We start from the raw sequence: 71,910 nt of genomic DNA, 5'->3' as shown, positions 1-71,910 counted from the left end.
AGATGAATCTTAGCTGGTCTTTTAAAGCTTGCCACTGGTTGTAATGGTTGCCTTGGTTTCCAGCCTGTGGATATACTATAAATGAATAACCAGTACTCCACTGACAGACATGTATTATTTATAATGTTCAAAACACTGAAAACAGCTCACAGATACAGAGAACAGACTGGTGGTTGCCAGAGTTGGGGGGTGGGAAGTGGGAAAAATGGGTGAAAGGGGTCAAAATGTACAAACTTCTAGTTATAAAATAACTAAAATCCCCATTACATCGTGGGGATGTAATGTACAGCATGGTGACCATAGTTAATAACACTGTATTGCATATTTGAAACTTGTTAAGAAAATAAATCTTAAAAGTTCTCATCACAAGAAAAAGAAATTCTGTAACTATGTATGGTGACAGATGTTAACGAGACGTGCTGATCATCTCACAATATACACACATATCGTGTTGTACGCCTAAAACTAATATAATGCATGTCAATTAACTCTCAATAAAAAAAATTTAACTGAGAACCTTATAAATATCCATTAATGGGGATTATAGGTAGGCTTTGTACTTTAAGTAAGTCCAAATGAGTTAAAACTTTCCCACCCCTGTATTAATTGTGACCAAGTATACCTGGAGGTCATCTCAGTGTGAATTCCTCAAGATAGATCCATTTTGGGGGAACTGGGGCAGGGCCATCATCCCAAGCCATCATCTCTCCTCTGCAGAGCTGGCTGTACCCTTTAGGCGCCTGCTGTGGGTGAGACAGCCCAGCTGAGCCCCACCTCTCTGTGTGTCTTTGTTGGTTTGACTCCTTTCTGCTTTTACAGGAGAAAAACGCTGTTTCTTGGTAAGAAGTGACCATCAAGTGAGGAAGAAATATAGTGAAAATTTCTCTGCAGAAAATGTAATTCAGGAGAAAGCCTGGAGCCTAAGAGCCCTTTTCTGTTGGCAAATATGGTGATTCTGAGGTCTTCAAGCTGATGGGTCAAAAATGTGTGACCTACAACCACACTGCCCGCCAGCTACACCAGCAGCTGGGGTCTGGAGAGGCCACCCGAACATCTGCAGGGTGATTCCACAAGATTCCAGTGGAGGCCCCTGCCCATAGCCCACCACCCTTCTTTTCCCACCTTCACCACCATCCTTCATCGGAGGAGCCTTGTGTGCATGTTTGCGTCTAAAACACATAGTTTGCACGTCTAGGATGCCTTGCTCCCCGCTCAGCCGACATGCTGGGCCACCTCTCGGGGGTAGGCTTGCACACTCCATCTGCCGGGAGAACTAGCAGTAAGTCCTCATGGGCCCTGGAGAACAGAACATGGTCCAGGAGGGTGGGGTTGCTCCAGGGGGGCATGTCTCCTTGGCTCCGTGGACTCCTTACCCTGTGGGGAGGGCAGCAGCTGGAAGGCGGCCAGAGCAGGACTCTCGAACAGCCAGCACCTGGCAGAGCCCTGTCTCCCTGCTCTAAGGCAGCACCCAGAAGCCCAGCCAAAGCCTCCAATTCATCAGTGGTTCTCAACTGGTGACGGCTTTGCCTCCCAGAGGCCATTTGACAATGTTGCAGACATTGTTGGTTGGCACAAGTCGGGAGAGGGACGTTGCTGGCATCTAGTGGGTAGAGGCCAGCAGTGCTGTTAAACATCCTGCCATAACCAGGATAAAGACCACACTGCCCCCACCCCTAGCCCTGCCAACAAAGAATCATCCAGCCCAAAGTGTTAGCAGTGCTGATGTGGAAAAACATTATGAGACAGGCATGAGTGTGGAGGCCGACAGGTTTGGGGTTCAACCCCCCAGCCCTTCCACTGACTGGTTATGGGACCCATCTTTAAATCTCCCTGTGCCTCAGTTTTCTCATTTGTATAATGGGGTTAATGGTAAATATTTCATAGTGCTGTTGTGAGAAATAAAAGGAACTTGATATGTAAAATGCCTCACACAAAGTAGGTCTCCCACAAAGGTTATAGGTGCTTCTTAAATGGGAAAGGAAGCCAATTTTGAATTCTTCACGGTCTTTTTACAAATCAATTAAAAGTGTTGGAATTTGGAAGAGAATATTTAAACCATGAAAGCAAGAAAGCTTATGATATTTCAGAACTACTGTGCATAAAAGATGAAGAGGAAATATGGATGTGTAGAAAAATAGTCTTAAATTAGGCTAATCAACAAAAAAGTTGTTTATACATAGTGCTGTAAGACGCTGCGAATTGTGTAAGGCTGAGTTATACTTCTAACAGGTTTTTGCCTTTTCTACAAAGAATTTTCTATATCAGGACACCATCCTGGGAATTCCCTGGCGGTCCAGTGGTTAGGACTCAGCACTCTCACTGCCTGGGGCCTGGGTTCGACCCCTGGTCGAGGAACTAAGATCCCGCAAGCATCACCTGTTTGCTTCTAAGATCCTCAAGACGCGATAAGCCCAGAAGCATAAAGCAGGAGATAACCTCCTATAATCAGAATTTTTCTTTTTTTTTTTTTTTTTTTTTTTTGCGGTACGCGGGCCTCTCACTGCCGTGGCCTCTCCCGTTGCGAAGCACAGGCTCCGGACGCGCAGGCTCAGCGGCCATGGCTCACGGGCCCAGCCGCTCCGCGGCACGTGGGATCTTCCCGGACCGGGGCCCGAACCAGCGTCCCCTGCATCGGCAGGCGGACTCTCAACCACTGCGCCACCAGCGAAGCCCAGAAATTTTCTCGATCTAAAGGAAATCAAGGTCTTTCCTCAAATGCAGCTTTCCCCTGGCAGAGATTAGGGGCCACCTGGAGACATGGCTCAGAGCCAGTGGCACCTGGCTGGGCAAGCTCCATCAGGGCTTGGGGAGTTTCCACTGGGTCTCAAGAAACTGGTAGCCAATAACTATAGATATGTCACAGATTAAACTTATGCATTTAAAAATGCCTCTTGAGATTATCATACTAAGTAAAGTAAGTCAGAAAGAGAAAGACAAATACCATATGATATCACTTGTATGTGGAATCTAAAATATGACACAAATGAACACATCTACAAAACAGAAACAGACTCACAGACATAGAGAATAGATTTGTGGTTGCCAAGGGGGAGAGGGGGTGGGGGAGGGATAGATTGGAAGTTTGGGGTCGGTTAGCGGATGCAAACTAGATTGGATAAACAACAAAGTCCTCCTGTATAGCACAGGGAACTATATTCAATATCCTGTGATAAACCACAATAAAAAGAATATTAAAAAGAACATATATATACACACACACACATATATATATGTATAACTGAATCTCTTAGCTGTACAGCAGGAACTAACACAACATTGTAAATCAACTCTACGTCAATAAAAAGTAAAAATTAAAAAATAAAAAAATTTCAAAAGATCCCGCAAGCCACGTGGCATGGCCCAAAACTAAAACAAAACAAAACAAACAAACAAACAAAATGCCATCCGTACCCCTTTCGTGGCCTCTACACACACCCCTGTTTACTCCCTGGTCCCCAAGCCCCAGCAGTCCTGGGTGTAGGGCAATCCCATCAGAGGTGACTCGCTGCCATCTGGTGGCAGCACTGGTAAGGGCAGCTAAAATTTTGTATTCGTTCGATTTTTCTGGTAAAAATGACAGAACGAGATCTAGCACGCACAAAGCATCTTTTAAAAAATTGAGATATGATTGACATGGAACATTCTGTAAGTTTAAGGTGTAAACCATTTTGAGCTGATACATTTATAGATTGCAATACGATTGCAGTTGCAGCAAACATGTATCTAACAGCGCTCTAGGGGTTACAGGGAGTGTAAGGGTGGACCGACACACCCGCACGCCTTCCCATAATCAGATGGAGACATCTGGGTTCCTGGAAGTTGATGATAACTTGGCGACCCCTCAACCTGTTTTAACATATGTTTAGTTGGAGTAGGGATTCTCTATTTAATAAAAACAGAAAGTGTATCATTCCTTACGCTCAAGTAAGAAATCTCCTCCAAGTACTCATATAAAGCTCTCATCATTCACACGTAACCAAGGAAAGAGATATTTACAAGCACACAGATATAAAACAATGTCCAAAACTGCTTAAACATTTTCTTTCTGACTTTGTAAACAAAATGTTTCCAACTTTCCTATATTTCTTCCCTCTTCTGTTTTCTTTTACAATATTCCTAATTGGGCAACTTTCTGAGAGGCAAATTTAAGGATTTAAAATGTAGATAATACATCACCCCTATGGTAAGGTTACGCCATGATTGTTTGAGTTCAGCTGATTTCAAACGGCTGTCAGGGCTGGTAGTGTGACCTAGCACTGCACCGAACAGACTGCATGTATATAATGAACAATAAAATATCTACTTCAGTATGCATCCCCCAGATCAAGAAAGAGAACCCTGACAATGACCTGTAAGGCCCTGTGTGCTGTATCTCTCCCCCCACCATCCCCTACCCCCAACAAGGGAAATCCAATATAACAATGTTTTTGCATCTTGTGCGGTCCAGAGTGCCTGACTGAAAACCACAGGAAAAAAAAAAACCAAAAAACTCTGATGGTCTTAAACAAAAAGGGGGGCGGGGTAGAAGAAAAGAGGGGTTTTCACAGAATTCACAGGAGGTTGGAGGGTCAGATCACACTAGAAATAGACAAGAACCAGCAGGGTTTGGGGTTGGCCTGCCACCCCGGTGAGGATACAGGGTCCCTTGGCACGCTTCATTCAGAATTACTTTTCTAAACCTGGGTTCTGTACCCACAGCAGGCAGGGGGCTGCCTAGATCACAGTGGATTCCCCCAGGCCCCGCCCAGGAAAGATCACAGGTCCTCTCTGCCCCCAGAGCCCCCAGATTTATTCAGATGACCATCCCCAACCTGGGGTCGTGACCCTGAGTGGGTTGGGGGGACAGGATGCAACCCCTTTCCAAGGGACTTCATTTCTCTCTGGCTTCCTCTCTGATTCTCTTTCCTCCCACTCCCAGATCCTCTGAGACTGTTGTTCAGACCTTGGTCTTGAAAGCGATCGAGACTCCTCTCTAAGTTTCAAATAAAAAGCTGAGTGCTCCCTTGCTTCTTTCTCTCTGCATTTCTGAAATCCTCCTCTAAAGGCCAGGCAGGGGAGGGACCTCGGGATGCAGGACTGTGTGGGTTTAGGGATGGGGAAGGTTAATATTCAGCATTATCATCCCGCCACTTATAAAAGGTTATTTCTGTTCAAAGATATTTACCATGCCTCAATAATAAACATAAAAGAGCGATGCTAAAATGATCCATCGTATCATTTTACAACAACAACAGCAACATCAGGATGTGTTACAAATTCACCTTTCGCTGCAAAGCCGTGACTTCCCTGAAAGGTGAACATCCACGTGCGAAAGGGAAGGGCCTGAGCCCGGAGACCTTTAATCCGGACCTGCACCGTGAGCTGCCTGTGCTCCTGTGGGATTTCCCACGGGTGCACCTTCCCACCAGGCTCCAGCCTGCCGACAGGGGCACGTCTATGACAAAGTGTGAGTGAATGCCCAGAGCCAGCAGAGAGATGCACATGTTCCTATGTTGGTGGTCCCCACGAGGTTATTGCTGTATGTCTGCTTACTGCAACTTTTATGTGGTTATTTTTCTCAGTCTTTGATTAAATTCTAACTAGCATTTATGGAGTCTTAAAAGCACCTCCACAGAATCCTGGGTCCTCCAGGAACCCAGCTGGAAGCCACCAGACTGAAATATTAACCATGCTCGTTGCAGGTGGTGAGATTTTTATTTTCTTCTCCGTGCTTATCGTCCCTTTCTGCCTACTCTAAAATCCACCTGTGCGCCTTGTGTAATTTTGTGTAAGCTGAACAGAAATCAATGTTATAAAGAACTGCTGACCCTCTGGGTCCATGTCTCTCTGCCCCCAGGGACTTTAGTCTCCCATGCACTTTGCTCTCTCCTGGCCACGGAATATTTGCTTACATTTACAGGTAGGTAAGAGTGCTTCAGGAGGTGAAGCTAAACTCCACTCAACCAACCTCACCATTTTCCGGACTGAGTGGTGTAGGATCCATAGTGAGCATGGCAGTAATCACAGCCTGGGCAATTCTGGGAGGATCATGGAAGAACTTCTTCAGTAAAAGTTGTAAGACACTGGGAGCTAGCTGTCTTCCTCATCCCCCAGTTCTAGCTCATAATCATCAAGTCAACCAGTCACGGTCCATCAAAGGCCTAATGCCCTCCACCCACCACTGCCTCCTCTCAAGGGAATCCACGTGACCTCTGAGCTCACAGAGGTGGGCCACATCCTTGATTATCAGTGTCACTTGACTACCTGAAACTTTGCTGTGGCCCCAGCTATGAAGCCCCCAGTTCAGACAGTTACAGATGTGTTTTCTTGACTAGAAAGTGTCCAGAAATACTCCAGGAGTGGTATCACTCTCTCCGGTGGTATCTCTACTCCAGGAAACATGAGGACCAGATAGCTGTTCTTTCAGCAACCCACATGTACCTTTCAGCACATTTCATATTTACTTTGTAATGAGATCAGTCCTCTGAGAGTGTTTGAAAGACAGTGCTTGCCTTATTGTATACACATTTCCCAACCACAGGTTACAACACTGAGCAGGTACCATTTTGCTTTAACCACAACAGACTTATAACTAACAGGCGATGCTTACAATGGTATGAACCCCTTCTGTTCATCCCCCTTCTCTAACATATTCCCCTCCCCCAACCAGTCTAACCCTAGAATCTCTGTTTGGATTGATACTTGATACTTGAGTCTCAGGAAAATGGTCATCTCTGCCTGAACCTCACCTACCCACTTGCCCCCAGCCCCGTGACAGGCACTTCAAGATACTTCATTCCTTTTTTAGACAGCTACAGGTTAAAAGTTCTCCTATATGGAATTGAAACTGAGCCCCACAGAACCGGATTACCTTATTGAGTTTATGATTACTCTCTCTATCCAAAACTTTATTTCCTTGCTTGTCTCCTCTGGCCTCAATCCCTTTCTTGTCCTCTCTGACCTCAATCCTGTGCTAACTAAACACTAATCAACCAGTCAGATGACTGAGATTGCAGTGGTTGATAACATCGTTAATGTACTAAAATTGCTATGATAGATATCACCATTAATGTACAAACTCAGGTTGTTTCTCCAGGGCAAGATGAGCTCACAGACACCTCAAGCCATGGACCAGCTGCCCAGAGAATTGTAAACCAAAGACATCCTGACTGCCGAAACCACAATTAAGAAATATCACAGAAATGTCACAAGACAATGATTAATTCCAGTTTCTTTGTTCTTCCCCTTTAAAACATCCCTAACTCAAAGACCAAGATGGAGTGGGTCTGATACTTGTCTCCCACTCCTTGCTTAGTGCCCTGCAAAAAAAAAAAAAAAAAAATTCCTTACTTTGTTGCAAACACCTGCTGTCAGAGTTTGGCTTTCTGAGCCTCAAGCACACAAGCCCTCGCTCAGTTAGAGAATCAAATACAGATTCACTTTCCCAATCTCATTTCCTAAATCAAAATGTTCTGCAATCTGAAAGTTTTTTTCTCATTCTTTTGACAGCAAACCCTATAATGAACTGGTATGAGGCGATTTATAGTTTTTATTTAACTCATCATATGATTTACTGCAGAAATATCAATGTGTTTGATTATGGTACTGCCCCAAACCCCAATTGGGATGTTATATAATGTATGATATATGTACTATATCACCTTTCCAAACTTTGAAAAATTACAGAGGGTTTTGGATAAGAAATTGTGAACCTGTATGTGTTTCTTCAGATATGATATTTTGGCCTTCTACATCCCAATTTGTTTTTTCTAGGTAATCTAGATCACTGATGGAGAGAGGTGAATTAAAGTCTCCCACTCTTTGTTTGCTTGTCTGTTTCTTCCGTATCTCCTGTCATTTTAGCTTTATGAATATTGTGCTTTGTTACTTGGTACACGGGCATTCATAACTGTTATAACCTCATTGTGAACTGCATCTTCGAATGTTAGAAAGTGCCTCTCTTCATCTTCACCTGATGCGATATTGAGGTTAGGACTTGTGTTTTCTTTTCTTTGCATTTGCCTCATGCAGCGCTATACGTACTTTTATTTTCAGGCTTTTGGAAGACACTTTGTCCTAGATGGGTCATTTGCTTGATAACAGCATAAGGTCGGTTTTGCCTAGGAATACAGTCTGAATTATTTTTTCTTTCAATAGGTGAGTTAAGCCTAGTTAAACATTTATTGATAAGTCACATATGTTAGCCTTAGTTCTATCATGTGAATATTATACTATACTTTGTATTTTGACAGTTTTTAAAAATCTTTTACGATGTAGTCTGTGAGTAATTCTCAAATTTTGGACGTTTTCAGAAGTTACTTTTACAATGAAAACTTTAATACCTCTAGTTTTCTATTATTTAACAAATGTCTATTAGTTCCTTACTATGAACAATTTAAAAACAAAGTAAGCACATTTCCTCTTCTTTCCTTCCTCTCCTCTCCTGGTGGGTTTTAGTCAATAATATCTTTCTCAGAGTTTATCTTTGTATTTAAAAGTGCTATTTTATTACTTGGTTTGTCAGCTTTAAGGAATGTTTTTTGGCTCCCAGTTATTAAAGGTGTAGCAATCAGTAAACTTATTCTACTTTTCACCTACTCTCTCACTTCCTCTGCAAGTATTTGCTAATTACAGTGTTTGTATATTCTCAGGACACATCATTTTTACATCCTTTTCAATCACCCTAATGTGTAGAATTATTTTAGCATTAGTCCACGGTAAATGTATTCAAAACTTGCTTTTTCCATAATTTCCTCAATCATCTCTTAGTTGGCTGACATTCATCCTCTGGTTATTTCCTTAAGAAACGTTCATAAAATTGATATTCGCTGAATTCTTTCTCGTTCAAGACTATCTGTAGTCTTTACAGTTGAAGGGTAATTTGGCTGGATGTGAAGTCCTTGGGTAACACTTTTTCCTTGAAGGTCTTTTAAGTATTGCAACACCGTCTTCTGGCAGTGAATGTTGCTGTAGAGAGCTCTGAGGCAAGCTCGATTTTTCTCCCCTATAAGAGACTTGATCATTTTGCTTGACTGATCATCTTTGAAGTCTAACAACTTTACGAGGACATTATCTCTAAGTTAACTCTTCTGGGTTAATTTGCCCTGATACAGGATATAAATTAAAGTCTTCTATATTTTCAAAAATCATGTTCCTATTTGATATGTTCCATTGTTTTCGTTCTCTTCTAGAGAAACTCCAATTATATAAATAATACTAAATCTTCTTTTCCTGTATTCTATATCTATCATTTTCTCTATACTCTTTTTTTAAATCTTCATTTCCGTTCCATTTTGGTTGCCGCTCTCATTTCTCTCCTCCATGTCCCTTATTATGGTTTTCTTAATTGCCTATTTTTTGTATTTCTTCCATTTCATCTTTATCTCTCTGATACTTAGTTTTTCCTGAGCTCTGCCAGCCCATGCTTCATCTCCTCCGGTTATCTCACCATCTCTTTTCCTGTGTTCTTTTCCTCTTCAACTTTTTATTTTGAAAAATTGCAAGCTGACAAACACATTGGAAGAATAATACAATAAGCATCCATATATCCCTCACACAGACTCCCCAGTTGTTATCGTTTTTGCCATGTCTGCTTTTGCTCTCTCCATACACACAATACACAAACACTTTTTAGAAACCATTTTTAAATGAATTGCATACATCATGACACTTCATCCATAAAAACATCATCCTACATCCCCTAAAACAAGAACATTCTCCTATATAACCACAATACTAATTTAATAGTTATTCCATAATATCATCTATTATATAGCCCATATTCAGATTTCTCTACTACCCCCAAAATGTTTTTAGATATTCTTTAAATCCGGTATTCAATCATATACTGCATTGGTTGCTATGTCTCTTTATCCTTTTTTAATGTAGAACAGACCCCCAACTTCTGTTACAACAATTACTCATTTAGGAGTACATGCCTTTCTGAATTGGGTGATTGGGATTGACATGTATACACTGATGTGTATAAAATTGATGACTAATAAGAACCTGCAGTATAAAAAAAAAAAACTAATATTAAAAAAAAAAAGAGTACATGCCTTTCAATAAAAACAATGGAAGTTTGGAAGCTGAACTTACGTGTGGAAGCAGTGCAGAACTGTCACATAAGAAGCACTGCCTTGGACTTCCCTGACGGTCCAGTGGTTAAGACTCCATGCTTCAGGCTTCGCTGGTGGCGCAGTGCTTGAGAGTCCGCCTGCCGATGCGGGGGACACGGGTTCGTGCCCCGGTCCAGGAAGATCCCACGTGCCACGGAGCGGCTGGGCCCGTGAGCCATGGCCGCTGAGCCTGCGCGTCCGGAGCCTGTGCTCCGCAACCAGAGAGTCCATGCTTCCAATGCAGGGGGCACAGGTTCAATCCCTGGTCAGGGAACTAAGGTCCCACAGGCCTCTCAGCAAGGCCACAAAAAAAAAAAAAAAAGCACTGCCTACTTCCCACCCCAGGCTCACCTCTTCCACCCTTTTTTATTTTGGCCTATTTATTTTCGCTGTGTTGGGTCTTTGTTTCTGTGCGAGGGCTTTCTCTAGTTGTGGCAAGCGGGGGCCACTCTTCATCACGGTGCGTGGGCCTCTCGCTATTGCGGCCTCTCTTGTTGCGGAGCACAGGCTCCAGACGCGCAGGCTCAGTAGTTGTGGCTCACGGGCCTAGTTGCCCCGCGGCATGTGGGATCCTCCCAGACCAGGGCTCCAACCCGTGTCCCCTGCATTAGCAGGCAGATTCTCAACCACTGCGCCACCACGGAAGCCACGTCTTCCATCCTTTAAAAAAAAAAGAGAGAGCAAATACATGCCAGTTATTTTGTAAAATGCCCCACATTCTAGATTTGTCTGATTAGTTCTTTATAGTTCATTTGTGTTTCTAACACTTGGATTTCCAATAAAGTGCTAGCTAGGTCTAAAGACATTAGATTCAGATTAAACAATTTTGGCTGTAATTATATTGTGCATTTGATATTGCATTCCATCAGGAAGCACATAATGTCTGGGTTTCTCACTATTAGTAATTCCAAGTTTGATCACTTGGTGAAGGTGGCTAGCTGCCAGGTTTCACCAAAGTAAAGTAGGTATCTTCCCTCTATAATTCCTAATTAAACTATAAGGTGATACTTTATCACTGCATGAATATTCTGTTCCCCAATTACATTTTACCTAAAGGTTTTAGGATCTATTGATGGTCCTTACCTGAATTAACTATTACATTAGAGGTTCCAAAATGATGAGTTTTTAAAAATTAATTGTGTTCTTGTACTTCTGTTTTGTAGTCCTCCTTCATAGAAGCAATTACTGCATTCACTTTTTAAAATTCACTGGCATAGGGACTTTCCTGGTGGTCCAGTGGGTAAGACTCCGCGCTCCCAATGCAGGGGGCCCGGATTTGATCCCTGGTCGGGGAACTAGATCCCACATGCATGCCACAACTAAGAAGTCCGCATGCTGCTGCTAAGAGATTCCGCATGCCGCAAAGAAGATCTCTCGTACCCAAACTAAGACCCGGTGCAGCCAAAATTAATTAATTAATTAAAATAAATCAAAAAAAATTCAATGGCATAATGTTTGGACAGTTTTCATCTGCTCTATGGCAACATTTCCTGGTGAGTATTCTTTAGCTGTTGGAAACTCTTGGTAGTCTTTTCCTCTTTGACTTTAGTTTGATGCTGTATATTACTCATTGAATGGGCCAGATATTTGCCTGAGGCTCCTGCAGAAGGGGCCAGGGTAGCCTTCCAGGCTAGCTGGTTTTCCCCACCTCCATCAGCCACAGACACAGGCCTGCTTCTTATGACTACTGCCCATCCATGTGATTCTTTGTGCAGCCCCACATGTAGGATTAAAGATGGCCACAATTCTTTGCTGATCCATTCAGGGGTGGAATCTATTCCTCCCATCCTTCGAATCTGTCTTAGTAATCTGCTTGACAAATAGCATGTGGTGAAAGTGACATTGTGTAGCTTCCAAACTAGCTCATAATATGCCTTTCAGCTTTGGCCCAGGCCACGCGGAGGTATTGCTCTGGGAGAAGTCGGCTACCACAGAAGAAGTCTGAGTATCCTGAGACCACTATGCTCCGAGGAAACCTAAGCTGGCTGCGTAGTGAGACCGCGTGGAGGGAGAGGCCTGACAAACCGAGGCCCCAGACACGTGAGTGAAGGAGACTTCAGATGACTCAGCTTTAGGCACCATCTGACGGCAACCGTATGAGGAGCCCCCAGCAAAAGCCACCAGCTGAGCCTGTCACATCCCAGAACTGCGAAAGATAATAATAACTTGTTGTTCTAACTAAGTCACTAAGTTCGGGGGCTTCTCTGGCAGTCCAGTGGTTAAGACTATGTGCTTCCGATGCAGGGGGCACGGGTTCGATCCCTGGTTGGGGAACTAAGATCCCACATGCCGTGCGGCTGAAGAAAAGAAAAAACAAAATAAGTCATATGTATAACTGATTCACTTTGTTATAAAGCAGAAACTAACACACCATTGTAAAGCAATTATACCCCAATAAAGATGTTAAAAAAAAAAAAAAGTCACTAAGTTCATTACACAGCAATGGATAACCGAAACACCCACCTCCACTGGTGGTGTGAACCTAGACATTCGGTTTCTGCTTTCAGCTTTGCTCACCCAGTTCCCATAACTGCTTGAGGCTGCATCCTCCACCTTTAGGAGGTGTAGATACTTCTGGAGCTGTCTCACCTCTGTGCCCTCTGAGCCCTCCTGCATATCACATTTCATCCCTCTTCCTTCACTTTCTTTTCTAGGATTTCTGCCTCATATCAGGCAATTTGGCAGCCTTTTTACATATTTTACAGTCTGCAAATTATATTTGTCCCTGAGTTTCACCAAAAAATATTGTCTGTGGGTTTTCCCCTCCACTTTTCTTATTGTTTTTGAATGATTTCCAAGAAAAGAGAGGAGAATGCTGATTTCTACAGCCACTTTCATAGCACGTCACCACCATATTTTTTAAATGGCTACATTCTTTTAAATGCACCATAACCAATCACCTATTAATAGACATTAAGGTTGCTCCCAACATTTCACTGCTACAAGCAGTGCTGCAGTGAAAATCCTTCTACATCTAACCTTCTCACACTCAAACACATATTTCTGTAGGATAATTTTCTACAAGTAGAATTTTGGGGTCAAGGGCAATGGCTGATTGAAGGATTTTTATGCCACTTCAGAATGTGGCAAAACAGCTCATTTTGCTAGAGCTGAAGCTACAGTGCCCCTTAAGTAAATTCCCTCACCCCTTATTGTTGGGCTGTTGTGTTGCTTGGCGTATCCAGTCTGTGAAAAAGCCAGTCCAGTCCAATTTGGATAGAAATATGTAATTACCAGGACTTTTCCAGTTGAAGCTTCCTGGTCTCAAAAAGTGGGGTAAGTAGAGAGGTAGGATGAGGCAGAACAAGGAACCCAACAAAGCAGCACAGCACCACAGTTAGGGGCATAGAACCAGGCTGGGTGTCAATACCCAGACTCTCAGACCTGCGTGTGAATACCAATTCCACCAATCAACAGCTGTGCAAACTGGGCAGATCGCTTAACCTCTCTGAGCCTTACTTTCCTAATCTGTAAAATAAGGATAGTAATAGTACCTATCTCATGAGGCTATTGTGAAGACTAAGTAAGAAATGTAATTGTCACATAACATGAGCTCAATAATGGTCAGCTATTGTTAATATAACACAAAAGATCTTCCTGCCTTCCAAATCTTATGGCATTAGAGTAGGGGCAGAGGAGACATGGAGAAAAGGATGAAGTTTAGCAGCTTCCAGGAAGAGATTTTCCTATTATCTGTAAAAGCATATTGCTGAGAACAAACAGAATGGATAAGGGAAGAGAGGGGAGGGAAGCGAGGCCAGGGCAAGAAGATTTCCTGAAGGAAACATCCACAGTAGGAGGTAGAGCTTTGGGTTTCTGAGAAGGGGCAAGGGGGGAGAGTTGGTGGAGATTAAATGGCTTAGTATCCAGGTTACGGGTGTGTTAATGGGCACTCTCCTCTTTCTATGGGCATGATACGATCAATAGTCACATCACAAACCCCTGATCTTTTAACAGATACTGATTGATTACTCCTCACCCCCTTGGGCATAAGACAGATGTATAAAAACTGGTTGCACAGGATGTCTGAATGGGTGGTGTCCCTAGCGTTGTTCAGTGCACAGCTGGCACAACTGTACGTGGCAGTCCTGCCTGGACTCCACCCTCAAATATTTTTTGCTTTGCATTGTGAACCACCATATGGACCACAAGGTTCCCGAGGGCAGGAACATGGATTACATAATTTTTTATACTCCCACAAGTGCTTGGCACTCAGTTGATGATCAGTAACTCTCCCTGGGACTTCCCTGGTGGCACAGTGGTTAAGAATCTGCCTGCCAATGCAGGGGACACGGGTGCAATCCCCGGTCCAGGAAGATCCCACCTGCCGCCTAGCCACTAAGCCTGTGCGCCACAACTACTGAGTCTGTGCTCTAGAGCCCGCGAGCCACAACTACTGAGCCCGTGTGCCACAACTACTGAAGCCCGTGCGCCTAGAGCCCGTGCTCCGCAACAAGAGAAGCCACTGCAATGAGAAGCCCGCGCACCGCAACGAAGAGTAGCCCCCTCTCACCGCAACTAGAGAAAGCCTGCGCGCAGCAACGGAGACCCAACGCAGCCAAAAATAAATAAATAAATTTTTAAAAACATAATTATTCTCTCTTAGCAACCCTGTTAGGGGGCCTCTTCCGACCAGCATTTTTGGGCCTGCCCCTGACCCTCCAGGCATACCCAGTCCAAGCTCCACACACCCTCATTGGCATCTAGTAAACCCCACTCGGCCCGCCCTCCCCTTGAGACCAGATCAATTCAAGCACCAGGAAATCATTAATATTAGAACTCTCAGAGGGAAAGGAGCTTCAAGTTCTTGTCATTGAGGCCACAGGATGTAGCCCTGTGACCTGCAGGACCCCAGAGAGCAGCCTTCTTGAGCCACGCTGCCCAATGCGTGGATCCTATCCCAGCCCTTATCTATGCAGGATTCTAAAGCCCCTGGGGCCATTGTTGGAGAGCTCTTATTTTTGGGTGCTTCCTCATACCAAGCCACTCCCCACCCTGACAGAGTGGTTCGCACCCTGGTCCGCATCCTGTCCTCTGTAGTCCCACACAAAAAGCCTAATCTCATGTTCCAGCAAATACGAAACTATGAGACCCCACTCAGGCCTCTTGGGTTCCAGCCCCGCCTAGACGCAATTCTTCTGAAGGCTGTTCCCTGTCCTTCCTCTGAAGGTGCTTATCCCTAGGCTGGGGTGGGAGGAGGGAGGCCCGGGACGCCACACACACCAGGCGTGCCTGCCTCTGTCCACTGTCACCCGCTCAGCCAGAGCCTGGCTCCCAGACAGGCGCAGAGCCAAGGTAGAGCAGTCAGGACATCGGAAAGAAAAGGCTGTGCATTCCTGCTTCCTTCTCGGCAAGTTTCCCAAGCAATGGGCCTCCTCGGGCTGCTGGCCAAAGAGCCTGGGCAGAAATAAATCTCCCCAGCCAGGGCTCCTTCAGAGCTGCCCTTTGGGGAACGTGCCCCCAGTCTTCCCGAGAGCCCCTCAGCCAGCGCAGCAGGCTCTTCCCTGGAGTTAGGTGTGTGTGGGAGCATGATCCGTGCCGTCAGGTCTGGGGATAGGACCAAGTTTTCCCAGCACAAGTGAGAAGGACACAGGCACCTCTCCTTTTCCAGGACAAGGGTCATGGACACAACTTCTCCTGGAAGCCAGCAACTCACCTGCCCCTACCCTGTCCCACACCCCCCTTTCCAGGAAGGAAAGGTAAAACTCAACTCTTGTCACTCCCTGGGGTTTGGGGGAAGATGCGCGTGACCTCCTGGGCATGGGGAGACACCTTCCCCTGAATGAGAAACTGAGGCCTCAGGGGCTGAGCAGAGGACGAGAGGGGCTGGACCTGGATTGGTTCCAAGAAACAGAATGCCTGTGGGCGTGCTTAGCAGGGGGTGGGGGGATACAAGCCCTCTTGTCCCAGAAGCAGCCAAGAGGTGAGGGAGGGGTGTGAGTGACACCCAGGAGGACAGCAGAGGCTGAGGAGCTCAGGAGAGGCCGGAACAGCCCTGCAGATAAGGCTCTGGGCTTTCTCTCCTTTGGGGCCAAAGCCAGAGAAAGCACAGCCAGTTGCATAATCCTTCTGTTTGCTCAGATCTACGTTTTGTCCTGAAGCTCCCTGCTCTGGGAGGTGATTGAGGAAGGCACTCAGCAAGGACTGGGCAGGGCAGGGAGTCAGCAGGCGAGCAAGGGGCGTGCTGGGTCTTCAGCCTTTTCTCCACCGCTGCTGTCCAGGAGGATGGAGGCCCTCAATGAGTCTGCCCAGTTCAACTTCTCCCTGCCGCACAACTTTGGCAAGCGGCCCACCGACTGGGCGCTGAGCGTCATCCTGGTGATCATACTGTTAACCATCATGCTCTCGCTGGGCTGCACCATGGAGTTCAGCAAGATCAAGGTGCACTTCTGGAAGCCTAAGGGGCTGGCCATCGCCCTGGTGGCGCAGTACGGCATCATGCCCCTCACTGCGTTTGCACTGGGCAAGGTCTTCCAGCTGAACAACGTCGAGGCACTGGCCATCCTGATCTGCGGCTGCTCGCCGGGGGGGAGCCTCTCCAACGTCTTCACTCTGGCCATGAAAGGGGACATGAACCTCAGGTAGGACGGGGGGCTGAAGAAGGAGCAATGTGGGGACAGCGGCGGCATGGGAGATCACAATCAAGGCGAAGAGGGGGGCTAAAGCCAGAAGCGTGAGTGAGTGGGGGCTGGGTGGGTGCTAGGGCAGGGGGCGGCAGGCATTGATGGTCAAGAGCTCATGCTGGGCTGGGGACAGGACCTGGGGTACATCTTGGTTTAAGCACCAAGCCAAAGGGGCCCGGCTGGTCCAGGGGCACCCTGGAGAGCCCCCTTACTCCCAGAGTTGTCTCGAGTGGGGCACAAGGATTGTCTTGAAGGAGTACTGCACTGACTTAAAGCAAAGGAACCTCTGGAGAACTTTTACCTGTCTGTCAGGTGGGGCAAGTTGTCTGCTTTGAGGCCAGAGATATGAAAGGGAGTGCAGGTTAGTTTCAAAGATCTCCAGGGAGATCAAGGTGGCTCGGAATCAAAGAGCACCTCCAATTCCTGCAGAGCAAGAAGGAACTTCCAAAGATTCCCCCCAGCTGTCTGGGCTGTCTTCTCTGAACTTCCCCCATCCGCCCATCAGACGCAGGAACACTTCGATGCAAAGACACAGCCAGGTAGATCCTAGAGTTTCCCAGGACCAGGTCGGGGTCCCAAGTCATGATGGGCCTCGCCTCGGCCAAAGTGGTAGGAGGGAAATAGCAGCAACCCCACCCAGCTCATCACAGCAGAAATCAGCGAGGGCTCCCTCCTGCAGGGGCTGGTTGAACACCCGTCCTTCCAAACAGGTGGGACTCTGGTCTGGAATGCCTCCCAGGGTGAGGCCGCGTCAGGCCTGCTCCAGCTGCAACAGCAGCCCCTGCTGGCTAAAGAAAACTCACCAGCATAAAAGCTCTTGCTTTTATCTAAGCCTCCGTCTCAAGCCGGTCTCTTCTGGTTCGATCCACTCTTCCATGCTTCCATCTGCTTGTGCCTGTCAGTATCCTGTCCCTGGCTGAAATTTACTAAGGAAACTAGCCAGGTACGGAAGCCTCCTTCTGGAGATGCCAAGCGCTGCTGGGGTTGATTATTAGATGAAAAAATGATAGTGATCATTGGGGGTTCCCTGGACCTGCCATCTGAGAAGCTCTGGACTCTCTACCCATATGATTTGACCCTTACTGAGGTGGTCGATGGAGAGAGAGCTTGGCTTGTACAGTCTCCCATGGGAACATATCCATGTTCGACCACCTCACTGTGAGGAAATTCTTCCCTCTATCTAATCCAAGTCCTTCCTGCTGCAAAACAAGCTCCTGGTCTTGATTTAGCCTGTGAACAAGGCCCGTTGCAGCCTCTGTGTCTTGGACAGAGAAACCTGGACTACACCTTAATTCTGTTGTAGAAGGGCTGCAGGTGAGGAAAGGGGTACTCAGGGCTTCGTGGCTCTGTAGAAGCGGCAGCGCTGGGTGGGACAGTGTAAAATATCATGGGGGAGCCTCTAAGTGTGAGTGACCAGATGTCCCAGCCTTTTGAGCCAGTGGGTGCCAATGAGGTCTCTTCTGAAACACCTGCGTTTCTGAGGCTCTAGGCCTCCTCCGGCAGAGCCTCCAGTGACTCATGCTCTCCTGCTAGGCCTCCTGGTCTGGGCACCTGGGAACTGTCACTTCCACCTAGACCCTCAAGAGACAATGCTCTGCCGGGACGGCCACCTTCTAGCATAACACCCCTACCCGCAGACAAACCTCCCCCGCACGTTAAACCAGGCTTCTGACCCCACTGGAGGAGCGTGAATCTCATCCTCCACCATCACGTGCCGCCAGACCTCGAATTCCAAATTGAGTTCTTCATCTGGGACAACTTGTTACATGTATTATAATAATGAGAATGGTGCTGATAATAAAAGACAGCCAGGCACCGGGCCAAGCACTTTACATGGGATCCTCTCACAGCTTCCCATGAGGAGGTGCCGTAAAGAGCCCCATTCTAGAGATGAGGAAACTGAGACTTAGAGAGGTTAATACATTTGTCCAAGGTCTGAAGGCTCCAAAGCCTGTGCTGTCTTCAGGGTCGGGTGTGTACATAAATGAACTGAGTGCCTGGAGGGTGACCGCCAGCCTCGGAGACACGGGCCGCCCTACACGGGGCAGATGCCATGCATCTCTGCCATGGGTGTTGTGGGAACGGGGATTCAGTGCCTGCACAGCTCCCTGCTTTTCAGGAGGAGATGGAGTCCCCCTTTTTATGTGAAATCTCCAAATTTTTAATTATTGGTAACTCGCTCCAAGTTTTTAAAACACTGTGCAAGCCAAACAGGACATGACAGAGGCCCAGATGTTACACAGAAGCTATGGGTTTGAGATCTGTGTACAACACCACGCGATTTCCCATCTAGAGCAGAAAGGAATGTTAAGACACCTATTCCACTTTACACATGAGGAAGCGGAAGTCCAGAGACTTTCCAGAGGCTTCCCGAGAATCTGTGGGCCAGTTGTGTCTGGAGCCATTCCTGGGCTCTCTCTTCCCAGTCATTCTGCCTCACAGCTGGAGTGAGGCTGGGGAAGCGGCCATCACAGGGCGTCGGGCACATTCAAGGAGGCTGGGCCGCAAGGTGGACCTCTCAAGGCAGCCAGGCCCAGCAGCTCCTTCCTCAGGGATGCTGCTAGACATGCTCCAAAAAAGGCAGGTGTCCCACAAGAGAAAGAGAAAGTGCCCTCATCAGGGACAGAGGAGAGAGTGCCAGAAGGAACTGGGCCCCTTTGATGGCCACCTCTGCCTCCAGTTCACCTGCTCCCCCTCTCCCCTCCAGCCAGCTCACAGCTGAGACCAGAGCCAATGGCTGAGGGGATAACCCAAGGATTCCCACAGCTCTCCCCACCATGACAGAGGGAGACTAAGCAGGAAGAGACAGAAGCTACTCTGGTTCCCAGAAGTTTCCCACTTCACCACAGAGTCTCTAATGGGTCCCCTCACAACTCTCTCAGCTTCCGCCTCCAGTGCCTCTATTGACAGGAGTTCAAAAACTGTTCCTCAAGCAGGGTGTACCGATGCCCCAAAGCAGGCTGTATGCAGAGCTCCAGGAACTTAAGCAGGAAGGGTAAAGAAAAAACCAAATGTGCTCCTTTCTCCCTGGTCCCTGGACCCCTGAGAAGCATCCAGGGCCACAATGTTACTATGGAACAGATTCCAATCTCAGAGCTAGAGTCAGGAAGTTGCCTCCCATCCCTATCCTTCAGGGTAACAGGATCATGACAGTCACAGATACCAGAAAGTTAGGACCAGTGCCCAGCACTCACACATGCGGAGGAGGTTCGGGGGTCTGGGAGCATGGCTCCCACACACCTCAGTGCATGAGGCTCACCAAGTCTCAGAGCAAATTCCAAAGCTCCCGACATGCCAAGCCAAAGTAAGCATGACTCCTCCGTTCAAGGACATCAGAACAAGCACACAAGTTTTGTGCGGCTCTTCTCCTAAGAAGAAATCAATAGCTAGCACTGTAGCCCCCTGTGTGCCCTTCCCAATCTCATTCCCCTCTACCCACCCTGAAGGGAGCACCTCCCAGGATTTGCCTTTCAGCACTTCCACAGACCCTTTTACACTATTACTACATAGGTATATATCCATCAACAAGATACACTGTTGCATTTACATGGTTTTAAATTTTATACCAGTGGTATCATACTGCCCATATCATTTGACAGCTTGCTTTTCTGAGATAATAGGTATATAAATAAAAGAGCTACTTCATGCATTTGAACTGCAGTATAGTTTGCTTGCATTTATCCGTTCTCCTGTTGTCAGACATTTACATGGATTTCATGTTTTGTTGCATGAGCAAGTCCTATGCATGCTCCCCCTGTGCTCACATGTGAGAGAACACATAATGTACGCAGGAGTGCCGGGTCTTGAGGTTCACACATCTGCAGCTAACAAGTCTCCAAAGTAGTTATTCCACTTCACACTTCCCAGGGCAGTGTATGAAGACTGTTGTTCCGTGTCTTCATCTGTATTCGGAATTGTCAGACTTCTAAATTTTGTCACCTGGTGAGAGTGAAATGAGTCACGGTGGTTTTAAATTTAATTTCGCGGGAGGTCTAGCAACTTTTCAAATACTGTTGGCCATTTGGGTGTCCTCTTCTGAAAATAATGCCCTTTGCCTATTTTTCCATGGGACCATGCTGTTTTCTTCTCATTAATTTACAGTTATTTGTTGTTTTTACATGTTGCAACAGTCTACTCACAGTTTTGGGGTTATCCTTACATTTTGATAATGATGTCTTATAAAACAGAATGCTTATTTTAACTTAACCAACTATACGAATATTTTTCCTTGGCAGTTTATGTTTTGGGGGTTTCTTTAAGGAATCCTTTACTGCCTTGAAGGTCATAAAGATATTCACCTATGTTTGAAAAGTTTTACAGTTTTGCTTTTCACATGGAGATCTTTGATCAACCTAGAATTTATTATTACGTATGCTGTGATCTAATTTTATCTTTTCCATATGAATAGAGAAAATTCCCAGGACCACTGAGTGAATTTTTCTCCATCAACTTTTAATTCCATCTCTCTCGTTGACCAAATTCACAAATAAGCATAAGTTTGTGTCTGGGATCTCCCTTCTGTTCTATTGTTCTATGTCTCTATCCTTGAGCCAATATCACACTTTCTTAATTACAGCCTTTTAATAAATCTTGATATCTGAAAGCTGCCCTACCTTGTTGTTCTTGAAAATTACATTAGCTATTCTTGGCCCTTTACTCTTTCACTTGAATTTTGGGATTAAGTCTCACATCTACAAAAACTATTTCTGGAATTTCGGTTAAATTTGCTTTAAATTTATGGATAAATTTAGAGGCTATCTTTATAATACTGAATCTTCCCATCCATGAAAATGAAAATGGTACAGATTTTCTTTTATTAATCATTATTTTATACCTATGAAGTTTTATAACTTCTTTCATAAAGATCTTGCATATCTCTTTTAGATTTATTTCTAAATATTTTATCATTTTTATGAATATTATAAATGGTATCTTTTTAAAAAATTCATTTGCTAATTATTTTTCTGGTATATCAGAACTTGATTTTTTTATTGCTAATGTAATCAAAATTTCATGGATTCTCTTATTTACTAGTTGTAATGGAAATTCACTTGGATTTCCTCTGTGGACAGTCCTATCATTGGCATATAATGCAAGTTTAGTTTCTTCCTTTCCCATCCATATGTTTTTTCTACTTCTTGTTTTGCTGTGCTAGCAAAGACCTATATAGTATAATTTACAGTAGGTGATGTGATGGGAACAGGTATCCTTGCTTTATTCCTCTAATTTTTCGCCATTAGGTTTACTATTTCCTGTAGATTTTTGACAGATTAACCCTTTTCAGGTTAAGGAATTTCCATTCTGTTGCTAGTGTACTAATTTTTATCATGCATGAACATTGAATTTTGTTGAATGGCACTTTTCTGCATCTATGATACCATTTTTTCTTTAATCTGATAATACAGTGATATATATCAGTAGATTGTCTAATGTTAAACCATTTTTATATTGCTGGGATAAACCCATTTTGTTCATTGCATTATTTTTTAAAGGCATGGCTAGATTCATTTGGTAACATTTTATTTATGACTTTTGCTTCTGTGTTCATAAATGAGACTGGACCCTAATTTTCCTTTCTCATAATGTGATTTTCTACCTTTGGTTGTAAAATTTCATTATTCATATATAATAATTTGGGACATGTTTCCACTTTTTTTGCTCTCTATATAATACTGAGGCTATCTGTACTTTGAATGTTTAGTAGAACTCTACTGTAAAACCATATGTACATCGTGTGGGGGTTGGATGACAGGTTTCAAACTACTGATTAAATGTCTTTAGTGATTCTAAGTTGATTCAGGTTTTCAGCTTCATTTTGAGTTAGTTTTTGTAGATTATATTTCCCAGGAAATTGTCCATTCAATCTGAATAGAAAAATGAAAGTATAAGACTGTCCTTGATTTCTTCTATGACTCTCTAAAATCTTTATTGTATCTGAAATTATGTTTCCTTTTGCATTCATAACATCAATTTGTGCCCTCTTTCCTTTTGCTTGGTTAGTCTCACCAGCAGTGTCTATTTTATTAGACTTTGCAAAGAACTTGCTCTTGGTTTAATTGATTCTCAGTTAATTTATAGAATTTTTAAAGTTTACTCTCTCGTCTTTAATATTTTCTTTGTCCTGCTTTCATTAGGTTTACTTTGTTTTTCTTTTCAATTCTTGAGTGAAATGCTTAGCTCATTAATTTTTAATCTTTCTTTTCCTATATAAACATTTCAGGCTATAAATTTTCCTCTAAGAATTAATTTAGCTGCTCCCTAGATTTTTAAAATTATTTTTTGAGATATAATTTACATACCATAAAATTCACCTTTTTAAAGTATATGTCAGTAGTTTATAGTATATTCACAAGGTTGTACAACTACCACCAGTATCTAATTCCAGAACATTTTAATCATCCCCAAATGAAACCCTATACCAATTAGCAGTCAGTCACTCCCATTCCTCTCTCACTCCAGCCCCTGGCAACCACTAATCTACTTTCTGTCTCTATAGATTTCAGGTAAATGGAATCATATAATATCTAGCCTTTTATGTTTCTGATTCTTTCACTTACCATAATGTTTTCAAGGTTCATCTTTGTGATAGTATATAGCAGTACTTCATTGCTTTTTATGGCTGAAGAATATTGAATTACATGAATACACCATATTTTGCTTATCCGTTGATATTTTGTTTTCCATTTTTTAGCTATTATAAATAATGCTATGAACGTTTGTATACAAGTATTTGTGTAAACATATGCTGTCAATTCTCGTGGGTATATACCTAGGAGTAGAGTCACTGGGACATATGATAACTCTGTGTTCTTGATGGCTATACTCCGGACCCTTTGGACTAGGATGTAGTTGATATTCATTTAAGCCATATTTGACCTCTATGGAAACAATGAAGAGGTGTAGATAGTGAATAGGGCTATAGGGAGGAGGGACACACACTTAGTGTGGTTTTCCTGCGGTCTTGTCAAGCCCTCGTCCCCAACCTTCCCACTAGAATGGAAGCCAGAGCATATATTGTAAGGTGAATGCCTACAAACCCAGGAAGGTTCCCTAGCAGCTTCTTCTCTTGGTTGGTCTTTCTGGAAGGCCTCTTCCTACACAGGGTCCTGGGATTAACATGTATGAAATTCCAAATGGAGATGGTAATAGGACATTTAGGAGAGTTAGGATACAGATGAGAGCTGGGAGGGTACGCTATTTTTCAGGATCTGAGACTCACACTCAATTTCTCTTAAATAATGTTAAGGATAAACCAGAAAGTAAAGAACATGAGAATATCGGTGTTGGGGACCAGAATATTATTCAAGATAAAAAACAGGTCTGATGACCAGATTATCTTGTCACTTACTCAACAATGGGTAACTATTGCTGCCTCCTCTACAGCTCCACCATTGTGGTCCTTCCATTATTCTGTTTTTACTGCTTTGCTGCTATTGTTTACAGTCCTCCTAATCATGGCCTCTGTTTACTGCTTTTTCTTTGCATGTTTTTTGGGTTTTGCCTGAACATGCCTCCCATGCCTCTCCAAAACCAAGTGCTCTATTACTGTGTACACATTCAAATTCCCCAAGTGAGAAAATGCTCTTGATGTACTTAATCCTTGTTATCTTAGTTAGACAGAATCACTATGTCCAGCCATCCCCTAGGCTCTAAGGCAGGCACTTAGCAACTTAGTAGGTCAGGTGTTATTCTATGTTCCAATGGGCTATAGCCAGAGTGATGGGCTCACACAGCTTTCTTCAAAATGGGCTGTGCTATGTCAAGTATAGAGAGTTCTACTACAGAGGAGATCAGAATGGCTCTTTCCACAGTGAAGCACACAGGGACTGAAGCAGTTGGACAGACCTGGGTCCAAATCCTGCCTCAGCCTTCCTATCTGTGTGATCCTGGGCAAGTCACAACTCTTCAAGTCCCCAGCTTCCTCAATAGCAAAAAGGAGATAGTATACTTACCTCCTAAGCTACTGGGAAAAGGAAATAAAGCAATGTATGTAAGGTTCTTAGCACAATGCCTGGCACAAAGCAGGCACTCCACAAAGTAGTCTGTACAGGCATACCTTGGAGATACTGCAGGTTCAATTCCAGACCACTGCAATGAAGCAGAATATCACAATAAAGTGAGTCACGTGGATTTTTTGGTTTCCCAGGGCATATAAAAGTTATGTTTAAACTATACTGTGGTCTACTGAGTGTGCAATAGCATTGTGTCTAAAAAAATTTACATACCTTAATTTAAAAATACTCTATTGCTAGAAGATGCTAACCGTCATCTGAGCCTTCAGCAAGTTGTAATTTTTGCTGGTAGAGGGTTTTGCCTCCATGCTGATGGCTGCTGACCGATCAGGGTCGTGGATGCTGAAGGCTGGGGTGGCCGTGGCCATTTCTGAAAATAAGACAAGACTGAATCTTCCTTTCATGAATGATTTTGCCATTTGATAGCATTTTACCCAGAATAGGACTTCTTTCAAAATTGAAGTCAATCCTTTCAAACCCTGCCACCACTTTATCAACTAAGTTTATGTAATATTCTAAATGCTTTGTTGTCATTTCCACAATCTTCACAGCATCTTCACCAGGAGTAGATTCCTTCTCAAGAAACCACTTTCTTTGCTCATCTGTAAGAAGCACTCCTCATCCATTCAAGTTTTAGCAGGAGATGGCAGCAATTCAGTCCCATCTTCAGGCGCCACTTCTAGCTCTCTCGCTATTTTTGCCACATCTTCAGTTACTTCCTCCACTGAACTGCTCAAAGTCATCCCTGAGAGTTGAAATCAACTTCTTTTAAACTCCTGTTAATGTTGATATTCTGACTTCTTTCCACGAATCACAAATATTCTTAATTGCAACTAGAATAGTGAATCCTTTCCAGAAGGTTTTCAACTAACTTTGCACGGATCCACCTATGGCAGCTATAGCCTTACAAAATGTATTTCTTAAATGGAAAGACTTGAAAGCCAAAATTACTCCTTGATCCATGGGCTGCAGAATGGATTTTGTATTAGTAGGCATGAAACAACATGAATCTCTTTGTACATCTTGAGTGACCAGGTGCATTTTCAATAAGCAGTAACATTTTGAAAGGAATCTTTTTTCTGAGCAGTAGGTCTCAACAGTGAACTTGAAGTATTCAGTAAACCAAGTTGTAAACGATGTGCTGTCATCCAGGATTTGTTGCTCCATTTATAGAGCACAGAGTAGATTTAGCATAATTCTTAAGGGCCCTAGGATTTTTGGAATAAGCACTGGCTTCAACTTAAAGTCACCAGCTGCATTAGCCCCTAACAAGACAATCAGCCTGTCCTTTGAAGCTTTGAAGCCAGGCATTGACTTCTCCTCTCTTGCTATGAAAGTCCTAGATGGCATCTTCTTCCAGTAGAACACTGTTTCGTCTACACTGAAAATCTGTTGTTTAGTGGAGCCACCTTCACTGATGATCTTAGCTAGATCTTCTGGATAACTTGCAGCTTCTACATCAGCACTTGATGCTTCACCTTGCACTTTCATGTTGTGGAGATGATGTCTTTCCTTAAACCTCATGAACCAACCTCTGCTAGCTTCAAACTTTTATTCTGCAGGCTCCTCACCTCTCTCAGCCTTCCTAGAATTGAAGAGAGCTCGAGCCTTGCTCTGGATTAGTCTTTGGCTTAAGTGTATGTTGTGGCTGGTTTGATCTTCTCTCCAGACCACTCAAACTTTCTCTGTATCAGGACTAAGGCTTTTTTGCTTTCTTATCATTCGAGTGTTCACTAGGGTAGCACTTTTAATTTCCTCCAAGAACTTTTCCTTTGCATTTACAACTTGGCTAAATGTTTGGGGAAAGAGGCCTAGCTTTCAGTCTATCTGGGCTTTCCACAGGCCTTCCTCACTAAGTGTAATCATTTCTAGCTTTTGATTTAAAAACATGAGAGACATGTGACTCTCCCTTTCACTTGAACACTTAGAGACCATTGTAGGGTTAGTAACTGGTCTAATTTCAATGTTGTTGTGTCTCAGGGAATAGGGAGGCCCCAGGGGAGACAGAGAAGGGGGAACAGCCAGTTGGTGGAGCAGTCAGAACACATACAACATTTATATCCTTTATGTTTACCGTCCTACATGGGCGTGATTCGCAGTGCCCCAAAACAATTACAATAGTAACATCAAAAATCACCATAATATAACGAAAAAGTTTGAAATATTGCGAGACTTACTAAAATGTGACAGAGACATGAAGTGAGCAAATACTGTTGGAAAAATAGCACCGATAGACTTGCTTGATGCAGGGTTGCCACAAACCCTTACTTTGTAAAAAAAAAAAAAAAAAAAACACAGCTGCAAAACGCAATAAAATGAGGTTGTGCCTGTATTAACGGGCTCTCTCTCTCTCTGCACTCTTCCTATGTCTCCCACCCAGCATCGTGATGACCACCTGCTCTACCTTCTTTGCCCTGGGCATGATGCCCCTCCTCCTGTACATTTACTCCAGGGGCATCTATGATGGGACCCTGAAGGACAAGGTGCCCTATGGCAACATCATGATATCACTGATCCTGATTCTCATTCCTTGCACCATGGGCATCATCCTCAAATCCAAATGGCCACAATACGTACGTTATGTCACCAAGGTAAGAACCTGGGCGCCTGGGCAGGCAGCGAGAACACCACCACCATCGCAGTGAATGGCTTGAGGCGAGTCATCTGGGCTTTTTCTGTGTCAGTTTCCTTCCTTGTTTAAAAAAAACAAAAGAAGTCTGCTGCTATTGGTACAACCTACTTCATGGGATTGTAATGTACATGAGAATATTTTTGAAGTTAGGAGAAAAACAGTAAAACACCACACACAACTATAAGGTATAATCATTATTTTAATAATAAAATTAAACTTTTATCATGTACCTAGTAGCTGCTAAGTTTTATGCTACACTCTCTGAGGAGCCACTGTCCTCGAAGTTTGTTTGCAGAAAGTCAGTAATAGATGAGAAACAAGATCCAACACAATGTACAATCAGGTATTGGCAGAATGTAAGGAGGTGAGGTTAGTGAGGGCCAGGCGGTCAAGAAAGGCGTCCCTAGAGGATGGAAGGAGGGGGCATGGTTTCAGCCAGACCATGAAGAAAGGGTTGGATTTGGGTAAGCCTAGGGAGATGCCTGAATAGAGGAGTTCCAAGGGAGACCACGGGCAAACATGGCTAACTGGATGAGAAGCCAGAGGGGAGGAGGCCAGGGGGAGAGGTGGTAGGCACACTTGCATCACTTTAGGAGTGGGATGGGAGAAAAGTGGAGTGAGATGGCCCCAGCAGGTGTAGGAGTGTGCTATGAGGGCATCACACCACTGCCCTGCCTTTGGAAAAATCAGACTTGTAGAGTGAGTGGTTCCTCTACCAACTCTTGTGACCTTGGAGCTCAGTTCCCATCAGTCTCTCCTCTGGCTCCCTGCTCAGCCCAGGATCCCAGGCTCCATCCCCGTCCTCAGGAAAAACTCGCCTCCTGAAGGCGTGTTGTTGTCCCCACCCCTGGATCTATGCCTTTAGGCCGGGCTACAGGGCATACTACTTGGAGGCCCAAGGCTTCCAGCAGCTTTGGGCCTGGAACAAAGAGGTTTGGTCAGGTTTCCAGGGTCTTTTGGTTTTCACACTACCATTGTTCAAGGGTAGTTTTTCCCTTGTCCCGGTGTAGTCCTAATACCATGGCCACAGTCCCCACCTGTTGAAGATGTGAAGTCATTCCTCCTCCTGCCAAATGGCTCATCACCCCACTCTGCTCTGGATGGCATCTTCCATTCTCTCCACCCTTACTTCTCAGAAATCTCCTTTTATTGATCATGTCCTCTACCTCCATAGCCTCCTCCCCGTCGCTCTCATTTCTAGAACGTCTCCATATTAGTTCTTCACAACCAACGTTGATACTGGTTCACATCTCTCTCTCTTTTTTTTTTTTTTACTAAGTAGAGTCACGGAACTCTACTTCCCGCTCCAGCCAACACCTCTCTTTCCTCCCCTTCCGAGCCGTGCTCCTGGGAGTCACCTGTTGCCCCCACCCACCTTCCACTCTCACCACACTGGCCCGCAGGAGAGTTCTCCAGTGGCCAGGCCTCAACAGTCTCTACTCCTTGGCCTCCGATTCACTCAGCATCTTGATGACCACCTGCTCCACTTTCTTCACCAAATCCAATGGACATGTCTCAACTCTTCTTTTAGCAGCTGTTGGTATGGCTGACCACTGCCTCCTTCTCAAAAATCGTCTTCCTCAGCTTCAGTGGCAGGGCACCTGCTTTCCTACCACGTCTTTGGCACTGCTTTTCAGACTCCCTTGTGAGTTCTTCTGGTAAAAGTTACTTCTCTGCATTCAGCCCAAGCTTTCTGCTTTTCTTGTTTTTCTTCCCTAAGCCCAGGACCTCCCCACCACGAGATCTGGTCCATCTCAACAGCCATCTACAAGCTGATGACTGTCAGAACAGTATCTTCAGCTCTCATCTCTCTCCTGACTCCTGAATCCATTTATTAACTGCCAAATCTTTCTACCTGAATATGCCTCAGGCATTTAAAATTCAGTATGTCTTAAATTTAAACCACCTCCTTAAGCCTGCTCTTCCCCTCCTCCCACTGTGTGATTATCTCAATGAATGGCATTCAACGTGCCCCACTGCCTGAGCCGGAAACCAGACAGTCATTCTCCACATCCTCTCCCTCCCCACTCACACGAATCAGGGATCGTCAATTCTGCCTTCTTTTGCTTGAACCCATGTCTCTCCATCCCTGTGCCTACTGTCTTCTTTCAGGCACTCTCCTCTCTCACTAGACAACTCAGCCTTCTAACCTGGCTCCCTGACCCAGTTTTCACCTGAGTCTGGAAAGAAACTATCATGTCACTCCACTGCTTAAAGGCCTTCACTGGTTCTTTAAACTCCCCCAGGAGTCATGTGGCTCCTCAGCCCTTTCTTGATTTGGTCTCAGCCAACCTCTCCAGTGTCAGCTCTCTTCTTTGCACATGCCCCACTGGACTCACTCCTACTCACCCTTCAAGTCTCAACACAATTAGCACCTCCTCTAGGAAGTTTTCCTTAAGCCACAAGCCTGGGCAGGATGCTTGTGCTACTTGCTCCCATATCACCCAACACCATTGCAACAACATGTATCATACTGTATTATAAATACCCACTCCGTTTTTATTCCCCACCCACCTGCAAGAAGCAACATCTTATGGCTGTGCCTCAACACTGAATTCTCAACACGCACAGCTAATACCTGAAAATAAACAGAGGAATAAAGGGCAAGTCCTGGCTCTCCCACACATTAGCAAAAAAAACAAACAAAAAACCAGAAACATGTGTCTATCATTTCAGTTACTCAAGATAGTTTGTGGGATACAGGAATAAAGAAAAATAAATCACAGAACATAAAAATGTGAAGTGACTCCTGAGATCACTTAAAGCAGCTCTGCCCCCCTCCACTTTATAGGTGAAACCAAAGACTAGAAACCCAAGTGCAACTGATATAAGAACATGTCTGCTTACCTCAGAATAAAGTGTTCTTCTGAGAAAGACAAATACAAATATGTGGTACATATATACGATGGAATACTACTCAGCCTTAAAAAAGAATGAAATGACATCTGCACAACGTGGATGGACCTAGCGATTATCCTACTAAGTGAAGTAAGTCAGAGAGAGAAAGACAAATACCATATGACATCACTCATATGTGATATCTAAAATAAGACATAAATGAACTTATCTATGAAACAGACTCAAGATGTAAAGAAAAGACTTGTGGTTGCTGGGGGCAGGGGGTAGGGAAGGGATGGAGTGGAAGTTAGGGGTTAGCAGATGCAAACTATTATATATAGAATGGATGGACAACAAGGTCCTACTGTATAGCACACGGAACTATATTCAATATCCCGTGATAAACCATAATGGAAAAGAATATGAAATATATACATGTATAACTGAGTCACTTTGCTGTATGGCAGAAATTAACACAACATTGTAAATCAACTACACTTCAATTAAAAAAAAAAAAGTGTTCTTCTGAGGATGCAAAAAGAATCTCAGATCTTAAAGTGATAAAGCCCTTCAAGATGAAGTTCAGTCTCCTGCCTTATTCTCTTTCTCCTCCTGTTCCTCTTGTGTTACACATCCATGACTCAATTCCACAGCAAAAAATGGAGTCAAAATGACCCCAGAGGGGCTTCCCTGGTGGCGCAGTGCTTGAGAGTCCGCCTGCCGATGCAGGGGACATGGGTTCGTGCCCCAGTCCGGGAGGATCCCACATGCCATGAAGCGGCTGGGCCCGTGAGCCATGGCCGCTGAGCCCGCGCGTCCAGAGCCTGTGCTCCGCAACGGGAGAGGCCACAGCGGTGAGAGGCCCGCGTACCGCAGAAAAAAAAAAAGGCCCCGGAGAACATTCAAAGGGCTGAGATATACTTGGGCTGGAAAGACAGAGGTCAGTAACAAAGAATCACATAAAGTGCAGGTGTATCTTGGGACACTTTGCTGCTGGCCAAACCTCCAAGGTTAGACAAGCAGAAGGGCAACAGCTCCGTTTATCAATTACTCCCAAACAGGAATCACTCCTGTGAGGATGCAGAGAAAAACAAGTGGTCAAGATGCAAACGCTGAAGTTTCCTCGTGTTACATTTCTTTGAGGACTGTGCTCATCCTCAATCTCCCCGTTTCATAATGTAGTGAGTTACAAGCTGGAAAATGAGCAAACAATTGTCCCAGCCTCTTTGCACACCTAACACTCCTAGAGACTTTCAAATCAAAATTATCCAACTTCTGGTAACTGGCTCTGGCAGAAGGTTAGGGTTATCTGCTCAAACTCTGCTCAACCAGTTACATTCCCTAGAAGGAGGTCACATTTAAACACGCCAAGATACAATTTCAGGGATGCCCCATTTGGAAAGGCAATTCAAGTAATACTTTAACTTACCCATGCAAGGGTTTATTCAAGCTTACGTGGTTAGAAAGTTGGTGAACCTGAGCATGACATATGGTCTAAGAGCCACTCTTACCATAAGCCATCCATCACTCTTCAATAAGGATCCCGCCCTGTCACTGACTCAACCACTCTACCTATGCTTTTCCCATACCTGCTGCTACGGATGAACTGACCGGACTCTCCTGAATCTCACAGCTTGTGCCAACTCGTGGCTTCTGCTGCTCCCAGGCCTTCGTGTCAAAATTTTAACACTTGCCTCTGCTCTTGCTTCCCTCTCTGTAACTCTTCAAACTCCCTAAACAAGAGGAAGGATCTCACTAGTTAGGTCATTCTTCAACCTGCCTAGGTCACCGATGCAAGAAGAGCTGGGCCAGGTTATCTCCTGGATCACTGGCAAGCTGAGTCGGCTACCCATGAATGGACACTCATCACAGCTTCAATCAGTGCAGGTAGTAGAAAACACGGTGACCTATGAAGAAGCACCCACCTATGGCCTCTTTTCTCAACAGGTCATGGACATGAGATCGCCACAAATAGCAGGACTGAGAGTGACAAAAAACTTTGGGATGTCAAATTCCTCTCCTTTCCCTATGAGTAGTAATAGGAGCTACAATTTAGTCAGTGGTTCTAATATGCCAGGTCCTGTGTTGTCAACCTCACTCAAGAGAGGTTGTATGGCTCACCAGTTTACACATCTTGAGGATGGCTTTCACACCTGGGTCACACCATTGTCGGTGCTCACCACTCCAAAGGCCCCAAGACTGGGAGAACGAAAGTGAGGGGATAAGAGTGATACACAGAGAAAGATACACACAGAGAAAGAGGGCTTCCGGATTCATTCACAATCCCTGTAGCCCAGTACACCCTATGTTATCCATTACACTCTTTTGATAGGGGCAAAAACTGGACATTAGGTAGACGACAAACCCAAAAGGCAGAAATTAACTCAAAATGCAAGGGCAAACCAAGCAGCTCATCAGTCTTTCAATAAAACCTGAAGCATGCTGTTACTGGTGAGATGCCTTCCTTTCCTGGGACAGGACCACCATCAGTACAGGTGATGTTTCATATGATCATTATCAGTTGCAACATGGCTTAAAAACACAGAAATGCAGAACTGTACAGCTGAAATGAGAGCAATATAAATAAATGTTAAAATGTCGCTAGGACAACACTGCAGTGTAATTAATGCCACTGAATTATACACTCAAAAATGGTTAAAATGGCAACTTTTGTGTTATATGTATTTCACCACAATTTTAAGAAATGGTAGTAGGAAATATAAAACCCCACATGTGCAAATGAGCTGGAAACGGAACCAAAACATATAACCATTACAAAACAACACGGTAAGTTCAAGAAAAGTTTGCTATATATCCTTTTACTCAAGAGGGACAGAGGCTTAGGTGTATTTGTATATTTCATCAGTTTAGTGCGTCATCCTCTAAAATGTACAGACATGTAAGCACACTTTGAAAGCTTGCATCCTTGTTACATGCTGAAAAATCTTAACATTCTAATTTCATAAATCTGCCTATTGAAAATTTTAAATGGTAAGATGTTAACTATAAAATAATGTATTTTAAAACATATAAAAACATACCATTGTTCCCAATGACAGTTGCTTTCACAGCACTTACCTGAGGCAGGGTGGACCTGCACTTTTTTTTTTTTTTAATTGGAGTATAATTGCTTTGCAATGTTGTGTTAGTTTCTGCTGTACAATGAAATGAGTCAGCTATACATGTATACCTGTATCCCCTCCCTCTTGGACCTCCCTCCCACCCACCCCCCCATCCCACCCATCTAGGTCATCACAGAGCACCGAGCTGAGCTTCCTGTGCTTTATAGCCTCTGTCCCTGCTAGCTATCTGCCTTACGCATGGTAGTGTATATATGTCAATCCTAATCTCCCAATCCGTCCCACCCTCCCCTTCCCCCCAAGTCCACATGTCCGTTCTCTAGTCTACGTCTCTATTCCTGCCCTGCAAATAGGTTCATCTGTACCATTTTTCTAGATTCCACATACGTGTGTTACTATACGGTATTTTCCTCTTTCCGGCTTACTTTACTCTGTATGACAGACTCCAGGTCCATCTACGTTGCTACAGATGACCCAATTTCGCTCCTTTTTATGGCTGAGTAATATTCCATTGTATATATGTGCCACATGTTCTTTATCCATTCATCTGTCGTTGGACATTTAGGTTGTTTCCATGTCCTGGCTATTGTAAATAGTGCTGCAATGAACACTGGGGTACATGTGTCCTTTTGAATTATGGTTTTCTCAGGGTATATGCCCAGTAGTGAGATTGCTGGGTCGTATGGTAGTTCTATTTTTCGTTTTTTAAGGAACCTCCATACCGTTCTCCACAGCAGCTGTATCAATTCACATTCCCACCAACGGGGACCCGAACTACTTCTAATGATGCCATTATTGCCTGAGCCATTCTGAAACTCCTTTTGGGAACTCCCTTATCATCCAATCTGCAGGTCACTCAAGAAAGTAGGCTCATCCCTTTACAGTTATACATCATTTAGGATCTAAAACCACATTACCTGACTTCATTACCTGCTTTAACCAGCTTTGGTTCAAGTGACTTTGGCAATTTCCAGAAGTTAAATTCATCGTAAAATGGATGGATGAAGTCCCTACCCGTAATGGAGGTATTCAAGACAAGTATGACAGGTTCTAAGAATAACTTCTACTGAGCTCCAAAATGACCACAGCAATGGCAGTATTGTAGGGATATGTAGACGGGCTTCAGAGACTTTGAAAGAGAACTTTCATTTACAATATTCACTTTGCCAGAGGACTGAATAGTCTCATCCTTCAGAGCCATAGCACTTCACTGAAAACCTGCCATACATAGATGTCAATCAGAAGCTGTGCTTGGCTGAGTCTTCCTAACGTGTTAATCAGATCTATGACCTCCAGGAAGCTTTAAGAAATCCAAAAAGATGAAAGATAAAGGTCTTTCACATTCCGTCCCACTTCGAATACATTTATTAAAGTGTTTTCCACCTCCAATACCCACCAGTGTTTCCCCAGCCCTCTCTGCTCTTCCACATGCCCAGTATCCTTCTAATTGCATTTCCTCCTTGTCCTTATTCACAGGGAGGGATGATCCTCCTGCTTTTGTGCAGTGTGGCTGTCGTAGTGCTCTCTGTCCTCAACGTGGGCAAGAGCATTTTGTTTGTCATGACACCACACTTGCTGGCCACCTCCTCCCTGATGCCTTTCATCGGCTTCCTGCTAGGCTACGTTCTCTCTGCTCTGTTCCGCCTCAACAGACGGTAGGTATTATTTTAGGTCCCACTGTCCCACGGGTCTCATGCTCATCCTTGTCTCTCAGAAAAAGGTAAGATCCATGATCTCGGGAAGGCATTTTTCAAGCAATATATTCAAATGTCTCAACTGAACAATGAACTCTGGACTGAGAAATACTGGGGAGGGAAGGTACTCAATGAATAACACAGATCCAGAAACAACACAAAGACCAAAGGCATCGAATCATCCAAAGGGCAGTAGTTCATGGCAAAGTGCTCCCTCCAGAGCCTAGGTTCCACCTCCCGCCCAACTCCCTGGTGGCAAATGGCAGTGGAGTAGCTCCATGCCATGACAAGCGCTGACAATCCCTTTCCCACTTCTCCTCCCTTTCTGTCTAGGTTTTAGTCTTGACACAACACCTTGGGTGGCAACTCTGCTAAATGCCACTCAGAGCTGAAGTAGTTGCGGACCTCTGCTAGAGCCTAATCCAATTCACAAACACACCTGCTACTTTAGGGGAACAGTCAGCTTGAGCGCCAGGTGTGGACACGTCAGGCACCCTAGGCACCCTGTCTATACAGAGTGGTACCCCACTTCAAGATTTCCTATTTTCAGCCACATGGCAGACAGATGTTTACGCAGGGGTCTAAACAGTTGCACTCCAGCCTCGCACCACAACGCCCCGAAGAGCTGTTTTTAAAATACAATTTAAAAATAATTATCCATTTCAAAAACCAGGCTAATAAAGAACAAATTACTGTAGGATGCAACACATGGTGATATAGTAGTCAAGAGGCTGCCAATGACCACTCATGAATTTTCACGAAGACAGAATGATACAGGTCGTGATAAATGGCCACAGCACCAAGCGCCCACGGTAGTCTCCCTCATAGTAAATGTGCTGAGACAGGGCTGGCGATTTTTTTTAGCAAAGAACTATTTTAATATACTAACTGCACTTCAGTGAATAAAATGTTTTAAATGTTAACAAACATTCCATTCTTTAATCCATAAAATGGAAAGCAAAACCGAGAATGTGTTCCAAAGACAGATAATGGAACCAAACTTTTATTTAATCATTGTGTTTTGGAGTTAAAGATGTCCAAGCCAGAAACTGGACCACAGGGCAAGGTTCCCAGACATTTAGACAATCTTCTACTTTACATTTAAATTCTAACTGTCCCATTATGTGTAAGCCCAACATATGCCAATGAATGATTCTGGCTCCCATCTTCCTTTTATCCCTCCAGCCAGACATTTCTCCAAAATTCACTTTGATAATCCCACAAGTGACAAATTGTAGATTTCCAAGCGACTCAAAAATTCCCTCATAAAAACTCCCCAACAGGAACCTAACAGTCCCCATCTCCCACAAGGCTGGATTGGTGATTTAAGAGATGGGCCAACTCGACTTTTCTCAAAACCGGGCACTCCACACGTGGCTCATTTTCATCTTCCTGTGTTGGACTGTCAGTTTCTCTTAGAGTATTTGGGAGAAAGGAGATGAGCAAGTGAAGCTGCACCCTCACGTCCCTTCTCTGAGGGCACACGGGGTGGTTTTTTTAACCTACACAGGTGCAGACGCACTGTCAGCATGGAGACTGGATGCCAAAATATTCAACTCTGCTCCACCATCCTCAACGTGACCTTCCCCCCTGAAGTCATTGGACCACTTTTCTTCTTTCCTCTCCTCTATATGATTTTCCAGCTTGGAGAAGGGCTTCTCCTCATTGCCATCTTTCGGTGCTATGAGAAAATCAAGCCTTCCAAGCGTAAGTACTGAATTGTTCCCCTTTGAGCTCTGCTCCCATTTTGGACGTGATTCTGCCAGCAACCATCACTAGCAAGGACCTTCTGGATAGGGCTGTAACCCATGAAGTCATTAGGAACCAGGCAGCACCAATAAGCAGGAAGGGATTTCAAAGAGCCATGACTGACTACAGTAACGGCACTTCACTTTTGCTGGGAGAATCAGCTGTGAGTTTGCCTCATAGAACAGAGGCGATTTTTGCTACTTTAACTGGGGAGACCATGCAGGACTCAGGAGACCATGTAGGACTCAGGGTATAGAAATAGGACAGAACTGTCTTGGACATTACATAGTTGTGAGATGTTGTGTGAAAAGTCCTATTCACAAGAAGTCACTAAGTTTCCATGTTAAGAGTAGGTTCTCAAGCCATGGAGCCAGGTCAGAGCCCCAGCACCACTGGCACTCCTATATGAGAAAACATGAAAGCAATGCAGCCCGATAATCCAGAATCGAAAAGTGAGGATTCCAACTCTGGCTACACAGTAAACAAAACTTAGGTATAAGCTTATTAAATTAATAACAACTATCAAAAGTCTAGATTTAATATAACAATGTAATTACCACTGGATTAAATAACTTCCTAGCCAACAGCACCTAAGAGGCTTAGAGTATTTCATTCTCTTCAAGATATAATGAAACCTCCAGAAAGCCCACCGAGTCCCTTAGTGGGCTTTAAACCCCCCCCCCCGTTTTTTTTCAAACCAGAAAACTCAAATCTCAGTTGGTAACATATTTCAGTATTTTATAACTCTAAACATTAGTATATTCATCTCAACCACTCAAATCCTTCAACTGACTCATTTCCCACAAACTTGAAGATGCCTTCGAGACCTCTACACCCTGGAGACTGATTTACACCCTCTGAGAAAGATACAACTTACCCTGGTAGAATTTATCATCTTATAGTAGCAAATGAAGACTTACAATTAACTTAAAAGATGTAGTATTGGTTATCAAGCAGCCAAAAAGAAACCAATAAATAAGTAACCATACTTCAGAACCATTTTTACTAAGCTTTGGTTCAATACTACAGTGGAGTTATGGAAAAGAATCTAATCTGATACTCCTCTTGAGAGCAACTCAAGGTATTTGTTACCCATTGAACACTCCACCTTCTTTAACGAAAGAAGCAGATTTCCAGATTTGCAGTTTTAGTCCCAGAAAGGCCTGAAATGTGCTCAAGAGGCCATATTCTGAGTCTATGACTCTCAAAACCAATGTACCTAGCAAGACCCCTGTGGCAAAACTAAGTGCAAATAACTCACCTCTTTGGAGCTCTTGTACTGTCTGGGCCCAAGCAGCAATGCTCAAGTTAAAGAATCTGTCACAAGTTTCTGTGCTTTTGACCCTTGTACCCTTCTAGAGAGATGGGAGAACAGGAAAGGGGGACCATAATCATAGCTCCTCGCCACCGCCATGCAGGCAGAAAAAGGGGTAGACCCGACACCACAATGATAGGGGTATGGAAACACCCCTTGGAAGACTTCCCACTTAATGCATTTTCCTCCCTGCCCCCACTGGCTCCCAGAAGGCAAGTCAACCTTTGCATACATAAACTCAACTCCCCATCTGTACTGTGTGTACTAAGAAGTCAGAGATGGAGTAATGAAGAGTCAGTGCTCTTTATTAGACCTTTTGTTACTAGTATTACCATTAGGGATGTTGAGGGGAAAGCAAATCTTTCCTCAGTTTGTCACGGGAGAAGAGGTGGTAAAGAGACGGGGGAAAAAACAAAAACACAGGACACCCTAGGAGTAAGTTGGTATTCTTTTATCTCCCAGATAGAACAAGTTTAACTATTCTTTTGTTCTTCCTAACCTATGACCCTCTTCAACTTTACAGATAAAACAAAAATGATCTACAAAGCTGACACAACTGAAGAAACCATTCCAACAGCTCTGGGAAATGGCACCCACAGAGGGGAGGCGTGCCCCCCTTGCACAGCCTAGCCTTCCCCAGTGACCTGGATTCTGGTCAGAAGGCAATTCAGAAAGCCAACGTGGCAAACTATACAGAGAGCAGAAAGATGAACCACCACCAGTGGGGTCTCTTTCTCTAGCATTTCCACCATAAACTATCAGAATCATCAAGCCTTGCGTGGAGGACAAAGTGGGAGTCTCCCCCAAAAAGCCTCACCTATTCCCAGCTTACAACTTGATACTTGTTTAAAAAATAAAAGACTTATTCAATGACAGCCCTACAAAGGCAGGAACCAAAACTGCCTTTTGCCCTTGCATCTCTAGAACAGTGCCTGATAGGCATAAAAAAGCAATTTCTGAACTAGTCAATAAATGGGTTCTTACCCTAAAATCAAATACCCAAATTCTGTTCCAAGTTTTGTGACCCAAAAGGGAAATACAAGCTCAGAGTACTGTAGGATTAACAAACTTCAGAAGTCCTTTCTAACCTTAAATATTCAGATCCCATTCCTTCCCTTTTGACATCACTGGAATTAAAGCTCCTGAGAACATGACACCAAGTACGCAAAAGCAGACGTGATAAAATGCAAAAACACTTGGATAAGACAAACTCAAAACCTCAGCCATAATCAAATGAAAGAACATTTTGAAGAACACAATTCCAGAAGAGAACGAAAACTTTAAAAAAGAAAAGCCAAAAAAGTACAAATACCAACAGAATAGTTTCACTAATCATCTGTCCCATCCCTTCATTAGGTATCAGTAGTTTTCACATTATGCTCCCTCCAAGTTCAGAGTACTGTAAGCTATTGCCGAAATTAGCGGTTGCTAAGTCAAAGTAAAGTAACTAAAATCCTTAAGTTTCAAATTTTCCCCAATGAAATTCAGACATTTTCCATCTGGCTTATAGGCATAAAAGAACAGGTGAAAGGGCTTCCCTGGTGGCGCAGCGGTTAAGAATCCACCTGCCAATGCAGGGTACACGGGTTCAAGCCCTGGTCCAGGAAGACCGACAAGCCGTGGAGCAACTAAACCCGTGCGCCACAACTACTGAGCCTGCGCTCTACAGCCCGCAAGCCACAACTGCCGAAGCCCGTGTGCCTAGAGCCCATGCTCTGCAACAAGAGAAGCCACCGCAATGAGAAGCCTGTGCACCGCAATGAAGAGTAGCCCGTGCTCGCTGCAACTAAAGAAAGCCCGCACACAGCAACGAAGACCCAACACAGCCATAAATAAATAAATAAAATAAATCTAGGGGAAAAAAAAAAAAAGTGAAAGATTAACAAACTAATAAGAACACTTGCAAACAGCTGACCATGCCTAGAGTTTCTTCTAATTTTCATACCACTTAATGTGATTAGGTTCGATTGAAACCAAGACAAGTAAATTTTAGGTCTGGCCAATGTCCACAACTACCAGTACTCCCAGCACCAGAACACCAATAATTTGGGTCACTAACAACATCTTAAAAATGCAAATTTGTTTTAAAAAAAAAACTGTGAGAAGATCTACCACCTATCAGCCTTACATATTTTACCCACATTTACATACCTGTTCAAACTGTTTTCTCTCTCTAGCTGACATCATCTACTAGCAGACTGGGTGAGGCAAAACAAATGTTAAGTTCAGCTTTTTGAGGAAGGAATGGCTGAACTTGAGATATATTACACTCAAACTTTCCTTAGAGGACTAAGTTGACCCCTGAACAGCCAACCTCCATGTTGCTGAAAATTCGAGTATACTTTAGTCAGCCCTCTGTACCTAAGATTCCACGTCAACTGATTCAACCAAACATGGATCATGTAATACAGCAACGCGTATTTGTTGAAAAAAGTCTATATATAAGTGGACCCATGAAGATCAAACCTGTGCTGGTTCAAGGGCCAACTGTATATAAAAAGCGAGCTACAAGAACTTCCCTAGCGGTCCAGTGCTCAAGACTCCGTGCTTCCACTGCAGGGGGCACAAGTTCGATCCCTGGTCCAGGAACTAAGATCCCACACTCCCGGCAGCACAGCCCAACACAAAACGAGTTACATTACGCCCTGCAAAACCTGGTCCTAAAACTTTGCTTAGGATTATATACCCACACTCATTACTTCTCATGTCCTGTATCTGGGAATTCAGGCCAACTTATCAGTTCAAAATAACTTAGTCATCTCTGCCACTTGTTCAAAGAAAGGGCTTTATCTTGTTTATTAAAGTGGTAAGCCACTGATGTTACCTATTTAATGATAGAGAGGTGAAAAGTCACTGGTAAAACGTCGAACTACATCACATCACCCTGAGTTACCATATCTAAAAAGCCCAAGGGGGAAAATAATTGTGCCTTTCCATTTCAGATACACTGTAAAGAAAAAAAACCTAGGTTCCCATTTAGTAAGCAGAGTACCCCACATCTAAGTGAATAAACAAGTATACCACACAAACTCTCCCCAGAAGAGTTTGCGTTAAAAAGATCAGCTTCACAATTTTATGGCCTGAGTCCTGCAGTTTTGAACACGGGGCAGCTTTCATGCCAAGAACTTTTAACCCTAGCCTCCACATATGGAGATTCCCACTACCCAATCCCCACCTTTGCGGAAGCCCAATCTTCCCAGGGTTTCTAATTCTGCATTCCTCAAAATCCCTGAAAGGTTAGGTCAGATGAGTGTGGAGTGGTTTGGGGGTTCTGGAACTAGACTTCCTGGGTTCTAATACCAGGAATTATATATATACTACATATAATAGTTAAGGATTCAGTGACTATACAGACAAGGGACTTAATAGTGGCTACTATTTGTTATTCACTGTTATGCTTACAAGTATTTATCTAGACTAGCACTCAAATGAGTCTATGAAATTCCTAGAAGAAACAATAAAACTAATTTCCTATAGGTATAGGGCTCTAACACTTAACAGAGATGGATGTAGAACCTTAGGCAGTTTTCACTACCCAACTGTTTTCCCTACAGACTGTTACATCCATGTCTCAGGACAAGAAAAATCATGTGAAAGCCCCTTAAAGCATTCATATGCAGTGATTTTAAAAGTTTTATGTGATGATCTCCGACCATCAAAATTATATTACAACCTTTAAGTTAGGCATGAAACATTAAATTTTACAATCTTCCTTCCCAATTGTCCTTCTCTTGGCTATGGAAGGCCTAAATAATGTGACACCAAATAAAATTGGGTGGTTAAAGAACAGGAGGATCACGCACAAGGGAAACCGTCGTAACAACTGTTGGTTATCACTGTTTTGAACAGTTCACACTTCTTTGCCCATCTTCTGACTAGCCAAGAAATGTCAACAGTACTAATTTTTAAAAAAAGGCTCACCATACCGCACTACTACAGCCTTCTCTACCAGGGATTTTAAATGTGTCAAATGTGCATGGGGAAGGAGGAGGATGTAGCCATACTTCCTTCAAACAAACAGACAAAAGCAGTTTTATAATCTTTTATTATCAATAACAAACAGCTGCTTTAACGTCTTTGCCAGGCAGCTGTTAAGGGGTGGGGGGACGGACACCCTTGACCCTAACAAGGAAAACTCAAATTAAGCCTTTACGTACAAGCAAATTTAGAGCTCTTTTAAGTGTCCAAAGCTATTAATTAGTTTAAGTGAGGCATTAAACTAATTCTGTATTAACATATTTGAATAACCAGGAACTAAAACGTTCAAATTTTTTCTAGTACAAAAAAATTAATTTGCTTTAGTTATAAAAGAGCTCTGTCAATATACACAAACTATATACTTCAGACATTCACAAAAATGTGAGCAGAAGGCTTATCAAAAACATTTAATACAATTCGTTTTCAACAACCCCTGGTGGTCCACATCTACAAAGATACCCAGCCCAGCCCAACCCAACCCAACCCAACCCAACCCCCCTCCAAATCCCACCCCCACAGAAAAGCACATACTTACCAGAATTTTTAGCAAGTATGGTTTGGGAATTTTTTTTTTTTTTTTAAAAAGGCCCCCAGGGCAAGTTATTTACAGTTTAATTGCCACTGTCAACTGATCTGGACCTTGACCGGGACCGGGACCTGGACCTGGACCTCTGGCGATCCACAGATGCTGGAGACTTAGATCTACTTGAAGAACCACGTTTCTGGCTCTTCTCAGGCACAGGAGACCTACTAACAGAACGGGACTTGCTCCGGCTCCGGCTCCGGCTCCTGGACCGGCTGTAAGACTTGCGACTCCGGGAACGAGATCGGCTACGAGACCTGGAGGAACTCCTGGTCCGGGAACGAGACCTGCTTCGCGACCTACTAGGAAAGAAAGAAAACAGAAAACAAAAAACACTAAGTAGCAGGCCCTACAATCCATTAAATAAAACTCTGTCCTAAAAATTTAAACAGGACGTCCCTGGTGGCGCAGTGATTAAGAATCCTCCTGTCAATGCAGGGGAAACGGGTTTGATCCCTGGTCCAGGAAGAACCCACACGCCGCGGAGCAACGAAGCCCCTGTGCCACAACTACTGAGCCTGCACTCCAGAGCCCGCAAGCCACAACTAGTGAGCCCAGGTGCTGCAACTACTGATGCCCAAGCACCTAGAGCCCGTGCACCGCAATAAGAGAAGCCACCGCAATGCGAGGCTCGCGCACCGCAATGAAGAGTAGCCCCTGCTCGCCGCAACTATGAAAGCCCAAGCGCTGCAATGAAGACCCAACACAGCCAAAATAAAATAAATTTATATTAAAAAACAGTTTAAAGAGATACCTGTGCCTTTTGCTGCCTTCGATTAATTTGATTTTTCTCCCATTTATTTCTTTTCCAGAAAGTTTTTCAATAGCATTCTTTAAGTCACCATAAGAGGCAAACTCAACTACCCTACAAAGAAAAAAATGCCATTTGTAAAGTTATATACTTCTTGTAGTCTCACAAACTATGTTACCAGTCTAGTTTAAGTACCTTTTTAATGTTCATTTTGCTATTGCTATATTGAGTAATCTCTTTACGGATAAAACAGCATGAGAGCAAGACTCTGCAACCTCCAAACCGCTGACATTTTAAGCTGGATGATTCTTTGGGGGTGAGAAGCTTTCCTGTGCATTATAGGATGATTACTAACATCCCAGACCTCTTCTCACAAGATGCCAGCAGCACCCTCAACCATGACAACCAAAAGGTCTCCAGAACTGCCACATGCACCCTGAGGAGCAAACTCAACCCTGACTGAGAACTGCTACATTCCAGCATGTCCAAATTTTGAGAGCTCAAACATTCAGAGTAAAACTTTCAGAATATTTTAAAATGCTCTCATACTCCAGTACATACTCACCCTTCATTTAATTTAGGTCGATGTGCATCCGCAAAGGTTACTTCCCCAGCTTGTCTCATGAAATCTTTGAGATCCTTAACACAAGACGATTGTGTTAAGCAGAGAAAAGGAAACATGACACACAAACAACCACATTGTATAAAAACAAGACTACTGAAAGAGAAGATGTTAGATAAAGTACAAACATGGTATTTACCACACTTGTATTCTATCAGAATTTAAAAATAATATATGTCAGGGCACGAAATAAGCAAATAGCATATTGCTTTTAAGCAAAATGCCAGGAAATTCAGATTTTAACATTAAAGTAGTATTAGTCTATACTGAGCTCAATACAAAAGGAAAAAAACAGAACAAAACAAAAAAACAAAAACAAAACAAAAAGAAACAATACATATTTTTAAAGTAAAGACTAAACTAGAAATTTTATATTTAAAAACAAAACATTTACAAGACACCAGTTATCTTGTGCCCCATATGTCATTAAAAAAGTTTACTTTACCTTTATTATTATTTCCCTAGGCTAGTCAAGCAGCAAACCATTAATCGGTCGGAGAAACCTTCATGACATATGCCCGACTGGCTCTTCGCCACCCACTTGAAGGACACTACCCAATCGATGGAAGCCTTTAATCGCACAGCCCTCCCTATTAGCAGACTACTGGCGGATGCAGACATGTTCTACTCTTGTGTAGTTACCAAGGACCACTTTACTGCGATCAGGATTCCAACGACCACCTAATTTCGTATCTTTCAACTCTTTTCGACCAGGACCTCTTATTCGGAAGCGTTACAGGAAGACAGCTCTCAACTTAGGGATCAGATCACGTTATCAACGCTCTGGGATCGCTGCAACCTGGCACTTCAAGGAAGTGCACCGATTACGTCTAGACCGGCAAACACAGATCTAGAGGTGGCCAATTGATCACTGTAGGAGCTGACTGGCAAAGTCAACCAGGCCCAACCAAGAGTGACCAAGACAACGATTAGGATAACCCACAGGCACTCCTCGTCATAAGGCCAACGACACAGATAGGCTGGCAAATAAAGGGTTTAATATTTGGTTAAAATTGATTTTAAAAAACAAGAAAATATATCCTCAAAACATTTACATTTGATCACTAATATTAAAGTTTGAAATATCCCCCAATTACATTTAATTAAAATTTTAAAATTACGATTAAGTCCATTAATTTAAAATTAAAATTACTTTTAATAAAACATTAATAAAAACATTAGCTACCCACTAATATTTAAAAAGCCACATTACAGTATCTCAAAACTGTATTTCAACAAACCTGCCAGCTGACTCTTGAAGATAAATTCTCAACTATAAGCCGATTTTCTGTTCTTACAGGTGGAGCATTTCTGAGGAAGAAAATGAGCGCTCACAATGGAAGAAATGAAGCAACGTGCACTTATTGTGTTCAGTTGTGGGCAAGTTCAAGCAATCAGATATGACAAGTCATTCAAATGACTTCCGCCAACAGTTTCTGCATTATTTTATGACACACACAGGATCAGTGGACGTAACAGAACTGATTATACTTAAACAGCAGAATCGCTTATCGCTAATGGTTTTTAAACGTTAAAGACTCCTCCTGCAGTAACGCTTGTTCAAAGCAGCCATCCACCATCCATCACATACCGTCTATCATTTCGAGGTCTGCGACTACTAAAACGGTCTGAGTAGCGTCCTCTACCTCTTCCGCCTCGAGATCGAGCCCTAGCATGTTCAATTGTAACCCTACAGAAAGGGAAGAAACATCTTCATTATCCACTTAAGCTGTGTCAGAAACTATTTAGAAATAAACAGCCAGCTGACCTAGTCTGCTCTATTTCTGCGGTGCTAACTAGTGATAAAACTAAAAACAAGATCCTCACCTTTCACTGCAGAGTTCTTTTCCATCAAGTTCATATACGGCATCATCTGCATCCCTGGGATCCTCAAATTCCTAAAATACAAACATGAAAAAACCCAAATGCTTCATACACCTTTAAAAGTGTATTCTACAACCCATTAAAACCAGTAAATACCTGTGAAAGCCTAGGAAGAGTATCTTAATGACAACAGCATATAGCTCAGCCACATCAAAAAGCGACCAGCAGTGATTTCTCTCAGCCAGTAGTGAGGCTCTTTTATCCCTTAAGAAAATTCACTGCCTCGATGATGCAAAGCATTTCCTAAAGATACTCTAGCTGGACTCAATAAAATCAAAGGCACTGCTTACCACAATCTTTACGCACTTAACAACAGAGAAGTCAACCAGTTCTAAATACTCACCACAAAACCAAAGCCTCTTTTCAAATCAATATCTCGTATTCGTCCATACCCCTTGAAGAATCTTTCCACGTCTTTCTCCCGGGCCGCTGGATTTAGCCTCCCGATGAATACGCGACAGCCACTCATGTCCCGCTAGTACTTCCTGTCAGGAAATAATTCAATTGAGATAACACCGGTGAAATGTCAGAAGAATGTCTGGTCAAGGGATCAAAAACATAAACGGCATAAAATAAAATGTTTACCCGGTGATGTTATAAACAAGACTGCCAAGAGTGCCTCTTAACTAGGCCAGGTCCCTTGCAGACAAAATTAAAACTCGGCTCCCAACACGATCCTTCCCTGGGCCCAGACCGCAGCAACCGCAACGCCCACTGCCGCCTCTGGAACTGCGCAGCCGCACTCTCTCCCCGGCTCTTCTGGCCCCCTCCCGTCTGCCGCAGTCAGGAAAGGCCGAGAAGTGCGGGCGGAGCCGACCCCCCCTCCGCAAGGCCAGCCCAATGGCGACGGGCTGCGCGCGCGTCGCCGCCTCCCAGGAGAGTCACAGCGGGTGGAAGCCGGAATCTCGCGACGCCACCGCCTCGCCTGCGCAGACGGCGGCGGGCGGCCGCGGAGCAGTCACAAAATGGCGGCCTCGGAGCCGGCGGTGGGGACAGCCGCCCGTGCCAAACTCCCTGTCCCCTCCCCCCCACCCCCGACCCCACCGCTCCGGGTCACTGTACCCGCCCTGGGACAGCCCCGACCACACCCCGAGCAAAGGTCTCGGCCCACTACTCTCCGGGTTCGGAGAGTGAAGTAAGGAGGCAGGGAGGGGCACACGACCCCTCTGTAAAAACGACCGTGACCAGGACCGCCCTTCCCCCGTCAGGTCCCCTCAAACAATACCCAAAGGGAGACGTGCCCCAGCGCCCACCTCGAATAAACTGCGCTCATTGGACGCCGTCCTCCGCACAGAGAGCAGCCCTGACCACTCGCGATCTGAGCGGCCATGAAGAAGCCTCGATCCGAGAAGCCTTTCCCTCAAAGTGAGCCACTCACCTACCGGACAGGATCTTTGGCAGCTGAGACCCAGAGAGGTCCGTAGTCTGCAACGGAGCCGGCAGCCTCCCCGCAGACCAGGACTCAACTGTTCTACGTCTCTCCACAACTGACGCACTTAGCTGTTCTGGCGTCCTACAAAATGGAGGGCGCGTCCTTGCGTCACTTCCGGGACCGCCCCTGGCACCGCCCCATTGGGTCGGGGACAGAGGTGTCGGGGGGCCGGACCTCATTATGGTGACGGCCTAAGTGACCCGCCCCCGAGGTGGGCGGGGCCGAGGGGAGGGACCTGGCATGGGCGTGGCCGTCAGGTTCTCGGCGCCGGAGGGACCACGGTGGAAGACTGTCTGGTTCCCGTTAGGCCGTGAAGTTCAGTTCATAATTATCTCCCCCATAAAAACACCCTAAGGCAAATGACACCTTTTGTTTGTTTGTTTTCGCCGTGCTGCGGCATGAAGGATCTTAGTTCCCCGACCAGGGATCATACCTGTGCCCCCTGCAGTGGAAACCCTGATTCTTAACCACTGGAGGGACCACCGGGGAAATCCCCACACCTCTTCTTTATCTTGTTTTTTTTTTAATACCCTGAAGCATACTGGGTGAAAGAAACTCAGGCTTTGCAAAAATATCTGGCCATCTCTGACCCCTTGCTGCTTGCAATTTACGGTTGCGCTTTGGAGGGCGCTCCCTGATGCTCAAGTGAATATTTTAACCATATCACGGACTTACGGGTTAGTTATAGTAAGAAGTCTAAGGAGCTGCGGTATTGTTTAAATGGAAGGTTTGGGGGTCATGAAATACTGAAATTGGGACTGTGGCTAGAAGGCCATCTGAAATTGAGGCCAGAATGCAGACCTCTGCTTTTCCACACTCTAGGACTGTGCTGGCTAAGAAGGTGTTTCAAGCTACTTTTAAATCCAAACGGTATTTGGTTAACTCCTGTTCCGGTTTCTGTAATGTAACACATAAAAGTCTACCATTCTTCAGAAACAGAAAGTGTGTTTTCAGAGTAAGTGTGAAACGGTAGCCCTTCACATTCTTAACTTTGCATTTTCCCAGTAAGGTTGGCAGGCTTAGAAACTTAGGCAATAAAGAGAATGATGGTGAAAAAGTTTTCTTTAATTTAACCCCATTTTTGAGAGATGCCCAGAATCTAGGGTTGCTGCTTGCAACTAGAGTTACACAGAAATAAAGTCGTTCAAGAAAGAGCAGAGCTACCAGCCCTTACTCTGACCTCCAGGGCCCTTGGGAACTCTGGATTAGAACTTGGATAGTTTGTATGGCATGAACTCATCCATTCATACGTTTGTATGTTTATTTTATTTTATTTATTTATTTATTTTTTGCGGTACGCGGGCCTCTCACTGTTGTGGGCTCTCCCGTTGCAGAGCACAGGCTCCGGACGCGCAGGCTCAGCGGCCATGGCTCACGGGCCTAGCTCTCCGCGGCATGTGGGATCTTCCCAGGCCGGGGCACGAACCCGTGTCCCCTGCATCGGCAGGTGGACTTTCAACCACTGCGCCACCAGGGAAGCCCTGTATGTTTATTTTTAAAAAGCGCGTCTGCGAGTACAGACCAAAATTGTGAAGTTAGTTATGGTGTGGCCAATTAAGGATGGATTTAAAAGAAAATATGTATTTGTTAAATTAAAACACTTACTTTTAGCTGCTAGCCTGATAAACATAGGCATTTTATCACACACAAATTGTTCCAAACCTGTACTTATTTAATTGCATTTGTTTGCTTTCTGCATAATTAAAAGAAAATCAGCCTCCCAATTATTTTCTACATTCTGTGTTGAATATGGAAGCAACATCTTGTGATTTCACTCACTAAACATTAGTTTCGCTGCAATAAGAGAAAGTAATCTGGAAAATATTTTCTGCGGTGAAAAAGAAGAACGATGGTTCTGTACACCAAAAAAAAAGTAGCTGCTTTCAGCCCGAGGTGTTCTGATTTTCTTCAGGATTAATTTTTTAATAAAGTCTCTTGATTTATTTACTGTTAAAAAGTTTGTGACTTCCACAAATTGTTCATTAGTAGTTCCTAGTGACTTAATCTACACTATTTTAAACAACTTGTCTTCTGCAGTGTTCGTTTTTTCAGTGAAAACTGCCTGTCTCCCTACCAGATTTTCTTACCAACTTCTCCAATAAACACAAGGTCATCTTCCATGAGCAGAATTACTCTCCCTTCTATGTGATCCTACGATATTCTGTGTACACCCCTATAATTCCTTCATCACTGACTTATAATAAAGATATGTGTTATTCATGTTTTTGTCTCCAGGAATGCCTAGCACAGAAAAGACAGTATTTGTAGACCTGGGTTTGCATTAGCATTTCTTTCAGGTGTTCCTGTTCCTATATTAATGTTTCAACAAAATGACTTGGCATCTTTTTCCTAAGACATCCAAGTGAGTAGCAAATCTTTAGTAAAGGAAAAAAGATGCAAAGAAATTACAGATTAAAATAAACAGAGTTTATCAAAGCCATCTCTTTGGGAGACTTTTAGCGTAACTGTGGGAAGTTTCCTTCATCACATCCCTGATTTTTATCTAACTCAGGAGTCAGCAAAGTATGACCTTTGGGCCTAATCCAGCCTCTCAACTGTTTTTGTATGGCCTGAGGATGATTTTACATTTTTAAGAATGGGGGGTGGGGAATCCAAAGAAGAAGAATATTTCATGACACATGAAAATTATATAAAATTCAAAGGTCAGTATCCATCAATAAAGTGTTTTGGAACACAGCCACTCCTTAGTGTCTATATCTGTTGTCCTGCCACAAAAGCAGGGCTGAATACTTTCGACAGAGACCATATAGACCAAAAAACCTAGAATAATTACTACCTGGCTCTTTTCGGAAAACGTTTGCATACCCCTGAGCTAAGTGATTCCTAAACTTCAAACAGCTCTGTCAATGCTTCACGCAACTCCCTTTGTCAGAAAGTAAACTCATAAACAAGGAGACAGGATTTGATCTTTATTTTTCAATAGAGTTTCTTTTGTTCCAATTATAAAAAAAATAGATACTCATTGTCACAAAAATGTTCAACAGGAAGAATAATCCAAAGAAGGAAATGCTCACAATCTCATCTCATCAGATCAACCTCTGCTTATATTTTGCTGTATTTCTTTCGTGTGTGTGTGATTTTTTTTTCTGACTGTTGAATTTTTTTTCCAATTCAAAAGTAATACCTCATCATTTTTTAAAATATAGATATGAGAATTTAAAAGGTCATTCTTATTTCCAACCCTAAGGGATAACTACTTAGGTTTTTTTATAATTTCCCTTTAGCGTTTTTCTACAAGCACAACTGTATTTTCAAAATACGAATCATCCTCATATATAGAAATGGTATCATGAGGGGTTTTATTCATAAAACTTAATCATGGGCATTTTCCCATGTTTCTTTAATATATTTATGATCAAAAGTGTATATTCAAATTTTTATCTGTTTTCCACTTAATATGACACAACTACATGCCTAAGGAAAAAACATTCATTCTGACCAACAATTCCGTTTTTCCGAAAATGTCCTAAATATCACCAGATGCTTAAAAATTCCTATCCGAAACTCCCAACACTAAAAGTGTCGACTTCCTTGCTTCTAGATAATAATACTAACAATTTTTTTTAAAGAATAAGTATCCTTAAATACTTTCTCTTGGAAATTTATTTTTTCAAATGTTCGATGTTTGATTCAGATTCACCCCTACATACTCATCTGACTTCTTTCTATTGCTACATCCTGCTTTGGTTTTTGTTGTTCAATATAGTGCACAGTAATTAAGATACCTGTGAACCCATTACTTTAATTTGAGTCCCTAGATGAGTCTTTCTTAGCACCAGCTGTGTATTAAAATCGCCTGGGACATGTTTGAAGCTTTCTGCTGCCTGAGTCCACCTGGCAGAAAATTCTGCTTTAATTGGCCTGGGGAGGAGTCCCAGTTTGTTAGTAAGGACTGCAGGTGATTCTAATACTCAGCCAGGAGTATTCTCTAATACTGACCTAGGTTCAGGAACTCACTTTTTTGTTCTCTATAAAAACCATCTTCCCTGCTCCAAATACTCATATGTCACTCAGGTTGTGGCTGGAGCCCTGACTGGGACACAAACCATTCTAACATCAAGATTAAGTTCAGGGCACCTAAGCATATTCTCCTTACCATCCCTTTTAATATTGACAGCTGCCATTTCCTGAGCCACTATTATGTTCCAGGCATGGTGATAAGGACATTACTCCCATTATCTCAGTCAGTCCTCAGGCCAGCCCTTCCATGTAGGTGTTATAACATTGTTTAAATGAGGAAACTGGGGCTTAGAGAATCTAATGCTCTGTTCTGCCCAGAACATCCCACTTACAGATTTTCCTGCCACAGTCCTGATCACAAAAGCTGCAGCATGACCTTCATGGGATACCTTTCTGTGCAGTAGGGTGGCCCCAGAAATCCCAGAAACAGGAAACACTTCTGAATTTGCAGAGTTCTCACCACCAAGGCCAGAGAAGTTTAGAGTGAGGTAGAAATTAGAATAGGCAGAGCATCTCTGCATAGGGATTGAACTGAAGGAGAAATAGGGCAGTATTTTTAGAGAGCAAAGATTAGCATAAGAGCTCCTGAGAAGGACTTCCCTGGTGGTGCGGTGGTTAAGAATCCGACTGCCAATTCAGGGGACGTGGGTTCGATCCCTGGTCCGGGAAGATCCCACACGCTGCTGAGGAACTAAGCCCACACGCCACAACTACTGAAGCCCACGCACTCTAGGGCCTGCGTGCTGCAACTACTGAGCCCGGGTGCTGCAACTGCTGAAGCCCTCGCGCCTAGAGCCCGTGCTCCACAACAAGAGAAGCCACCGCACTGAGAAGCCCATGCACCCCAACGAAGAGCGGCCCCTGCTCACTGCAACTAGAGAAAGCCCACGCTCAGCAATGAAGACCCAGCACAGCCAAAAAAATAAAAATTTTTTGAAAACCTCCTGAGAATATTTTTTAAGGCAGAGATAGTAATTCCCACTAATTCAGAATTTATTGACAAAAATTAGAAATTCTTTATAGGTCCATAGCAGTGTGGTTATTCGATATCAGTTTGTGCTATGAATTAACACCCAATTTAAATTCTAGCTTTAGTTGCTGTTTCTGGCCCACTTTTACCTCTACTCTCAATTATCCTCTAACTCAGTGGTTCTTGAAAAGAATCATTTAGGCACTACTGTATTTCCAATGCAGATTCCCCGTGCCATTTTCCCAGAGAGGCTGATTCAGGAATTGGAGGCTTAGGAATCTGAATATTTAACTGGCACCTTAATCGGGTGGTTTCCAATTATAGTTGCAACCACTAACCAGACCCGCATTTTTTGGTTTACTCCTGCCTTTCCTGTTATCTCAGCAGCCATCCCATGTTTTCTCTCCTTTTCTCAAGTGATCATTTTTCCTTCGTTGTTAGCAGGGGTATCTACTATTGTGTAGCAAACTACCCCAAATTTAACAGCTTAAGACAGCGAATATTTACTATCTCACAGTCATTGTGAGTCAGGAATTCAGGGCTAGTTTGACTGTGTGGCTCTGGCTTAGAGTCTCAAATGAACCCACAGTAAGCTGTTGATGTTGATTGGGGCTGCAGTCTTACCTGAACTAGAGGGATCTCCTTCCAAGCTCACTCGCCTGACTATGGATGGACCTCAGTTCCTTGCTGGTTGTTGGCTGGAAACCTCAGTTCTCCTCCATGTGGGCCTGTCCATAAGCTGCCTGAATGTCCTCACAACCTGCAGCTAGCTATCTTAAGAAGGAATGACCTGAGAGAGAGAGAGAGTACATCCAAGATGGAAACGACAATCTTTTCATAACCTGATCTTAGAAATGACATACCATAGTGTTTTCGTTTGCTAGGTGCCATAACAACGTACCAAAACCTGGGTGGGTTAAAACAATAGAAACGTATTGTGTCACTGTTCTGGAGGCTAGAAGTCCTACATCAAGGTGTCGGCAAGGCCATGCTCCCTCTGACGGCTCTAGAGGAGGATCCTTCCTTGCTACTTCCCAGTTTCTGGTGTTTACCAGCAATTCTTGGTGTTCCTGGCTTGGAGATGCATCACTTCAGTCACATGGCCATCTTTTCCTGTGTGTCTTCACAACATCTACCTTCTGTACCTGTCTGTCTTTCTTTAAATTTGTGTCCAAATTTCTGCCTTTTTTTGTTCTTATTGTTTTTTGTATGTTTGTTTGTTTTGGCCGTGCCGTACAGCATGCGGGATCTTAGTTTCCCCCTACCAGGGATCGAACCCCTGTCCCCTGCAGGAAACTCAGAGTTCTAATCACTGGACTGCCAGGGAATTCCCCAAATTTCCCCTTTTTATAAGGACACCGATCACATTGGATTAGGGCCCACCCTAATGACCTCATTTTAACTTAATGACATTTGTAAAGACCTACTTCCTGATAAAGTCACATCTGAGGTACTGGGGGTTAGAACGTCAACATACCTTTTTGGGGGGGCACACAATTCAACCTATAACTCATAGCTTCTGCCATATGCTATTGGTCACACAGCCAAACTTGGTACAATGTGGAAGAGAAGTACACAGGCTGTGAGGACCAGGACGGGGGATGGTTGGGGGTCATCTCAGAGGCTAACTACCACAATACTTCCTGCTTCACCTGGAAAGTAGAGAGAGCCTCTCTCTCCCCTCTATCTTCAAATTACATATATCTTCACCCATCTTCCCCTTTTCTGTCTCAAAGAAAGAAGGAGCTAAATTTCAAACTTTGGTCCTTTATGCACCAGACTCCAGACCTTGCTCCATCAATTATTTGTTTTCAATTTTAAGTCCTGACCTCTCCACTATCTCTTTAATCTTTAATTGTCAAACCTTCTTAGTTTCCCTCTTTAAAACTTAAAAAAACAAAAACAAAAAACCCCACCTATGTCACTTGTCAAAGCTGCCCCATCTCACCTTTCCTAAGCCAACACATTTAGCTAGAGAGCAGGTAGTTTTTACACTCTGAGGTGCCACTCTCTCGAGCTCTCATTTACCTACAGCTGGACCTCCACCCCGCCTCTCCACTGAACTGCCCTCAACGTTCACCTTAACCTAATTGCAGAATCCAGTGGCCTCTTTACAATCTTCATCCTCCTTAATGAAAGCTGCCACCCATCTTTCCCTTACTGTATGCCAGTCATAGTGCTTGGGGCTTTGGATTTATTAGCCAATCCAACCTTTATACAACTCTCCAATGTCAGTTCACATCCTCTTTTCTTTTTTTAATATGTTAAAACCAAAGCACAAAGTCACACAGCTGGAAATGGTGGGACCTTGATTCAACCCCATGTGCCTTTTCTAACTCTGTGGATCTAAAGGATTTTCTTTCCAAAGTTAAATGACTTACTCAAAGGGGAAGTCAAAACCTTATATCATTTTTTAAGTCAGGAGAGCAAATTTTGCATCATGGGCAAGTAACTTTAGCTATGTTTTTGTCTCTGTGTTACAAAGATGTGGGTTAGAAGGTGTAAAAGGATTCAGCATCAACCCTTACTAGCAAGGACCGAAGCATCTAGGCTGCGTTACAGGTGACATCCACAGGGGAAGTAGCTGAGCCCATCAGCTAGACATGCAGAGCTGGAATAAGACGTGTGTTGGAATTTCAGGCTCAACACTTAGTATGGGAAGCTCCAGAGACTAAAATAGGGCCTGGCATATCACAGGCACTCCAATCGTATTTGTGAAGGAGAGAATCCATGACTTTCAGTATGGTGCTGGACCTTTCTAAGCCTCAGTTTCCACATGTGAGAAATAGGTCAATAATCATAGTTAATTCATAGGGTTATCATGAGAATTAGGTGAGATAATGCATGTAAAGTATTTGATCCCATGCCTGGCACACTCCACACATTTCCACTCTAATGAGTGATCCAGGCAGCCCTATCTCTCGAATGAGAAGGGACAAAAATCACAGGGAAGGTTAAACTGCTATAACAAAGGGAACCAAGACTGGGACTTAAAGTACACGGAAGTTTCTTTTTCATGACCTCAAATACTTTGCAGGTAAATATAAAAGACAAACATTCCAAAGCGAAACCATTCAGAGGTACCCCTCAGTGCTGGTTGTCCTGTACATCTACTCCACCCCACAAGCTGTTAGCAACTGGGGACTGACCAACTACCAGGCTTTTTCCATCTCTGATATCCAGAGGGAAGCCTCATCATAAGGTCAGAGTTGTGATCCAATAGGCCTGGTACATTTATAAGAGAGGAATGGACACCAGAGCTCTCTCTCCACCATGTGAGGACACAGCAAGAAATCCCCATTAGCAAGCCAAGAGGAGTGCTCTCACCAGAACCTGACCACGCTGGCACCAGCCTCTAGAACTGTGAAAAAAATAAATATTTGTTGTTTAATCCCTCAGAAAAAGAAAAGAAGTAGAAGAAGAAGAAAAAGGAAGCCTCAGAATACCAATTCTCCATATACCAATTCCTAACAGAGCCATTGTGGTGGGGTACACATGTTACCAACTAGGGTTCTTGGCCTCCTTAATCAATAGAAATTGATATGAGGCCAGATAAGAAATTCAGGCAAGGCTTTATTGGGGCCCCAGCTGCAGCAGGAGGGAGTGAGAACAAGTAAAAGTTTCCCTTGCTCACTCGTTCCCTGATGGGGGGGCGAGCTGGTTCCTTATATGGGGTGAGGGTAGGGGCGGGTCCAGGGGTTGGGCCAGAAGCGCGGCTTAGGTGGTCTGCCCCTCCCTCTGGTGGTGGTGTGTGCAGGGGGCATGCGCAGTACCCTGCTTTTGCTCCCGGCTCTTCAGAAGTGGCAGTTGGGCTTTTTGGTCTTTTTGTATCTTGTTGTCCGTAATTTGCCCCAGCTGCCCATGCATACAGTTCTTTTTAGTCCCTTATAGTTTCTCTGTATTTTGTTGCTTGAGGAGACGTCTGTCCAGGTGCAAGGACTGCAGCCAAGTGTCCCAGATCCCAGGTCCCAGGGCCCAGCCTGTCTCACACATACCTCCAGAAAGAGACCCCCTCCCCCTGATCAGCCCCAGTCCTGGCAATGATTCCTTCCCTAGTACAATAATTAGAGTCAAGGCACACAGGACCAATCTGGTGAAGAATACCTGACATTTATCTGTTTGATAAATCAGAGTACCCAGAAGTGGGCCAAGTTTAGTCCAGAAGAAATGGCTTACTCTCAAATAAAGGGTTGTGGAAGGGAATGGGAAGCTTCTTCGTGATCACTGTATCTCAAATAAGCAGTCTTCTGATTTAAGAGCTTGGATATTGAGTATTCAAATGGCCTTGGCCTAAGGAGAATTGGGGTCAGATATCCTGCTAGTGAAGCAATTAGTCCATCCTGTTGATCCCTGTGGAGATCTTGTTGCATCCACAGTGAGATATTATTAGGAACCAGAGCAGCAGAAACTTGGATCCTGGTGGAAAGCCAGTGACCAGGAAAGGCACAGCACCTCCAGCATTAGCACATACGAACTAGTGCAGCTTCTGGGTTGAGGTTTGGGGCTTCCAGGTGATCTTGATGAGGCTGACTCTGATCTTCTCTGATGGTTTCCACCACCCTAAATCCTGATTAAGGCTCATGTGCTCCCAGACCCTGTTCAGAACAGCAGGGCACATGGTATAAATAGTTGAGTATTGTATAAAATGGAAGCAAGGAAAGGGGCTGGAGGTGGAGACAGAGAGGATAGTGGTGGGTCTCATCTACCATGTTAATGAGCTGGGACTTTATCCAGAGGACACTGAGTAGGTGTTGCAAGTTTTTATGCAAGAAGAAAATATGATTAGATTTATGTTTTAGAAGGGGAGGACTGGGAGGGGGACAGTTGCCAAAATCAAGACTTTTTATATGACAAGGAACGGAATCCCTGGTACAACCATCTAAAAAAATGAGTTTATTTATTGGTGAGTATAACGGAGCAATTTACAGACAGGCCCAGCTGTAGGCTTGGTTTTATCCAGAGCTCAAGCAGAGCTCTGGCATCCATCTCTTTGCTCGACTTCCTCTGAATATCAGTTTCATTCCCAGGCAGGTTCGTTTTGTGTTAGCAAGATGCCAGCAGCCCTAGCCTCACAACCTCACACCTCCAAAGTCAGAGGAAGAGAGAGCATCTCTTCCAGGATCTCCCAGTGAAGCAACTCAGATCCTCCCAGAAGCTCTAGCAAACATTTCCTAATGTCTCACTGCCTTTCAGTTGGGTCATCTGCTCATCCCCGACCCTATCACTAAGGCCAGAGTGACTGGGTCTCAGTCTGTTCAGGCTGCTATAAGAGAAGACCACAGATTGGGTGGCTTAAACAACAAGTATTCATTTCTCACAGTTCTGGAGGCTGGCAGTCAAAGAACAGGGTGCCAGCATGGTCAAGTTCTCAGTGAGAGCCCTCTTCCTGCTATGTCCTCATAGGGCCTTCCTTGGTGTGAGCACAGAGAAAGAGAGACCCTGTGTCTCCTCTTGTTTTTATTAGGGCACTAATCCCATCATGAGGGCCCCACCCTCATGACCTAATCTAACCCTAATTACAACTCCAAGTCTTCACCTCCAAATACCATCACATTGGAGGATAGGGTTTCAACATATGAATCTTAGAGGGATACAAACATTCAATCCATAGCAAAATATGCTGATATGGACTTTAGCTAAGCAGGATCCATACTGCAAATGGGGACCCTCACCAGAAATGGTGGTGGGGCAGCTCCACTCAAACTATAGCTTACCAGTGAGGGAGGGGTGGTTCCCCAAAGGAAAAGCAAGAGATTGTTTTACCCAACAAAAAGGATAAAAGGATGTTGTGGTAGCCAACTCCCAAGATAACCCCCAAGGATCCTCACATCTTGGTATCCACACATAGCCTCCCACATGTATCAGGTTTGGTGTATGTGACAAATAGAATATAGCAGAAGTGAAAATGTTGGAAATTCAGTTTTAAAAGATGATGGCTTTAAAATAAATAACTAAAGACTATGGCTTTTTATAGATTTCTTTAATTTTGTATCTACATGAGATGGTGGATATTCACTAAACTTACTATGATAATCATTTCATGATGTATGTAAGTCAAATCACTATGCTGCACACCTTAAACTTATTGGGTGCTATATGTCAACTATACCTCAAAAACCTGGAAAAAAAAAAAGAAAAAAATCATTAATTAGAAATTAAAAACACCACAAGGATTTACTGTATAACACAGGGAACAATATTCAATATCTTGTAATAACATATACATAACAGAAAATAATCTGAAAAATATATATACATTACTGAATCACTTTGCTGTATACCTGAAACTAACACAATATTGTAAATCAACTATACTTCAATTAAAAAAGAAATGAAAACTTAATTATGTTTTTAAAAAGACTATGGCTTCCATCTAGAACTCCTCCCTCCCTCCCTCTCTCTCTCTCTCTCTCTCTCTCTCTCTCTCTCGCTCTCTCTCTCTCTCTCTCTCACACACACACACACACACACACACACACACACACACACACAGACCCTTGTGGGGAAGGCAGCTGCCACATTGTGACCCTCAGGCAACCTATGGAGAGTCTGACTGAAGCCCCCAGCCAATAGCCATGTAAGTGATCCTGGAAGCAGCTCCTCCAGCCTGACGAGCCTTGAGATGACTGCAGCCCTAGCTGACAGCTTGACTGCAGCCTCAGAAATGACCCTCAGAACCACTCAGCTAAGCCTCTCCCAAATTCCTAATCCTCAGAAACTATGGGAGATAATATATATTTGTGGTTTCAAACTATTAAGTTTTGGGGTAGCTGGTCACATAGCAGTAGATAACACAGATGGTGAGGCAAAACCAAGAGTTGCGCATTAAGTCAATCATGGGATTGATGGGGCACTGGTAAAGGAAGGGGACAAATGGGAGTGATATTGAGGAGGCAAATTATAACAACTTGGTGATTGATTTGCCATGGAGAGTAAGGGCGATAAGAATCAAATTTCACTTCCAGGCTGTAGAGTAGGTGCTGTAGAAGATACAGGAAGAAGGGGTAATGCCCGTGCGCTCACTCACGTTAGTTGAGTTGCAACGTCCAGGGAGGAGATTCCATCAGGCAGCAGGACCCATAGGTCTGAAGCATGGGAGACAGATATGGGTCAGAGCAGTTTCTAAGATCAAGTTGAAAGGAATCCCCATATATATGATTAGGAAAATTTAAAAAAACACTCAGGTTTTTGTTGAGGCAAAGACATGGAGGGAGTATTTCGTGAGCAGATTAAGAATGTGTATGTCTTGGAAGGAGCTTTCCAGTGGCCACTGGAGAAAAGGCCATCAGTCTATAAGATCCCAAGCATGAACACTATGGGGACGAGGGTTTGGGGAGGCTAACGGACTAGAAACTTACAATCTGGGCTGGGGCCAAAAGTATAGGAATAGGACTAATTTGCCTTCAAATTCAGACAAGACCCTGGCCCAGCTGGTGTGTGTCTACTTTTCACCTTATACATTTGCATATGTCAACCTGGCTCACATACTCTGCCATCAAAAACACATTCTTGTTTTATTGCATTTAACATTTATTTGTAAATACATGTTCCTGGCTGTTACCATAAGGCACATTAAGTGTATTTTTAGTGTTTCATTCAGTAAGTCATTTGCCAACCTTGACATGGCCTGGAGTCTGGGCTGTAGTCCCCACAGCTCAAAGGTATCTCGCCTGTCTCGAAACTCCTGTGGCACTTCATCTTTGTACATCTCCTCTAGCAGCTATCACAGGCTGCCTTGGAGTATTATTATTTGTGGGCAGATTATAAATTCTTTGATGTCAGAGGCACTGTTTTATAAACCTTCGCAGCCCACTCAGTGAGAAGAACGATTCCCCATGAGCCGTAAATTGTAGGAACCAGCTTTCACAGGATGTCACTTGCACTGGCTGGTCAGTGCCCACTCCTTGTTCTTGGGGAGCAGCACGTCCTGTCCTCACAGTAAATTCTCTCAGCAGTTATATTGCTGCTGCCTGGAGCTACTCCACAGGCATCACTAACATGCACATCACAGATCAATGAGGTTCTCTCCACCCCTGGAATTTGGAGTTTTGAGCTGAAACACCCCACACTGAGGCATCTTAATGGCAGCGTGCCGGAAAGAAGTCGGCTTCCCAGTCTGTGGCTGACATACCCAGAGCTGCCCTGATGCTGGCACCTTCTGAAACTGATTTAAACCTCCTGAATTTCATGAGATGTCCCAGCACCTTGCGCTAATTTCCTCTTTTTGTTTCAGCTAGCTCAAGTTGACTTCTGTAACTTGAGCATGAAATAGCTTAACATGCAACATTATCCAGTGCAAGCAGCAAAAGATAGGTTCATCACTGAGGATTCAGAAAGTATCTCATGAAATCCGAGGGCAAGAATGTGCCCAGGTCAGAGAAGTAGTCTGGAAACAGGAAGTGGGAACTGTCAAGAACTCAGGAATATAGTCCCTTTTCTCCTGTCTGTTTTCTGTTTTTGTTTTTACTTCAGTTCCTCTCTCCCTGCAGCCTGGCTTTCCCTATCTCTCAATGCATATGGCAGAAGATGGCCACATCATATCACCCGGTTTTATATTTCCTCCATCCACGAGCAGATCCCAGCATGAGAGTGGAAGCTCTTTGTCCCAATTCCAAGTTCCCTGGAGAGGAAAATCTGATTAGCCCAGTTTGGGCGACATGTGTATCCCGGTCCAATCAGAGGAAATGATGTCCCATGGTACAAGCATGGCCATCAGAGAGCCCACATCATAAATGAGGATGAAGTTTAAGAGGGGTGCTGTAAACCAGGCTGACACCTCCAATGCTGAACAAACAAGCAGCTCAACTTCAAACTGGCCCAGTGTGCCCTGGATCTAACTCACCACCACCCACCACCCTTCCACCAGAGCAAGCCAAAGTGGCTTATCTGTCTTCCTGCACCAGGCTCTGCTCGGGTGAGGGTGTGTGAAACCACCTTGTCTGCCTGAGTCATGCCTGTTTTCCTCACTATGTCTAACTAGGAAGATACCGTAATAATTACCTACTGTGCCTGGTTGCATTCAGGAATAATTGGGGGCCTACTTTGTGCCCAGCACTGTGCCGGGGTTTTCATTGACTTATCTCCTTTGACTTTCACGTTAACCCTAAGATGCGTATTGCTGAGCCTGTTTTATGGGAGAGGAGCTATGTCCCAAGAGGTCTATTTCCCAAGTTCAATAACTATTAGTGACAGCCGGGGATTCAAACCCAAGTCGGTCTAAACTCTTTCTACGGCCAAGGTCACCTTCATCATGGATTAGAGGGTGGATAGAGTGCAGCGATGTACCTCTGCAAGCAGAGGATGGAGGTGAAACTGAGTTCAGGCTGAGGGTCTCAGACACTGTGGACGCCCCCTTCCTTTCTGAGGCTCCGACACTGACTTCCCAGAGGAATAACTCAACACACTACCTCTCTGCCTCTCTGACCCAACCTTCCCCAGGAAAACAGGGCCAGGGAGGAGCAGAGTTAACGGGATGGAACAACAGAGCCTGAGATCTGCTCAGTGGTTTCTCTTCCGAGTCTCAAAGCATTTTGTGCTCAGAACCTCGTGTACGTTAAATCACTTAAACCTCAAAACAAAACAAGCTTTCGTAAGAGAAGAACGAGGCTTATTGAAAGTAACTTCCAAAGGTTGCACAACAAGTAAATTTATTTATTTATTTATTTATTTTTTGCAGTACGCGGGCCTCTCACTGTTGTGGCCTCTCCCGTTGCGGAGCACAGGCTCCGGACGCGCAGGCTCAGCGGCCATGGCTCACGGGCCCAGCCGCTCCGCGGCATGTGGGATCTTCCCGGATCGGGGCACGAACCCGTGTCCCCTTCATCGGCAGGTGGACTCTCAACCACTGCGCCACCAGGGAAGCCCAACAAGTAAATATTTTAACTCAAGCTGTTTATCTCAGAGGTCTCAAACTTTTACTACCATGACAAAGCAATAAATATTGGATATGTGCTGAAGAAAAATTTAAGGACTTACCCAGAGAAGTTTAAGGAAGGAATATGACACATAAAGGAGAGGATGAGGCTAAGAAGCCATTTTCCCATGGAGGGGAAACCAGCTGAACTGAAAGGCAGCTCTGGGTGTGATGGGCCACAAAACATACCAGGGAGCAGCTGTCACCTCCTTGCCGGTGGGTCAAGGTTATGTTTACGTTGAGTTCTCAGCTGCAGCAGCTATGGCACCTAATGCCTGGGCTATGTGAACCCCTGGGGGACACACCGAGACTTCCCAAGGGATATCTGGGCACTAAATTCCATTTTAAGAGGTCCACCTGCCATTCAAGGTCCTTGTCATAGTGTGGGCTGCTATAACAGAGTACTATAGTCTGAGTGGCTTGTAAACAACAAATATTTATTTTTCACAGTTCTGGAGGCTGGGAAGTCCAAGATCAAGGTGCCAGCAGATTAGGTGTCTGATGGGGGCCCACATCCTGGTTCGTAGACGGCCGTCTTCCCACTGTGTCTTCACGTGGATGAAGGCATGAGGAAGCTCACTGGGGTCTCCTTTACAATGTCACTGATCCCGTTACCTAATTATCTCCCCAAAGCCCCACCTCCAAATACTACCTCTTTGAGGGTTAGGATCGCAACATATGAACTTTGGGGGACACAAACATAAAGTCTGTGACAATCCTCCAATTTGATGTGAACTCTTTCCCAAGTTGATCTGATTGTGAACGTTCCCGTTGTTTCAGGCATCTCCTTTCCACTAGCCCCTTTCCCACTAGACAAAGATTCCGGATGAGTGGGAGGTTAACTTTCTTTTGTCCAGTGAGAGAGGAGCACCTCCGAGGCATCAAACGAAGGGATCATTAGAAATACTATTGGGTAGGTATCGAAAAAACGATGTGTCTAATAACAGGATTACAAATCCCTCGTGAGTCAAATGGTTTCCAATCCTTTGCTTTCAGAATAATTGGAGGGGGACATAACCAGGTTGCCAGCTAACACCTCATTAAGCATCATTTTTGATCATTCATAAAAAGGTTTTTTATGTATGACTCGGAATTTCACAAACTGAGTGGGATTACGGCAACAAAACTCCACCCATTCCCATCGACTTGTCTGTATAGAGAATGTTCTTCAGCACTTAAATGTATAGATGTCTCTTTCTTGCAATTAATATTATTCATCCAAGGTTATATGGAAAAAATAGCCCTATCCACCCCATTAAGAGATGTATTTCCAGTAAAATTACTTTTGAAATGGAATAACTATCAAAACTTGTAATGTGTTTGTAATATTTTATGTTGTTTTGATCACAGGTAATTAAATTTTTAAAAATTTCTATTTATACACTCAATTTTGATGCATAGAAATATGAAGCGCTGCTTAAAAATACTTTCAGATATAAAAACACATTACATTGGGGTAAAATTCTATGGGGGCAGTGGAATGGAAGTGAGCTCAAGAAGAGAAGGAATGATATAAATTTTTGTCTCATTAGAAGAGCTGGTTCCTTTGTATTAAAATGGACCATGATGAGTATCAAATTGCAATGATATGCAGCTCCCAATGGATTTATTAAAAAGTGATCTAATGGTTTCTTTGTGAAATGTCAATACTGAAATTACACCTGAAATTACATCCTTTGCAACTATTCAACTAGATGATGAAAGATTTTAGATGTCTACTTAAAAATGTGGGGAAGGGCTTCCCTGGTGGCGCAGTGGTTGAGAGTCCGCCTGCCGATGCAGGGGACACGGGTTCGTGCCCCGGTCCGGGAAGGTCCCACATGCCGCGGAGCGGCTGGGCCCGTGAGCCATGGCCGCTGAGCCTGCGCGTCCGGAACCTGTGCTCCGCAACGGGAGAGGCCACAGCAGTGAGAGGCCCGCGTACCGCAAAAAAAGAAAAAAAAAATGTGGGGAAAAGTACATAGCTTTCCAAAGTTTGTTTAAAGCCTAGATGAACAGTAAGATCGGAAGAGCACGGGCCTGAGCCACCGAACTCAACCCATGAGCACAGGGGGCTAGATTTAAAAGGGTGAGTGTTGGGAGTTACCCCACCCCCAGAGAGACTGAGACCTGGCCTCACCCTGAAGCCTCTCTCCCACTTCCCTTCAGGTGACACTCTACGAAGCCCAGGGCTTTTCTCAAAGGCCCATTTCAGGGCCCTCTCGTGGCACCTTTAGCCCTTCCAGTGGGGTCACCAAGTCTATACAACCACCTTCTAAGTCAACAACTCTCAAACTCAGAGAAACACCAATCACCCCATTGGTGGGTCTGCTTAACAATGCAATTTCTGGGTCCTCCTTAGACCCATGGAATCATATTCTCTGGGGGTTGAGGAAGAAACTGTCCCAAATCTAAGCAGGAATGGAACTCTCTGGTCTGGTATAAATAGCTATTCTTTCTCAGAAGAATTTTGCATTCTTGATAAAACACTTGAGCAATCTTCTGGTAGACATTAACAGGCTGTAGTACATTTTCTGGAACCTCACCACCCTACCACGGTCTTGGGAGGAGCCTACAGACTTTTACAGACCTAGGAGGTTTCTGATAATCCTTCTCCCCTCCCCCTCCTTCTCTCTTCCTTTCTCCCTCTCCCTCTCCCCCACCCCCTCCTCCCTTTCCCCTTCCCTTCCTCTCTTCTTTTCTCTTCTTTTTTGCCTCCAGTATGACAATGATTATCTAAACCAACACTGTTCAATAGAAATATAATGAAAGCCACAAAAGCAAACCACACATATTATTTAAAATTTTCCAGTGGCCACATTTTTTAAAAGGTAAAAAGCACAGAGAGTCCCATACAGGATAAACCCAAGGAGAAACACGTCGAGACACACAGTAATCAAATTGGCAAAAATTAAAGGAAAAGAAAAATTATTGAAAGGAGCAAAGGAAAAACGACAAATAACATACAAGGGAACTCCCATAAGGTAAACAGTCGATTTCTCAGCAGAAACTCCACAAGCCAGAAGGGAGTGGCATGACATATTTAAAGTGATGAAAGGGAAGCACCTACAACCAAGATTACTCTACCTGGCAAGGATCTCATTTAGATTCGATGGAGAAATCAAAAGCTATACAGACAAGCAAAAGCTAAAAGAATTCAGCACCACCAAACCAGCTCTACAACAAATGTTAAAGGAACTTCCCAAAGTGGGAAACACAAGAGAAGAAAAGGACCTACAAAAACAAACCCAAAACAATTAAGAAAATGGTAATAGGAACATACAAATCGACAAGTTACCTTAAACGTGAATGGATTAAATGCTCCAAGCAAAAGACTCAGGCTCACTGAATGGATACACAACCAAGACCCATATATATGCTGTCTACAAGAGACCCACTTCAGACCTAGGGACACATACAGACTAAAAGTGAGAAGATGGAAAAAGATATTCCATGCTAAATGGAAATCAAAAGAAAGCTGGAGTAGCAATACTCATATCAAATAAAATAGACTTTAAAATAAAGAATGTTACAAGAGACAAGGAAGGACACTACATAATGATCAAGGGATCAATCCAAGAAGAAGATATAACAATTATAAATATATATGTACCCAACATAGGAGCACCTCAATACATAAGGCAACTGCTGACAGCTATAAAAGAGGAAATCGACAGTAACATAATAATAGTGGGGGATTTTAACATCTCACTTACAGCAATGGACAGATCATCCAAACAGAAAATTAATAAGGAAACACAAGCTTTAAATGACACAATAGAACAGATAGATTTAATAGATATTTATAGGACATTCCATCCAAAGACAGCAGATTGCAATTTCTCCTCAAGTGCTCATGGAACACTCTCCAGGATAGATCACATCTTGGGTAACAAATGAAGCCTCAGTAAATTTAAGAAAACTGAAATCATATCAAGCATCTTTTCTGACCACAATGCTATGAGATTAGAAATCAATTACAGGGAAAAAAACGTAAAAAACACAAACACATGGAGGCTAAACAATACGTTACTAAATAACCAAGAGATCACTGAAGAAATCAAAAAATACTTAAAGACAAATGACAATGAAAACACAACGATCCAAAACCTATGGGATGCAGCAAAAGCAGTTCTAAGAGGGAAGTTTATAGCAATACAATCCTACCTCAAGAAACAACAAACATCTCAAATAAACAATCTAACCTTATTACACCTAAAGGAACTAGAGAGAGAAGAACAAACAAAACACAAAGTTAACAGAAGGAAAGAAATCATAAATATCAGAGCACAAATAAATGAAATAGAAACAAAGAAAACAATAGCAAAGATCAATAAAACTAAAAGCTGGTTCTTTGAGAAGATAAACAAAATTAACAAAACTTTAACCAGACTCATCAAGAAAAAGAGGGAGAGGACTCAAATCAAAATTAGAAATGAAAAAGGAGAAGTTACAACAGACTCCGCAGAAATACAAAGCATCCTAAGAGACTACTACAAGCAACTCTATGCCAATAAAACGGACAACCTGGAAGAAATGGACAAATTCTTAGAAAGGTATAAACTTCCACGACTGAACCAGGAAGAAATAGAAAATATGAACAGACGAATCACAAGTAATGAAATAGAAACTGTGATTAAAATTCTTCCAGCAAACAAAAGCCCAGGACCCGACGGCTTCACAGGTGAATTCTATCAAACATTTAGAGAAGAGCTAACACCCATCCTTCTCAAACTGTTCCAAACACTGCAGGGGAAAGAACACTCCCAAACTCATTCTCGGAGGCCACCATCACCCTGATACCAAAACCAGACAAAGATACTACAAAAGAAGAAAATTACAGACCAATATCACTCATGAATATAGATGCAAAAATCCTCAACAAAATACTAGCAAACAGAATCCAACAACACATTAAAAGGATCATACACCATGATCAAGTGAGATTTATCCCGGGGATGCAAGGATTCTTCAATATATGCCAATCAATCAATGTGATACACCATATTAACAAATTGAAGAAGAAAAACCATATGATCATCTCAATAGATGCAGAAAAAGCTTTTGACAAATTTCAACACCCATTTATGATAAAAACTCTCCAGAAAGTGGGCATAGAGGGAACCTACCTCAACATAATAAAGGCCATATACAACAAACCCACAGCAAACATCATTCTCAATGGTGAAAAACTGAAAGCATTTCCTCTAATATCAGGAACAAGACAAGGATGTCCACCCTCACCACTATTATTCAACATGGTTTTGGAAGTCCTAGCCATGGCAATCAGAGAAGAAAAAGAAATAAAAGAAATACAAATTGGAAAAGAAGAAGTAAAACTGTCACTGTTTGCAGATGACATGATACTATACATAGAGAATCCTAAAGATGCCACCAGAAAACTACTATAGCTAATCAATGAATTTGGTAAAGTTGCAGGATACAAAATTAATGCACAGAAATCTCTTGCATTCCTATACACTAATGAAGAAAAACCTGAAAGAGAAACTAAGGAAACACTCCCATTTACCATTGCAACAAAAAGAATAAAATACCTAGGAATAAACCTACCTAGGGAGACAAAAGACCTGTATGCAGAAAACTATAAGACACTGATGAAAGAAATTAAAGACGATATCAACAGATGGAGAGATATACAATGTTCCTGGATTGGAAGAATCAATATTGTGAAAATGACTATACTACCCAAAGCAATCTACAGATTCAATGCAATCCCTAGCAAATTACCAATGGCATTTTTTATGGAACTAGAACAAAAAATCCTAAAATTTGCATGGAGACACAAAAGACCCCGGATAGCAAAAGTGGTCTTGAGGGAAAAAACTGGAGCTGGAGGAATCAGACTCCCTGACTTGAGACTACACTACAAAGCTACAGTAATCAAGACAATATGGTACTGGCACAAAAACAGAAATATAGATCAATGGAACAGGATAGAAAGCCCAGAGGTAAACCCACACACCTATGGTCAGCTAATATATGACAAAGGAGGCAAGGATATACAATGGAGAAAAGACACTCTCTTCAATAAGTGGTGCTGGGAAAACTGGACAGCTACATGTAAAAGAATGAAATGAGAACACTCCCTAACACCATACACAAAAATAAACTCAAAATGGATTAGAGACCTAAATGTAAGACCAGACACTATAAAACTTTTAGAGGAAAACATAGGAAGAACAGTCTTTGACATAAATCACAGCAAGATCGTTTTTGATCCACCTCCTAGAGTAATGGTAAGAAAACCAAAAATAAACAAATGGGACCTAATGAAACTTAAAAGTTTTTGCACAGCAAAGGAAACTACAAACAAGACAAAAAGACAACCCTCAGAATGGGAGGAAATATTTGCAAATGAATCAATGGACAAAGGATTAATCTCCAAAATATATAAACAGCTCATGCAGCTCAATATTAAAAAAACAAACAACCCAATCCAAAAATGGGTAGAAGACCTAAACAGATATCTCTCCAAAGAAGACATACAGATGGCTAAGAAGCACATGATAAGCTGCTCAACATCACTAATTATTAGAGAAATGCAAATCAAAACTACAATGAGGGGGCTTCCCTGGTGGCGCAGTGGTTGAGAGTCCGCCTGCCGATGCAGGGGACGCGGGTTCGTGCCCCCATCTGGGAGGATCCCACATGCCGTGGAGCGGCTGGGCCCGTGAGCCATGGTGGCTGAGCCTGTGTGTCCGGAGCCTGTGCTCCGAAACGGGAAAGGCCACAATAGTGAGAGGCCCGCATACCGCAAGGAAAGAAGAAAAAAAAAAAAAAAAAAAAACTACAATGAGGTATCACCTCACACCAGTGAGAATGGGCATCATCAGAAAATCTACCAACAACAAATGCTGGAGAGGGTGTGGAGAAAAGGGAACCCTCTTGCACTGTTGGTGGGAATGTAAATTGATACAGCCACTATGGGGAACAGTATGGAGATTCCTTAAAAAACTAAAAATAGAATTACCATATGACCCAGCAATCCCATTAGTGGGCATATACCCTGAGAAAAGCATAATTCAGAAAGACACATGCACCCCAATGCTCATTGCAGCACTGTTTACAATAGCCACGTCATGGAAGCAACCTAAATGCCCATCGACAGACGAATGGATAAAGAAGATGTGGTACACATATATAGAATGGAATATTACTCAGCCATGAAAAGGAATGAAATTGAGTCATTTGTAGAGACGTGGATGGATCTAGAGACTGTCATACAGAGTGAAGTAAGTCAGAAAGAGAAAAACAAATATCTTATATTAACGCATATATGTGGAACCTAGAAAAATGGTACAGATGAACCGGTTTGCAGGGCAGAAATAGAGACACAGATGTAGAGAACAAACGTATGGACACCAAGTGGGGGAAAGTGGTGGGGTGGGGGGGGGGCGGTGATGGTTTGATGAACTGGGAGATTGGGATTGACATGTATACACTAATATGTATAAAATGGATAAGTAATAAGAACCTGCTGTATAAAAAAATAAATAAAATTCAAAAAAATAAAAATAAAGTAGGTAAGTAAAAAATGTCAGTATGAGTGATCTATTTAGAGGGGTGGGAGAGAGGGAGAGGTGTAAACACCAGGAGTACAAAAGCAGGAATGGTTATATACCGAGCCTCTGGGGAGCAGAAGTGGGTGTGGGGAGGGGGAGGCAAGGCAGATGGCTTTTCCCATTATTACTTGTCTTCTTTGTGTTTTAAACAATATGCTTGTAGTAATTTAATAAACAGAAAAATAAATAAAGGGTACATGATGACAGTAAAATTTTTTAAAATTAGAACACTAAATGCCAACAAATTTGGAAAACATATATTTAAGTAGATAACTTTATAGAAAAAAATCACCAAAATTATCTCAATGAAATGGAAAATCAAATTAAATCAATAATCATTCAGGAAATTGCACATATGGTTTTATAGGTCAGTTTTATCCAACTGTTAAGAGCCAATAAACTCTGTAGTCTACAGTTTCAGAAAATTCAAAAGAGGGAAGTCAATAAAATATTGTTCCATGGCTTTAGTACAGCTCTGGTAGCAAACAAGGACAAGAAAAGAAATTTTCAGACCGTTTTCACTTACGAATATATGTCAACTGAAAAAAAAAAAAAAAAAAAAAAGCACAACACATGAGAGTTGTGAGTTAAGTTTTATTTGGTGCCAGATAAGGACTACAGCCCGGGAGACAGCCTCTCAGATAGCCCTGACGAACTGCTCTGAAGAGGAGGGGGAGAGCGTCAGTATATATATGATTTTAGTGAAGGGGGTGTGTGCAGCCAAGCACACATTTCAGCCGAAGGTCGCTGCTAGTCACGAGGAGCAGATGCCTTTGTTAACAATTTTAGTCCTTTTCTAGATATGAGAAGATGCAAGAAATTGAGCTCATAAAATCTCCTGAAAATATCTAAGTATCTGAAGGCCTGTTCTGCCAGCTTTTCTCAGAGCACAGAGGACCTCATTCCTGATCTCCAGCCCGAACCCCTTTCAGGGTGTATTGAGGGTCAGTGACGGCAGGGGCTAGCGACTTCAGTCGTGCAGGACCAGATGGCGAGCGACAATTTCTAACCGGCAGTAGATGCCAATTAAACAAAAACTGCGGTGTATTTTAAGACACACGGGCACACGAGTGACAATTTTTAATTGGCAGTAGATGCCAATTAAACAAAAACGGCAGTGTATTTTAAAACAGGCACACACGGCTACATGCTCTTATCATAATCTAGTTGGGTTTAGCAAGGATATGAGGATGGTTTAATAGCAATCAATTCTATCACTATTCAGTATAATGCGTTACATTAACAGATAAAAGAAAAACACGTTACATCTTATCTTTTCTGTCAGTAAAAGCATTTGATAAAATTAAACACTCATTCATTATTAACAGCAAACTAGGAATTAAAAGACACTTAGCTATGCTAGCCTATGAGAGCCAGCCTATGAGCGAATGTCCCTAAAGTCACACAGAAGGGGTTTCTTGGTATTTGCTGCCGTGCACACCTCAGGAAGAAGATGCTACCAGGGGCTTGTTTTGGAAGCTTGTGTCAAGTATTTTAGGTAAGTTTCAAGGCAACATGGTTTTATTCTGGCCTGGGGGCTGTCAGAAAGTGGAGGCAGTTCTGTGATTGGAAATTTCCCTTTTTATCTAGGAGGCCCTCTGGACCTCCCCCTTTTTCACGAGTCTCTCCCTGCTTCAGTCTCTACCCCTGATAATGATGACACCTAAAGCATGCTTTAGAATCTCCTAGGGTGCCCCTCCACCTACAGGGTAGCATTTAAAGTCATGAGAATGTCCCCCCCAGCCCTTTACCATAGAGCAGTCTCCAGGTCCATGCCACTGGGCAGCACATCCCCCCACACACACCCTCCCTTCCAGCCACACCAAACGCCCCCCTGCCCCCCTGCTCCCCAACATCACAGCCTCTTTCAGGCTTCTAGGCCATGGCTCACAATTTTAGCTCAGTCCAGAAGGCCCCTCCCCTGCTCACCTTCTTTCTGCTGAGCAAACTCAAGTCCCAGATTAAATGTCAGCTGCTCTGCAAAGTTCTAGCCAGTGGTCCTGCACTACTCCCCCCTATTTTCCCCGGTGCTGTCTCCCTTCTCATCCTTCCTGCAGCCCTTCTTTCCTCTCTCCTGCCCTTCCTCCATCTTCCTTTCCTACTTGAGTGAAATAATGAGTCTCTGGACCTGCCCTGCTGGGCGCTGAGGAGTCAAGGGTGAACCAGGAGGCCACAGATCCGTGACAAGACTATT

At 43.5% G+C, this 71,910-nt stretch overlaps 2 protein-coding genes and 1 long non-coding RNA gene across 8 annotated transcripts; 1 reads left to right on the top strand and 2 right to left on the bottom strand.

Moving 5' to 3' along the window:
- The first annotated feature begins 16,222 nt into the window (after positions 1-16,222).
- SLC10A1 (solute carrier family 10 member 1) lies at positions 16,223-39,673 on the top strand. The gene is made up of 5 exons (XM_032624603.1): positions 16,223-16,678; positions 27,113-27,323; positions 34,759-34,937; positions 36,487-36,683; positions 38,564-39,673. Exons 1-5 carry the CDS (start codon positions 16,323-16,325, stop codon positions 38,668-38,670), a joined length of 1,050 nt encoding a protein of 349 aa, XP_032480494.1. The 5' UTR covers positions 16,223-16,322; the 3' UTR covers positions 38,671-39,673.
- Positions 20,364-25,440, bottom strand: LOC116749832. The gene is made up of 3 exons (XR_004348706.1): positions 24,946-25,440; positions 24,777-24,808; positions 20,364-20,659 (listed from the first exon to the last, which is right to left on the bottom strand). It is a non-coding gene; the product is annotated as an uncharacterized LOC116749832 (long non-coding RNA).
- A 2,394-nt stretch (positions 39,674-42,067) lies between the features above and the next one.
- SRSF5 (serine and arginine rich splicing factor 5) lies at positions 42,068-47,392 on the bottom strand. Of its 6 annotated transcripts, none has more exons than XM_032623604.1 (8): positions 47,237-47,392; positions 46,202-46,343; positions 45,802-45,872; positions 45,566-45,664; positions 45,216-45,285; positions 43,918-43,991; positions 43,356-43,466; positions 42,068-42,903 (listed from the first exon to the last, which is right to left on the bottom strand). In XM_032623604.1, the coding sequence occupies exons 2-8, from the start codon at positions 46,325-46,327 to the stop codon at positions 42,630-42,632; spliced, it is 825 nt and encodes a 274-aa protein (XP_032479495.1). In that variant the 5' UTR covers positions 46,328-46,343; positions 47,237-47,392; the 3' UTR covers positions 42,068-42,629. The 6 variants fall into 6 exon arrangements, with proteins under 6 accessions (XP_032479495.1, XP_032479500.1, XP_032479501.1 ...); XM_032623609.1 differs by having other exon boundaries at positions 42,069-42,900; XM_032623610.1 differs by having other exon boundaries at positions 42,069-42,900; positions 47,241-47,384.
- Between the last annotated feature and the right edge of the window lie 24,518 nt (positions 47,393-71,910).

This window comes from Phocoena sinus, chromosome 2 (genome assembly GCF_008692025.1).
Source record: "Phocoena sinus isolate mPhoSin1 chromosome 2, mPhoSin1.pri, whole genome shotgun sequence".
NCBI lineage: Eukaryota > Metazoa > Chordata > Mammalia > Artiodactyla > Phocoenidae > Phocoena > Phocoena sinus.
Note: the sequence above shows the minus strand (reverse complement) of the source record. Positions and strands in the feature narration are given on the sequence as shown.

What these genes read in the sequence shown, in the direction of transcription:
- SLC10A1 (XM_032624603.1), top strand. Translation starts at nt 16,323, where the DNA reads ATGGAGGCCCTCAATGAGTCTGCCCAGTTCAACTTCTCCCTGCCGCAC. An exon ending in AAAGGGGACATGAACCTCAG is followed by an intron (nt 16,679 to 27,112) that starts GTAGGACGGGGG and finishes TCTCCCACCCAG; the next exon opens with CATCGTGATGACCACCTGCT. An exon ending in CTGTTCCGCCTCAACAGACG is followed by an intron (nt 34,938 to 36,486) that starts GTAGGTATTATT and finishes TAACCTACACAG; the next exon opens with GTGCAGACGCACTGTCAGCA.
- SRSF5 (XM_032623604.1), bottom strand. Translation starts at nt 46,327, where the DNA reads ATGAGTGGCTGTCGCGTATTCATCGGGAGGCTAAATCCAGCGGCCCGG. An exon ending in AAAGAACTCTGCAGTGAAAG is followed by an intron (nt 45,665 to 45,801) that starts GTGAGGATCTTG and finishes CCCTTTCTGTAG; the next exon opens with GGTTACAATTGAACATGCTA. An exon ending in AGACCTCGAAATGATAGACG is followed by an intron (nt 45,286 to 45,565) that starts GTATGTGATGGA and finishes TTTCTTCCTCAG; the next exon opens with AAATGCTCCACCTGTAAGAA.